The sequence below is a fragment of the Pleurodeles waltl genome, chromosome 11 (genome assembly GCF_031143425.1).
Source record: "Pleurodeles waltl isolate 20211129_DDA chromosome 11, aPleWal1.hap1.20221129, whole genome shotgun sequence".
Taxonomy (NCBI): Eukaryota; Metazoa; Chordata; class Amphibia; order Caudata; family Salamandridae; genus Pleurodeles; species Pleurodeles waltl.
Window position 1 is genome coordinate 87,778,372 of NC_090450.1, and position 72,089 is coordinate 87,850,460.

Sequence of the window (72,089 nt, forward strand, 5' to 3'; positions counted from 1 at the left end):
ATGCGAGGTGAAAAATCCACTGATCTCCTTAACACATGGACCAAAACTCCCATTATCTGGACTACCTAATTAAAGTCCATCCCCTCCATCTTGCAGCGATGATAAGCAGACAACAGAAGCTGACCCGCCTTCCGAAGCTGCAATGGGGTCAAGCACGTGGTGTGTAGAAAGTTCTCCTGGATTAAACGATCCCCTGGGGGATATAGCCAATTCCCTCGAAGCCATGATCTCCTCCCTCAATTCCCAGTCTTCTAGAATACCCACCTAGGATTCCCATCATGCACATTACGAGGAGAGCAACCCCCAGGAATTGATAACCGGTGATCAATATATATATGGGACCCCTTTCTGGCCCAAGGTTGCCATGAGTAACTTGGCCTCAGGAAGCGCTCCAAAGAAAGCACAATTGGGCAGCAGGGCATGCCGGAGCTGTAGGAGTTTGAAAAACTGGGAGTGTTGGAACTGGAAGTCATCCTGTTACTCCAAGAAGGACAGCATGTGTGTAATTGCCACACGCCACACAAGTGGGAAATACCAATAACATCCCACCTCCTAAACCCCACCAAGCTGGTGAGGGTCTCAAGGCACTGGAGTTGCTAGTTGCTTCGTGATGATCTGTTCATTCGAACAGCCCGGTTTCGAGCCCTTTCCGGAATTGTAGAAGCGATGGTCCTGAGGTGTAGAGGAAGGTAGTTCCAGGTTTGGCCACCAAGTGAGAGAACAGCATCCTCCACTGTTGCCTAGACGAATCTGGGAAGTGTCTGCAAGAAAGAGGGAGGTAGATCGTAGGTGTCTGGTCAGCTGGTGGAAGGTCATGCATTTGTTGATGTATGCTAGTCCTTTGATGTGCAGGGCTTTGTATGCATGGGTCAACATCTTGAACCAGCATCTTCCTTGGATCGTGAGCCACTGTAGTTTCTTGAGGTGGAGTGTGATGTGACTTCATCGGGGGAGGTCGGGGATGAGTCTAGCCACTGAATTATGTATTGTCGGTGGTCTCTTCAGGAGGTGTGTGGTAATACCTATGTAGAGTGTGTTCCCATAGCCCAGCCTGCTGGTGATGAGGGCCTGTGTGATGATCCTTCTGGTGTTGACTGGGAGCCACTTGAAGATCTTGCGAACCATGCATCGGGTGCGGAAGCAGGCTGATGAGACTGCTTTGAGATGTTTTTCCATAGATAGCTTTCTGCCCAAAATTATCCCAGGTTTTGGGCGTGGACTGTTGGGGTGGGCCGAGTTCAGTAGGCCACCATGTATCATTCCATGGAGAGGTGTTGTACCCTAGAGATGAGGACTTCTGTCTTGTCCATGTTGAGCTTGGGACAGTTGATTAGAAACTGGGTCTCTAGATGGCCGAGGTATGCACCATGTCCAAGTAGGGACCACAGTCCTAGTCAGGGTAAGTCAGATACACTTTTTAGAACAATCAAAGTAGAGGGGTTGGAAATGGGGTGCTCTGGGTCACCACCCACCAGAACCTTCCTCCTTCTTCACAGAAGGGACATGGTAATGTTTTCCTTCCCCCTTACCCTGGGACTTGCCTTGTTCTCCCTTGACCACCCTCTCACTCTTCTGGGGTGAACCTGAACCACCCTTCTTGGGGTTAGTCCCAGGTAACTTCTTGTGGACCCTAGTGCTGACCAAGTAGTCTGCCTCCTTAGCAAGCTCCTTCGGTCAGAGATCTTATTATCAACAAGGTGTCGGCATAGATATGGAAAACAGACAGGTGATCTGCTGCAAACAAATTGTACAGCCCCTGGTAAAGTGTTCAACATGCTACCCTTCACCCAACCATCCAGTACCCTGCAAAAATGACCCACAAAATCCTCCCAGGAGCGGTGAGACACTTTTTCTGGGAGCCCCTGAATCTCAACCTGCACTCGTCTGGGGTGAAGCGATACTGCTTGACAGGGTCTCCTCCATGGTGGGATGCTGTAGCCTTTCACTCTTCTTTTGGGCTCGTAGGGCGTCCCTATCACCACTATGTATATACCTCCATAGGACAGCTTTCTAATCCTCCTCAGTGATCCTGTGCGCTACTAGAGTGACCTCATATACCTCAAACCACCTGCTTATATCATCCCCCTCGCTGAAGTCAGGCACCAAGTCTCTGGGTGTGCGGACCTTTCCTGCTACTTTCACTGCCACCTTTCCTGACAGACTCCATCAGCTGCTTAGCCTTCAAGTTAAGCTACCTGAGCTCATGGGCCATTCTCTTCTCCTCCATGGCCAGTCTCTTCTTGTCTAGGGATCTCTCAGCCTCAGCGGTCCTCTCCTCCGTCAGGGCTTTGTCAGCCTCAGCTCTTCTCTTGGCTGCAGCCAGTTGGGCCAGCTGCAGCTGCAGGTCCCTCTCAGCCTGTATGTCATTTAAGTACTCATGGGACAGGGTCTGTGAGGAGACATTGCTTCCAGCAGTTGATCTAAGAGGAGACTCCCTCTCTGTTGGCTCCCCTCTCTCCTCTGAAGCCTCTGCAAAGTCATTTTTCTCTGCCTCCTTCTCAGGGTCAAAACCCTCTTGGGCCTCTGAATCATCCAAGAGGTTCCGGGGATTTGGGTTCTTTAGGATTACAAAGGGTTTTTCCTCCTCCCCAGAGTACAGAGTGTCATTGCTCCACCCCAGCATTTTAACTCAAATGCCTGTAGGGCCAGCCTTAGGTCCAGATTAGTGTATTCTCTCTTAACAGAGAGGACCCTCTCCTTGCAGAACCTAGTCAACTCCCTCCTGGTGTAGGGTCTTGTTGGGGAAGACGTCCGGCACTGTCACACAGGGAGGGGGTGATATTGTTCTCAACGGGTGCAGGGTTGGATAACTTTTTCACAATGGTGAAGAGCTCCTTGCTGCGGTTTGTGCTGGCATCTATACAGTCTGCTAGGGCATTCTTCTTTGTTTCTTTCAGGATACAGTGGTACTGTTTCAGTGCTGTCTTTGAAGTGCCATGGTCATCTGTCTCTTTGCTGGTGAGCCACTTCTTTTCCTGTTGTTGGCAGTTTCGTTTGGTGGAAATCAGCTCTGCAGTGATCCAGCTTGCTCTTCTGGTAGGTCCTTTGGGGTTGGCTGGCATGACAGGGCGATTGTGTCAGTGCATTCAGTGATCCACTGGGAGAAGTTCTTTGCAGCCTGTTCTGGGTTGGATGTTGTGTCTGGGTGGTGGGAGTTGAGAGTGTTGTTCCACTGGCCTTATGGTTTTCTAGTTTCTGTGCTAGGAGCTGTGGGGCCTGGTGCCAGTGTTGGTAGGTCCTGCGATGGTGAAGTGGACGCTGTAGTGGTGGGTCCAGGTGAGCTGTGAGATGCAGTTGTACTTGATTCTGTCGCTGGATGTGAAAATGGGGTCGAGCGTGTATCCTGCGATGTGGGTAGGGTCGGTGACGAGTTGCTTGAAGCGGATGTTGTTTAATCTTTCCAGACGGTTGTGTTGGTGTTGCTGTAGTAATAGAGGAGGAAGTTAAGGTCTCCTAGGAAGATGTAGTACTCAGCGTAAATGGCGATCAGGGTGGTGTGATCAGAGATGGTGTTGCAGAAGTAGGGGGCGTGGTCTTGATGAATGTAGGCGAGGGTGCCTCTGATGATGCATTTTCCGTTTGTGTGTATTTGGAAGTTGAGATGCTTCATTATTGGGGATGAGTCAACTGAGTAGGTCGTGCAGTGGATGGTGTCTTTGTAGATAATGGTAATTCCACCTCCATGTTTATTGGTTTGGTCCTGGTGAGTTATCTTGCAGCCTTCGGTGGTGTTGATGTAAGGCACAGAGGCAGGGTTTAGCCAGGTCTCATTGAAGAAGATGACATCTGGGGAGAAGGATGAGATCATGTCCTACATCTCTATGGCGTGTTTGCCAAGCAATCATGCATTGAGTAGAATGCACTAGAGTTGTTCTGTGGCGGTCATGGTTGGCGTGGTCATACTTGCAGTGTCTCCGGCATTGTTAGTTGCTTTAGTTCAGAGTTGCAGGTGAAGTGACAGTGTTTGAAGGAGAACGGTCCTCTGGTGGTGTGTTGAGAAGCATCTATAAATGAAGTGGGGACTGGGAGATTATCTGGTCCAGTGCACAGTCTCCCTAGGATAAACCTATAATATCAATCAGGGTGCACTGTTCCACACTAGAGAAAAAATATAAGGCAACCTATGTTTGTACTGAGTATCCTCAGGAGAGCCCTCAAGCACCCACTTGGGTGACTGATATCATCATCGGGCTTACTCCTCGCCAGACTGGTGCTGCAATGCCTGGCGGGCAACCCAGCAATCTGGGTGGCACTCAACCATAGTGAAATTGTTAACAACACGGGTCTGTAAAAACTAAATAAAGCAAGGAGAGTGTAGAAAACAAGACAGAGTACTTAAAATTAGCTCTGACCCTAAGCTATTATTTTTAATGCGATAGAGGAAGGGTTCAGGCCAAGATTAAAAACAAAGATTTCAGAATGTTAACTGGAAATAATGTACCAGGACATTCTATGATAAGGGAAGGTAGTTTGCCTCATCCTACATGGTCAACATGTTTCGCGTCTATGGTTGGTCACAAAGTGATCCCGTGACGCTTCTTCAGGACCCACGAAAAAACAGTCTTTAATAATTAAACTACTTCTCCTATGTGTCAGAAATTAATTAAGTGCAGCAGGTCTACAGGCGCGCGGCAGGGGTAGGTCCCCGGACAAGCCAAGGAAGTTTCAAAATTGACCCTCCTTGGTTGATGCTAGCGCAGACCTAAGGAGCCCAATCACTAATAAGGGATGGGCGACTGTACTGACCAACTGATATAGACATACTTTATCTCCTACTCTGTAAGTGACTATAAATGCACTTAATAAATTTCTGACACATAGGAGAAGTAGTTTAATTATTAAAGACTGTTTTTTCGTGGGTCCTGAAGAAGCGTCACGGGATCACTTTGTGACCAACCATAGACGCGAAACATGTTGACCATGTAGGATGAGGTAAACTACCTTCCCTTATCATAGAATGTCCTGGTACATTATTTCCAGTTAACATTCTGAAATCTTTGTTTTTAATCTTGGCCTGAACCCTTCCTCTATCGCATTAAAAATAATAGCTTAGGGTCAGAGCTAATTTTAAGTACTCTGTCTTGTTTTCTACACTCTCCTTGCTTTATTTAGTTTTTACAGACCCGTGTTGTTAACAATTTCACTATGGTTGAGTGCCACCCAGATTGCTGGGTTGCCCGCCAGGCATTGCAGCACCAGTCTGGCGAGGAGTAAGCCCGATGATGATATCAGTCACCCAAGTGGGTGCTTGAGGGCTCTCCTGAGGATACTCAGTACAAACATAGGTTGCCTTATATTTTTTCTCTAGTGTGGAACAGTGCACCCTGATTGATATTATGTGTTGAGAAGCATGGCAGCAGTTGTTGTTGTTGCTGTGCCCGGGATACAGTGCTCAGAGGTCTGCGGTGGAGTAAATTTGCGGGACGGAAGAATTAGGCTTCTAGCGCTTGGGGTGGTCCAGGCGTGGATGGGCGGAGATTAGCTTGCCTTTGGTGCACCTACGAAGTGATGGCGGCGCACCCACTGCACACATCAGCTGCATGGTCACACCACGGCCTCCGTGGCCTCCATTAAGAGGGCACTGGGAGGGAAGAGGCATAATTATGCAAGGTGGGGTATTCCCTGATTGGGGGTGGGGGGGTGTAAAAATGGCACAAAAAATCTGAGAGATTTCTTTGCGTAATTTTTTCCAGCATTTTTAACGCCTGTTCAGAGCAGGCGTTAAAAGGGAGCACACCATTATTTATAATAATGGGCCCCTATGTACTGTTCCGGGTTAGCACCAAAATTTCGACGATAACCCTGAACAGTACATCAATAGCGTCAAATTTCTGACGCTATTGTCCCCTACCATGCGCCATGGTGTGCCGTAATTTAAATACAGCACACACATGGTGGTGGTAGGGGGGCCAGGGAAAATGGCACAAGACTGGGTGAAGCAACACTTTTCTTAAATATGCCCCTAAGTTTTCCTTGCTATAACTAAGCTTTAAGCTTTGTTTTTTTCCATTGAATTTTAATGTTTTTTTAATTTTTAATAAAAATGTGTTTCAAATCGTAGAGCCCAGTGACACAAGTGGATAGTTGTTAAATGGAGTGTCGTACAGTATAGTGGAGGTGAGTGTTGTAAAGTCTATTGTCATAGACTGATTATAGATTGGAATTGAGTGGAGTATATTAGAATGTAGTAAATTGTTATATATTGTTGTGGCATGGTGTTTCATATAGTGGAGGCAAGTATTATAGACTAGGAGCAGTGAGTTGTACAGTGGAATTGTGTGTCAAACAGTAGAGTGTCATAGACTTTCATACAGTGAAGTAGAGTGTTTTAGAGTGGAATAGGGTGACATACAGTGTCATGGAGTGGAGTATTGTCATGTGGAGTACCGAAGAGTACAGTGAAGGAGAGTGTCATAGAATAGAATGCTGTGTCAAATAATTAATTGGCTTATCAGAGAAAGTAGTTGAGTGGTGTGTTGCCATGTGTCATGCAGTGTAGTACAGTGGCATAGAGTCTCAACCTTAACAGTTCGTATCAGAGACAACAATTTGGTAGTAAATCCACGTAAGAGAACCATTCTTGATTGTGCCAGGAGTTAAGCATAAACTGGGATGAGGGTTTTCCCTTTAAATACTGCCTATCGTGTTCTCAGGACAGTTCCTTCATTAGGATTCAGAGGTCGCTTCTTGAGGTATCTATATGTAGAGTCTGGGAACATATCTTCATATTTATTTCCTTACGTATGACCTCAAGGTTTTCCTGACCCCCCCTAGCCCTTTCCAATTCACTGCACAGTTTTATATTTGCACCATAAAGAAATCTTTTACCCATCACCTGCATTTAGACATTGCAGCTTGGTGCCATACTGGAATTGGGGGCGGATCATGGCAGCAAAGCAGCTTGGCACCATACTGAAATTTGGGGCTGATCATGGCAGTGTAAGCTTTTAGAACATCTCCCCATAATCTCCGTTAATTTTTTCAGGTCACTTAGTGAGGCAAGGGCTCTTACCTTAGGTTATTCAATTTAAACAGTCCACTTTAAATTATTCTCAAACTATACTCCTAGGTATTTATATTCATTTACTTATTCCAATTTATGTGGAGCCTAAATGATAATTAAACTTTACAGATGTTTTACCAAACCCCAACACCTTAGTCTTCTCCATGTTTACTACTAGCTTTTTGCAGATACAATATTCCATGAACACATCCAACTTTCTTTGCAAGCCTGTCTCTGTTAGATCCAAAATCACAAGATCGTCCGCATTCAGGAGACATACTATATGTTTCCTATTCATTTTAGGGCTAACACCCTTTACCTCTGTGAGAGCTGACGAAAGGTCAGCTGTAAACAGGGAGAATAGAAGGGGGCCAGGACACATCCCTGTCTCAACCTGTTGTTAATTGGGATTTTCTGGGTCAGTGCCCCCTCAATGTCTGTAATTACCTAAACCCAGTTCTGTGAGTGTAGCTCCTGTATTAAACCAAAAGGGTCTTAGGAATATTGTATTTCATCAGTGTTTCCCCTAATCAATTCTGGCCCACCAGATCGAAGGCAGCAATGAAGTCTAACAAGCAGCAGACTAAACTGCTCCTTTGCTCCACAGCCCTCCGCGCAAGGGACCATAGCAGAAGCAGTGGCTATTCAAGTGGCCTTCCTTGAAACCCCCGTTTTGTGGGGTACATTGTGGTTTATCTCAGCCCAGTCCATAAGACTAGCTTACATTATGTTTGTAGTTTTTCACCCACATCCAGCAGGTCAATCAGCCTGTAAGTTCTTTGGAACCTTTGTGTCCCACCCACTTACGTATCGGTCTGATGATAGCCCCTCTCCAGTTATCTGGAAACTGGCCTGTGGCTAAAATACCTTGGTACATCTGGTGGAAGAATTCTGCCCATCAGTCAGGACTGGTCTCAATTATGACAGCCGGGAGGTTCCCCAGACCTGCCACTCTAGTTCATACCAGTTTCCAAATTATGTTTTTAATATTAGCTAATGTGAACTGGGTACTGGTATCCTCATCCACCCCATTCTATTGTTTTGCTCTTGTACTTTTGGCAGGGGTGTGGAATTTATTAAAATATCTACTTGTCCAGGGGACAGGTTGCTTCTCAAATCTACTTGTCCTGGAAAAAGATCTACTTGTCCCTTTGGTGCCATGTAGTGTGGCGCCAAATTATGGCAGCAATCTCATTATGTAAGAGCTCTGATAATAGCCTCTCTGATTATGCCAGGGCTACTACCATAGTAGGGATTGAATACTTGCAGTTTCAATCCCTACTGTAGCAATTTCCTTATTTTGCCACCTTTCTGCAGATCTGCATACTGGGCTGGAGGAAGCAGTAAGCAATAGTTCCAGGGCTGGAATGCCTTTGAGTCTGCAAACCTACTAACCTGCATGTTTTAAAGATTTTCACCAGCTTCTCTCTAATATTTTCCCATAATAAGAAAGGTTGGACATTTACTCCTGACAATGGCAGAATTAGAACTTCTTCCAGGGTTGGGAAGAAAGTGGCTGGAGGGAAAATGAACTTGCAAATGCTCAATAGATTTTCACATGAGCAAATCTACACATGCGTATTTACCCATGCTAAAATACAGTTCACAAATATTTTATAGGGGTACGACATATACCATGGGTGCACTTTTGTGACTTTCTTTAAGAATTTTGGGCCACATGTAGGTAGGTTCAGATTTGCAACCCGCAAATTGCGAGTCGCAAATCTGAATGTAGTATGGTGTCCCTGACACCATCTGTGATTCGCAAGGGCTTTGCAAATGCCCACCTCATGAATAATCATGAGGTGGGTCGCAATTTGCGACCCCCTTGCGAATGGCGGCTCTCACAGGGCTGGTGGCCTGCTAGAGACAGCATACCACCATGTCTGTGACTGCTTTTAAATAAAGCAGGTTTTTTTTTTTTGTAATGCAGCCCGTTTTCCTTAAAGGAAAACGAGATGCATTACAAAAACGAAAAATGAAACGTTTTCGTTTCACTTTTTCAGAGCAGGCAGTGGTCCGCAGGACCACTGCCTGCTCTGAAAAAATGTTTACAGTAACATTCACAATGGGGAAGGGGTCCCCTGGGGACCCCTTCCCTTAAAAGTGTTAGCACCCATTTGAAATGGGTGCAAACTGCGATTGGTTTGCGCCCGCATTAGCAAAACAATCCTACATTGCACTGCGAGTCGCAATTAGGAAGGGAACACCCTTTCCTAATTGCGAGTCGCAAACCCGTTTTGCGATTCGGTAACCAGGTTACCAAAACGCAAAACTGGGTTTGTGCATCGCAATGTGTTTTTTGCACGTCGCAAACAGCGAAAGTCGCAGTCTGCGACATGCAAAAAGCTACCTACATGTGGGTCTTGGTCCCTAATTAGGTCTGGTGTTAACAAAGACATTTTGATTTTATTAAACTTCTATTTCTCTCTCTTTCGGCTGGCTTTACTGTGAGTGATCGCATTCTGCTTTTCCACAAGGACTATATTGGCACACAAAGTAGTTTTGTTCAGTGTCAGGAACTACAGTGGCAATCAGTGACATAACGAAAGTGGAGGGTGCCCCTTTGCAAAGAACATGGAGGAGCCCCCTCTCCAGACTCACTCAGGGCAGGTGCTGTGCTGAAGGGGCCCCCTGGAGGGCGGCTGCGGGGCCTTTGTTATGCCACTGGTGGCAACGTGTGCTTTTAGAGTTCAAAAACGTTTTTTTTTTTTTTTTGCCAGTGTTTGTTACAATGTTGAAGGCCTGGTAGCTCCCACAACAAGAAAGTGTTACAAAAGCCATGTCAAAACAAGACACGGCATTGATGAAACTAAAGGACTTATAAAAAGATGTCAGATCAGTTTGCTTTGTCAGTGTTTGTTTATTTTCATGCTTCCCATAATCGTGTTGAAAATGGTTACAATGATTTTCCATTAGAAATATTTTTGGGAAATACTAGCATGCATCAAAACATTTTACTAAATTACACTTCATTTGCATCTAATCAGAGAGCATTCTGGGAGCATTATACTTAGCCTCATAGCCTAAACTTTTCAAGCATGTGTATACACTTTCTTTTTTTGTTTTTGTACTGGAACCAACGTCAGTAGTGAAGTGTGACCTTAAAACATTTATTTACAGCACTCACCCTAATAATGAAGGTTTTCAAATAATGAACCATAAATACAAGTTCGAACAACATTACCTTTCGGAAACACATTACCTCAACTGCAGGCAGCTAAAGGTTTTGTGCTGCAGAGGGTTGGGCCTACTTGTCCCAAGGACAAAGTAAACATAAAAACTTGTTGCCCTTGACCCCAAACAAGATGTGTCGGGCGATAGGAATTCCACATCCCTGTTTTGGTATCTGACCTTTCTCCATAAATTCTTTTAAATGTTTAACCAATGTGTCTTCTTCCACCACCCAATTCATTGCCCACAACTCCTTGCCTGTGACCTCCTGCACGAGCTTCCAAAACCTTTTTCTCTTTATGTTTTTTATTTCTATTGCTAAGAGGTTTTCCTAACAGATCTCCTTATAAACTCTTTTCCAATCTCTGATAAGGTTTTCATATACTTTCTTGGTGTTCTGAAGGCTGCCTTATATATATATCTCATGATCAAACTTAATCTTGAGGATTTTTACACCTTTCCTGATCTGGGCCTTCAGTTTTCTACAATCCTCATCATGCCAATCATTACCTTTCCTTAAGTTGCACCAAGCCTATCCTCGGCTTCCTGTTAGCATATAATTCAACCACCTGGCTAATTATATTTTTGTTCCACTTTATACAATTTTCAGGGGCATAAGTCATCTCTTGGTCCTGATGGAAATTAGCCCGAAAAATTCCTAACTGTGACATCATTTGCCACCAGCATAGTGGCTGGGAAGCTAGCAGTGTTAATGTTAAATGAAGTTAGTATCTCTTTGAACCAGGGGTCAGACGTTCTCGGATCCAATTTGTGTTTAACATCTCCGACCAAAATAATCATATTTTTACGATAGTTTGAACAAAGAGAGTCTACGTTCTCCTTAAATCTCCCCAGTTCAGACCTATACTCTCCCACTCTCCACACTTGTATGTACACATTTATTATGAACAAACATTCATAAATCTTATCTGAATTATGGAGATGCCCTCGACAGGCCACCACCTAATTACATTTAACTTCTATTGTTGATACCTGCTTTGCGACTTTGGTCATATCAAAATAAGTAACCCCCCAGAAGGATGCCTTTGCTGTCCCTTGTTCTCTGACCTGTTTGCCTGCACAAACCCATCAATTGTCAGTTTTTCATTGCACGGCCAGGTTTCCCGTAAACATACGATCTCATGTTGGTTCATTACCTCTTTAACCCTTCCTTATCGTGACATTCTTGTAAATCCATTAATATTCCATGATAGGACCCCACGCTGTGTGACCACACAATAACGATTTCGCTCAGCCACTCGTCTACCCCAAAGGCTGATGGAGAGAGTACAGCATATCTATTCTCATAACTGATGCCGCCCCAAGTTACTATTGTACTGGAATCAGGGACTGATATTTTTAGGTCACCCTTCTTCCTATACCTCTCATCAATCAGCATAACCTGCCTTTGACCTAACCCTTGTGGTACCTCAGGAACGGTTTATTCGAGATGCCAACTTCAGGTATTTCGGATTCTGGTACGAATCTGATCCCTTTTTTATCACTTCGGTTTCCACTTTTCCAAGCTCTGCCTTTCTCTTGCACCCCTCCCTCAGCCTTTTCTTACTCTCTTTGTACGAGGGATATACTGGCAATACATAGTTGGTTCTCCCTGTTTCTTTACCAACATTGTGTATTTGGACGCATAAACACTCCAGCAGTGCCAGCCCCCTGGACGACAGCTCCCTATAGTCCACATTTCCCATTTGTTGCTTATTTTCATCAACGGGTCTTACTAAGGTCTTTACTTGCTTTTGTTCATCAGCAATGATTTGCAATTGAGTTTTCTGAGATTCTAAAATGTCATGGTTCATCACAGTCACCTCCTGTTAGACCTTACAACCTTAGGGTGGTCACCCCTAACTTTTCTGCCTGCCTCCCTCCACTTTTTGGACACTGTTGTTGCTGGTTTTAGGACTCTGCGCACTTTATCACTGCTAACCAGTGCTAAAGTGCATATGCTCTCTCCCCTTAACCCCTTCGCTGCCAGGCATTTTCCCCCTCCTGTGCCAGGCCTTTTTTTGGCTATTTGGGGCAGTTTGCGCTTAGGCCCTCATAACTTTTTGTCCACATAAGCTAGCCAAGCCAAATTTGCGTCCTTTTTTTCCAACATCCTAGGGATTCTAGAGGTACCCAGACTTTGTGGGTTCCCCTGAAGGAGGCCAAGAAATTAGCCAAAATACAGTGAAAATTTCGTTTTTTTTCAAAAAAATGGGAAAAAGTCGCTGCAGAAGAAGGCTTGTGGTTTTTTCCCTGAAAATGGCATCAACAAAGGGTTTGCGGTGCTAAAATCACCAGCTTCCCAGCTTTCAGGAACAGGCAGACTTGAATCAGAAAACCCAATTTTTCAACACAAATTTGGCATTTTACTGGGACATACCCCATTTTTACAATTTTTTGTGCTTTCAGCTTCCTTCCAGTCAGTGACAGAAATGGGTGTGAAACCAATGCTGGATCCCAGACACCTAAACATTTCTGAAAAGTAGACAAAATTCTGAATTCAGCAAGGGGTCATTTGTGTAGATCCTACAAGGGTTTCCTACAGAAAATAACAACTGAAAAAGAAAAATATTGAAATTGAGGTGAAAAAAACAGCAATTTTTCTCTACGTTTTACTCTGTAACTTTTTCCTGCAATGTCAGATTTTCGAAAGCAATATACCGTTACGTCTGCTGGACTCCTCTGGTTGGGGAGATATATAGGGCTTGTAGGTTCATCAAGAACCCTAGGTACCCAGAGCCAATAAATGAGCTGCACCGTGCAGTGCGTTTTCATTCTATACAGCAATTCATTTGCTGAAATATAAAGAGTGAAAAATAGCTATCAAGAAAACCTTTGTATTTCCAAAATGGGCACAAGATAAGGTGTTGAGGAGCAGTGGTTATTTGCACATCTATGAATTCCGGGGTGACCATACTAGCATGTGAATTACAGGGCATTTCTCAAATAGATGTCTTTTTTACACACTCTCTTATATTTGGAAGGAAAAAATGTAGAGAAAGACAAGAGGCAATAACACTTGTTTTGCTAATCTATGTTCCCCCAAGTCTCCCGATAAAAATGATACCTCACTTGTGTGGGTAGGCCTAGCACCCGCGACAGGAAACGCCCCAAAACGCAACGTGGACACATCACATTTTTTAAAAGAAAACAGAGGTGTTTTTTGCAAAGTGCCTACCTGTAGATTTTGGACTCTAGCTCAGCCGGCGCCAAGGGAAACCTACCAAACCTGTGCATTTTTGAAAACTAGAGACCTAGGGGAATCCAAGATGGGGTGACTTGTGGGGCTCTGACCAGGTTCTGTTACCCAGAATACTTTGCAAACCTCAAAATTTGGCTAAAAAAACACATTTTCCTCACATTTTGGTGACAGAAAGTTCTGGAATCACAGAGGAGCCACAAATTTCCTTCCACCCAGCGTTCCCCTGAGTCTCCCGATAAAAATGATACCTCACCTGTGAGGGTACGCCTAGCACCCACGACAGGAAATGCCCCAAAACGCAACGTGGACACATCAATTTTTTTTAAAGAAAACAGAGGTGTTTTTTGCAAAGTGCCTACCTGTAGATTTTGGCCTCTAGCTCAGCCGGCACCTAGGGAAACCTACCAAACCTGTGCATTTCTGAAAACTAGAGACCTAGGGGAATCCAAGATGGGGTGACTTGTGGGGCTCTGACGAGGTTCTGTTACCCAGAATCCTTTGCAAACCTCAAAATGTGGCTAAAAAAACACGTTTTCCACTCATTTCGGTGACAGAAAGTTCTGGAATCTGAGAGGAGCCACAAATTTCCTTACATCCAGCGTTCCCCCAAGTATCCCGATAAAAATAGTACCTCACTTGTGTGGGTAGGCCTAGCGCCCACGAAAGGAAATGGCCCAAAACACAACGTGGACACATCACATTTTTTCATAGAAAACAGTGCCTACCTGTGGATTTTGGCCTCTAGCTCAGCCGGCACCTGGGGAAACCTAGCAAACCAGCGCATTTTTGAAAACTAGAAACCCAGGGGAATCCAAGATGGGGTGACTTGCGGGGCTCTGACCAGGTTCTGTTACCCAGAATCCTTTGCAAACATCAACATTTGGCCAAAAAACACTTTTTCCTCTCATTTCGGTGACAGAAAGTTCTGGAATCTGAGAGGAGCCACACATTTCCTTCCACCCAGCATTCCCCTAAGTCTCTCGATAAAAATGGTACCTCACTTGTGTGGGTTGGCCTAGAGTCCACGATAGGAAATGGCCCAAAACACAACGTGGACACAACACATTTTTTCACAGAAAACAGAGGTGTTTTTTGCAAAGGGCCTACCTGTGGATTTTGGCCTCTAGCTCAGCCGGCCCCGGGGGGGGGCAGAAATGGCCGAAAATAAATTCCCCCCCAACCCCCCCCGGGAGCGACCCTTTCCAACGGGATCGCTCCCCACCGTGACATTGGCGCCAAAGAAAAAATCCCCGGGTCTAAATACAATTTGCCCCCCAGGGCAGCGACCCTTGCCTAATGGGTCGCTCCCCATCTCTAAAAAAACAAACAAACAAAAAAAAAACACACAAAAAAATGTGCCCTGGCGCCTAGAGGGTTCTGCCCCCCCTGGGGGCAGATCGGCCTAATAACAATAGGTCGATCTGCCCCCAGGGGGGGCAGAAATGTTCTAAAATAAATTTGCCCCCCCACGCCCCTCCCGGGAGCGACCCTTGCCTACGGGATTGCTCCCCCTACGTGACATTGGTGCCAAAAAAAAAATCCCCGGTGCCTAGTGGTTTCTGCCCCCTTGGGAGCAGATTGACCTAAAATCAGCCAATCTGCCCCCAAGGGGGGCAGAAATGGTCTAAATACAATTTGCCCCCCAGGGGAGCGACCCTTGCCTAATGGGTCGCTCCCCATCTCTAAAAAAACAAACAAACAAAAAAAAACACAAAAAAAAATTTGCCCTGGCGCCTAGAGGATTCTGCCCCCCGGGGGCAGAAATGGCCTAAAATAAATTTGCCCCCCCACCCCCGGGAGTGACCCTTGCCTACGGGGTCGCTCCCCCTGCGTGACATTGGCGGCAAAAAAGAAATCCCCGGTGCCTAGTGGTTTCTGCCCCCCTTGGAGGCAGATTGGCGTAGCAAAAAACGGCCGATCTGCCCCCAAAGGGGGCAGAAATGGCCTAAATACAATTTTCCCCTCCAGGCGAGCGACCCTTGTCCAAGGGGTCACTCCCCATCTGTAAAACAAAAAAAAAACAAAAAATCCCCGGTGCCTAGTGGTTTCGGCCCCCCTTGGGGGCAGATCGGCCTAATCAAAAGAGGCTGATCTACCCCCCAGGGGGGCAGAAATGGCCTAAAATAATCCCCCCCCCCACAGGGGAGCGACCCTTGCCTAAGTGGTCGCTCCCCTTGCGTGAAATTCACGAAAACAAAAAAAACTCCCTGGTGTCTAGTGGTTTCTGTCCCCCTTGGGGACAGATTGGCCTCATCAAAATAGGCCAATCTGCCCCCAAGGGGGGCAGAAATGGCCTAAATATAATTTGCCCCCTAGGGGAGCGACCCCCACCTAAAAAAAAAAAAAAAAAAGATCGCTGGTGCCCTAGAGGGGGGCAGAAAAGGCCTTCCTAAAATATGCCCCCCATTGGGAGCGACCCTTGCCCAAGGGGTCGCTCCCTTATGTCAATTTCACACACAAAAAAGACATCCCTGGTGTCTAGTGGGCGTTTCAAAAGCCGGATTGCAAGCAATCCGGCTTTTGAAACGCTTGGAGATACTTCAAAGGGAAGGAAATACATTTCCTTCCCTTTGAAGCCTCTCCTTGCATCCCCCACGTGATCGAAAGAGAAATGCTTTGCATTTCTCTTAGCTTCCAGCGCGATGGGGGAGGCCCTGTGACAAATCAGCACGCGCTCGCGCGCTGATGTCACGGGGGGGTCGGGGGTGGAAGGGGAAGGGCTTCCCCTTCCATCCCCGCCTTCGGGGGTGGGTGGGGTGCACAGGGGGGGCATGCTAGCGCTCCCCCTAGTTCCTGTGCCTTGGACGAGGTGACCTCGTCCAAGGCACACGGGAACTGTAGCCTTGGACGAGGTGACCTCGTCCAAGGCACAGAACCGGTTAAACATGATGACATTGGATCATACCCAATTGGCTTCTTTAATTTTGTTATAAGCCCCTAGTAAAGTCCACTAAAAGTGCCCAAGGCCTGTAGATTAAATGCTACGAGTGGGCCTGCAGCACTGATTGTGCCACCCACTTAAGTAGCCTCTTAACCATGTCTCAGGCCTGGCATTGCAAGGCCTGTGTGTGCAGTTTTACTGCCAATTCGACTTGGCATTTAAAAGTACTTGCCAAGCCTAAAACTCCCCTTTTTCTACATATTGTCACCCCTAAGGTAGGCCCTAGGTAACCCATAGGACAGGGTGCTGAGTAGACAAAAGGCAGAACATGTACCTGTGTAGTTTACATGTCCTGGTAGTGTAAAACTCCTAAATTAGTTTTGCACTGCTGTGAGGCCTGCTCCTTTCATAGGCTAAAATTAGGGCTACCCTCATATACTGTGTGAGCGGTAGCTTCTGATCTGAAATAAGTAACAAGGTCGTATTTAGTATGGCCAGAATGGTAATACAAAATCCTGCTGACTGGTGAAGTTGGATTTAATATTACTATTTTAGAAATGCCACTTTTAGAAAGTGAGCATTTCTCTGCACTTAAAACCTTCTGTGCCTTACTATCCAAGTCTGGCTAGGTTTAGTTAACAGCTCCCTTGTGCATTCACTCAGACAAACCCCAAACACAGGATGCTCTGTCACACTTGCCTACATCTGTATATTGAATGGGTCTTCCTGGGCTGGGAGGGTGGAGGGCCTGACACTTACATGTCAAAGGACAGTAGCCTGCCCTCACACAAAGGACTGCCACGCCCCCTACTGGGACCTTGTGCACTTCTAAGCCACTCTTTGACGTCTCCCCCACTTCAAAGGCACATTTGGGTATTTAAACAGGGCCTCTGCCCCTACCAACTCAGACACTTCCTGGAGAAGAACATGAACTAGAACCTGCAACCTGCCAAGAAGAACTGCCTGGCTGCCCAAAGGACTCACCTGACTGCTTTTCTAAGAAGACTGCTGCCTTGCTGTTGCCCTTCTGCCTTGCTGCTCTCTGGCTGTGCTGAGAAGTGCTTTCCAAGGGCTTGGATAGAGCTTGCCTCCTGTTCCCTGAAGTCGCAGGACCAAAAAGACATCATTCCTGCAAGAAGAACTCCCGGTGCGGCGAAAATTGACGGATCGACTGCCAGAAACGATGCACAGCCTGTATCGCAGTGAGAAATACACTGCACGCGAACCGGAATGACGCAGCCCGACTTCGCAAGGAGAAGATCGACGCAGCACCAGCGTAGCGACCGGCAATTCAACGCACGCCCCACTGGATCGACGCAAAGCCGAGCTGGAACGACGCAGCCCAACTTTCTGAGAGGAATCGACGCAGCGCCTGCCATGCGGTAGAAATTTCCATGCAACGCCCACCGGATCGACGCAGCCCCTGTGACTTTGCCCTGCCAGTGCTGGATTTTAACGCATCGTCCAAGGGGTGTCCGAAAAGCCCGCAACCTGAAGAGGATCCAAGACTTAGCACCAGAAATGGACGCAAACCCTTCCCTGCGTGAAAAATAAATGACGCATCGCCGTGTGCGGCCTCAGAAATTGACACTCACATCCGTGTTTTCCACGCATCTCCTCCTCTGCGGTTCCTTGCAGAGATTTTGAATGCAAACCAGGTACTTTGTGCTTTCAAGAGACATTTGTTGCTTTTAAGAGACTAAAGACACTTTATATCATTTTTACAGTGATATTTCAACATATACTTATTGCATCTTAATCGTTTTGACCTGAATCTTACTAGATAAATATTATATATTTTTCTAAACACTGTGTGGTGTATTTTTGTGGTGTTCTACTGTGTTATTGCATGATATATTTCACAAATACTTTACACATTGCCTTCTAAGTTAAGCCTGACTGCTCAGTGCCAAGCTACCAGAGGGTGGGCACGGGATAATTTGGATTGTGTGTGACTTACCCTGACTAGAGTGAGGGTCCTTGCTTGGACAGTGGGTAACCTGACTACCAACCAAAGCCCCCATTTTTAACACCTCCAGTAATCCATGTAAGGTTTTTTTGTAGTCCAATATGTCCAACATTGAAGCCGAAGACAACTCTGATATCTTTAGATATAGTGTTGAATTTTCCACGGATCCTCCTGTATCTTCATTAAGGGGTGAAGCAGGCTGTTCACATGTACTATCGCGCTCCTTCCTACTTTCTTTGGCAGTCACGTTATCTTGCCCTTCATCCAGACCACCTTCTGTCCCCCCTTCTTTCATCCGCCTTTTGTCTAATAGGGAAAAGAGCCGGGGTGATGAGGACAACATTGGTTCTAATGAGTATTCATTATGGTTCAGCATATCTGGGATGGTGACTTATGTTCGAAAGTCGATAACTATAATTTCCTGTGCTGCCAGGTGTCCCTTCTATAGGGACTTGAGGTCGGTATGAGGTTGCTTTCTCTTAAAATGTTTACCCACAAAATCCTTAATTGATTTGGTAACTGACGACCCCCCCATCTCACTTAGGGCCTCATTTACAAGGAACTGGTGCATCAGCTCTAATGGACCCATTTCCTTGCATCGCCCTGTCGCCTTGGTAGCGCACACCATGGTGCTCGTTAGCACGAAAGCATCCACATTTTTAACGCATTTGTGGCACTTCGCTGGACTAGTGTAAAAAATGTTGATGCTAGTCCTGCAAAGCTTGGGGAGGCCCACTGAAAAGAGCCTAGTGTCGGTTTTACGCATACCCTGGGCAGGTGTTCATAAATAACACTACAATGGCGCAGTGAAAGATTGTAGATTTCACCATGCCATTTTTTTGGGTCTCCCCGCAGGGGAATGCCTTCCTTACATACCTTATACCTGGCACCGGTATAATGTGGCGCAAAGGTTTACAAACTGGCACAAGGGTGATATTGCGCCAGTTTGTAAATATGGTGCAGGTGGGGGACTGTTTTGCGCTGCCATAGCGTAAAGAAAAATGATGCTACGGTGGCGCAAAAGGCTTGTAAATGAGCCCCTCTGTTAAGGGCTTTTAGGGTAATCTTGCCTTTTTTAATTTATTCACACAGGCCTTCTTGCTCTTTCCTTGTGTGTTACCTGATTCTTTTCTGGGGACCTATTTCCTGCCATGTTGATTACTCCTTTCTGCAGGTGGGTATTTGATCTTTGGTGCATTTTACCTCTCATCTGAGCCATCCTTCCTGATGTTATTCTCACAGTTCTTATCGGGGTTCATTACTACTCCCACTTTATGAACTATAGAGCAAGCCACCTACTCTCTGTCACTTGAGGTCCACAGTTACCCTCTTTGCGAATGATCCAGAGACCACTCTAAGGTGGGGTACTTTAAACGCTTTTTTTTAGAAGTTCACTTCCCTCTAAGGTCTCTTACCTCTGCACTCTTGATATAGCAAGAAGCCTGGACGCTGCGCTGCTAGATCGCTCCTGGTGCCTCAACCCAAATACTCATTGTTGCGCTTGCCCACAGATTTCACAGAAAAGTTGGGGGCCTTACTTGTGCTCACCCATCTACCAGCACATACCTGGTGGCATTACCATAGGCCAAATAGGACCCGCACAGGCAGGCACATGCTGTGCCGTGTGACATGCTCCTCAGGGCTCCCCGTGGGGATCGGGAACAGTTGCAACATGCCAGGCCGTGAGGACTCACTATGGCGCTGGCTTGGCATGAGGGTGCAGGTAGATCAGGCGCTCCACTCGCCTGGCAGATAAGGCAGCCTTTGACAACATCTTCCACCTGTTGGTCCAGCCCTGGAAAACAGACCTGGCTTTGAAGTCTGTTTTTTGATTTGACAATGCCTGGGTGGGCTCCGTGTGCTAGCAGAACAGCTCTAAGTCCTAGACAGGCGGGCAGCACCAGGACGGACCCTCGCAGTAGACACCCGTCTTCGCTCACTGAGAGCTCGTGTCGGACGTGAAAGAGTGCTGGAGCGTGGCTGGCCGCCGCCGTGCGGAAGCTGGCAGGGTGCTGTAGTGGGCACCAGTCACTGGATCGCACAGCTTCCATAGCCAACAGCAGACAGTCATCTCGGCTTGTGGCTTCCACTACTTCGGCGAGGGGTACGGGCAGTGGCCCGGTCTACCACTAGCCTGATGTATTCTTTGGTTTCGAGGGCCTCCTCTGCTTCTTGGGAGGCAGCTGGGCGCACATGACGTGAAAAGAAATCGGCTGGGTTCCGAGTGCCCGGTTGGTACCCTACCCAGAAGTCAAACTCTTGCAGCTGTACTATCTATTTTTCAATCCGGGGCGGCAGTTGTGACCATGACGACTTGAAGCTCTGCCGTATAGGTAGATGTGGAAGTGCCGGCATCCCCAGTGGATGGGGATAACCTCCCATTCTATCTGGAATTACCACTGCTCCGTAGGTTTTAAGGTCCAGCTGGCAAAGGCAATGTGAGCCCACTGTCCACAGTCTTGTTTCTGGGCTAGGACTGCCCCCAAACCAGTGGGGCTGGCATCGACAAACAGCTGGGATTTATGCTGGGGGTCGAAAAAAACCAGGGTGGGGTCAGCTGAAAGGGCCTTCTTGGTGTTCTCGAACGTATGTTTTTGCACTTCTCCTCACACCCAGGGATCATCTGCCTTTGTGTGGTCTCGCAACGGGCCGGTGAGGTTTCTCATGAAGCGCCCACAGTACGTGACCATCCCTAGAAATTTTCTGACCCTAGATACAGAGGTGGGGGCCGGGGCTTCTTAGATGTCTCTCACCTTGGTAGGGTCAGGCCAATCCCTTGCTCCGAGAATCGGTATCCAAAGAAACTGATGTCCCTTTTCAAGAATTCTCACTTCTCACTGTGCAACGTTGGCCCATGTTCTTCAGCCTTGTGAATACTGTGCGTAGGCAAGCCTTCTGGTCTCCTAGCATAGGTGTGTGTACTAGGATATCGTCACTTACATTCAGAACCCCTGCAAGCCTTTGCAGGACTCCTTTTATTGGATGCTGGAATATTTCTGCGGCCTGGAGATGCAGAAGTTAAGACGTGCGCACTGCCAGAGGCCCATGTGCATGGAGCATGTGGTTATCGGTCATGAGTCTGGGTGCAATACCATCTGGTGGTACCCCCATCGGAGGCACATTTTGGAGAACCATTTGGATCCTGAGAGCTCCCCTATGATGTTGTTGATCGCCGGGGTAAGGTGTCTCTCCCGCTTGGTGGCCTGATTGGGCAGACGCATGTCCACGCAGATGCAGACTGCGTCGGGCTGTTTGGACTTCTTTACAATGACTATCGGGGAGACCGAGGGAGTGGGCCTGATACCTTCTTGATGATACCGGCCTGTTCTAAAATGAGCAGCTCCCGCTCTACCTTTGAGCGCAAGTGGAAGGCCACTCGCCGGTGTTGGAGGGCAAGGGGGACCATAGAGTCGTCGATGTGCCGCTGAAGGGGTTGTCCTTTTAGGCAACCAATGCCACTGAAGAGGGCATCAAACTCCTTGGTGAGGTCTTCCAAACAGCTGGCATAGACGCTGAATGCGAAGTGTACTAGGCCTAGGTTCCCTGCAGTCTGGCAACTGTGCAGGAAACCTGACCCTTCTTGCGACACATAGATTTTAGTCCCGAGCTTCATGCCTTCGTGCGTGACGTCTGCCTGAAGACGCCCGTTATCTTTAGCGGCTGGGTGGTCCCAAAAGCATGTACCACCACCCTGGTAGGTTTGAGCGGTGGTGGTTTCATTAGGCTGTGTTACATCTCGGTGGCCATGAGGTTATTTGAGGCTCCTATATCGACTAGAGCTGAATGGATTGACCCTGCATTGCCCCCTGACATGTGGGCAATCGTCAGCTGTAGACTGCTCCTTTATCTACTGCCCTTAACACATGAACTATTTGCTGGTCATTGTACATGTCGCTGTTTGACGAGGTGGTGTCGAGGGCAGCCACGGCCTTGACTGCTTTGTTAGGAGTGGGCATCACTTTGGGCGACGAGCGGCACACCTTTGCAAAGTGATAGAGCTTGCCGCATGCGGTGCAGGTTTTTCCTCGGGCCGGGCAGCTGCTTGGATGGGGCAGCTTGGATCTCCACACCATCTGCAAAGTCTCTCTTTTGGTTTCGTCCGATGCGCGTAGCTTGCCCTTGGGACTTTCTGTGACCACTGCGTTGACGGGTTCAGATTTCACCTGGACCGTCGTTGTTTGCTCCATGTGGGCGGCCCTTGCTTTTGACAGTTCCTGAGAGGGCCCCAGGGTGAGGATATCCCTCATTCACATATTGGGTTCTTGCAGAATGTGCTTACGGAGCTTCGAGGAGGTGCACCCCTAGATAAACTGAACTCTGATTTCGTGTTCCTCATCTGGTAGCTTGTACCTCTCTGAGGTGTGCATAAAAGACATCCACCGACTCGTCGGACTTCTGGTGCACTTGGCGCAATAGGAAGCGCTCGTCGTCGGGGTTCACATATGGTTCAAAATGCACGGAAATGGCATCCTTCAGCGTACCTTCTGGGCACTCCAGGTGCCGGAGCACGTGTTAGGCAGCAGCGGTCAATATTCCGGCAGCTGCGGCTCACGTTGCCTGGGAACATCGTGCAAGCTACTCTAGAGGCGGGCTTTGAGAGGCTGGCGGACAGGGCGGTGTGATGCCAGGAGAGCAGCCGAGCTCACAAGCGGCATCCGTGAGCCTCCTGGGGCAGCGGCACTGAGTCAGGAGGCAGGTCTCGCTGGCAAGCGGCGTCTGCATGTGTGCAGGTCGCCGCAGATGGCTGGCGGGTCTCGAGTGGCTTCTGCCTCCGGTGGTGTAGTTAGCTGGAGGCTCGATTCTGGAGCCGCACAGCGGTGCCTCTGGGGAGCTCGGCACGCACAGGCGCAGGAAGGAGGTTCAGAGCAGCCTGCCCTCGTCGCCAATGTAGAGTGGGGCCTCCAAGAATGGCACCAGAGCCAGATGGTTGGTGTGACACTCTGCTTTTTAACGTTCTGTGGCTCCGTCAATAACTAAACTTTTGCCGCCGTCCCTGACTGTATTTAACACCTTCGCTCTGCCTCACCCTGACACAACCACTGGTCCTCGCAGAGGAGGGGTGTATCCACTTTGGCCCCTAGCAAAACAGTAATAATGAGTTCGCCTGAGTGCAGGCAAACACTACAGGGACCTGCTGATTTCACTTTATGTACTTTTTGCGCACTTCGGCGCTCACAGCTCCTCTTGAAAACTGCTCAGCAAAGTCCTACGTTTCTCTGCTATGCATTCATTCGGAGCTCCGCAACTCTTAGCTCTAATGTGCCTCAAATCCCGGGCGGGATTAGCAGGGCAGGGTTTCAAGCCTCACGTCAGGAGTCAGGTGTCAGAAGGCAGAGCTCCCAGCTTTTTTAATTTCATCTGGCGATTTCATCCCCACCCCACAAACAAGCCCAGGTATTTCCATTTAGTTCAGAGTTTAAATAAGCAAGATTTCTGGGAGCACCCAGATACAAAAAAAAAATCACAGCAAGGCGCAGTTAACATAAACACCTTGCAAATGCAAAAAGTAGAAGTAAAGCATGTACTTTTCAATTTAATTTCTTTTTCTTTTTTGGGAGGCTAAGTGATTTGCCCAGAATCACACGAGCCAAGCACGAGGTTGGGATGTGACACAGGTCCATTAATGTTCTATTTTTCGGTTTCCTATTACAGCATGGAGGATTTTAATTATATCAGTCCCTCCCTTCAAAAGTACTTTTTTTAAAATAAACAATAGGTATAACATTTTTACCACCAACAATGATGTCTAATAGCTCTCGTGAATTCCACAGACTCTACTGGGGGTATGGAATGGTAACATGAGGCCCCTGAATACAGAAGAATAAGATGTGTGCCTCTCTTTTGGAAAGAGATGTTTATTTTTTTCACTTCTCAAACATTTCTGAGTATTTAATAGCCCAAATAAAACTATACTTTTCTAGTAAAACTGATAGACTGATTCAAGGAAACATTATACAACACAATACAAGCCCCTGACCTCACCCCAGCCACTTAGTTAATCAAACATGTGCAGCTGACAGCTCTGTAAAAAATATTGTTAACCCGTGTGGTCCTTCGGCGTCCCCCACTGCTCACATCATAGCACCTGCTGCAGAAAGTTTAAATGTGCTGCCTCGCCATCCTAGTGAAATCGTGCAATGACTATAATCGATGTAAAAAGTTAACCAAACTGAAAAATGCATTCCTTTGTCACTGTTACTTGGGTGGGGACTCCTTTGGGCTCATTTTCAGGGATCTTGTAGATTCAAGACACGCTCTTGTGCTTGTTTTAGAAGAATAGCTGCAGGTGGCAGACCTCATCGGGGCTCCTCCGGAACGAAAGGCCCAGTGACCTAGTGACCCAGGGCGCACCCCCTCCTCACGTCCACCTTCTGTTTTGTTACTGCAGCTCCCGCGAGCCGTGAGAGGCAGGTAAGTTGCTGCACGTTTTGTAACATATCTTGTACCCAAGACAGACACAGACGCACTATAAACTAGAGGGTGGGAAGGCAGAAGTGTTATGGCCAGCACGTTTCTTGTATTACTGTAGTAATCGGGGAGCAATCAGTCTTACGGCGCACCCTGGTGCTGATCTTTGACAGGACACTGAATTATTGCTGTAAACTCATGGGTATCCTGGCTTGTCTGCTGCAAACATGATGCACTCTTGATTGTCTTTCTCAAGGTGCACATTAACTCTCTGCCTACCTTGCAGGGTATACAACAAGCTTCTCTGTCTCCTCAGTTCAAGTCAAATACATTTGATGGAAGGCACAGCAAGGGCTCCTCCGACAAGTAGAACTGAACACTTTGGTGCTTTTATACTCCCCAATTTTCAAAAAAGCCTACTCAGTGTCCAAGCTTCCCAGCATGATCTAAGGAAGGGCCAAGGTAGATATTCAACTGGAGCCAGCTTCCAGTCTTGTTTGGCTTTCCCATCTCTGTTTGGGAGGAAGCCCATACTGCTGGCCCACAGCACCGTCCGGTCACTAATGGAAGGAAGATAACATTGTTGGGGTCCTACAACTCTGGGGCAGGGGACATAAATTGCCATGGTGACAGTGCTGACAGGGGACTGCTGGCAGAAAGCTCATTCCTGGGGTTCTATGGGGTACACCACAGAGAGAGGTCACTGCTACAGTCATCTTGGCACACACAGGGCACTGCTGGGAAAGGTCATATTACTTGAAAGTGTCCTCTGATCCAGGCATCCTACACCACAAGCAATGCCTGCCCTCATTCAGAACTGGATGCTCAGCATTGATATGAAGCTCAGTCCCACAAGGGGGTGTTATTTGCCAAGAAGAACAAATAATAACTAGTTCAAACCAGAGTCAACGGCATGAACCAATACCAATTCAGACCCTAACTTTCATACAAGACCAAGTTACTTGGATTCACCCTAGACACCAACCTCAGACTCGAGGACCACGCTGCCAAGGAAACAAGGATAGCCTAGTACCATCAGAATGGAGGCAATAATGTGCAAAAAAAAAATCTAGACAGCAGACATTGACCTTCTCTATCAATGCACTCATGATCTGAAACAACATTCCTGTATCTATCAGGGCCTCACACCCTCTTTAGGAACGAGCTAAAGACAAACCTCTTTAAAGAGCAATACATCACAAAGCAGTAACACTTCACTTCTCCGCGATCCCTGGGTACCTTCAATGAGACGCTGACACTGCATGGGTCTCCACAGTGGATAAGATAGGATTACATATATGATTATGATACCTCCATCTGCTTCATCCCAATTATTTTCAGGGAGGAAAATGGAAGTGCTTCTGAGGCCAGGTGTACATTCCCCACCTGCCAAAAAAGTAACATAATGGGGAACCACAGCCAGTAGGTAAAGGGAGCAATGGGTCGAACAAGTTAGGGAACCACTGGCATATAGTGTAGTAGCATACACTGGAGTGGCATACAGTGAAATAGTTTAGACTGGAGTGGTATATTGTGCGGTGGGGTAAGGTGTCATAGCATCCAGTAGAGTGGCATGCAGTGGAGTAGGGTAGAGTGGAATACCATACAGTAGCGGGGCAAAGATTGAAGTTGCATACAGTGTAATTACGTAGAATGGAGTGGTGTACAGTGTAACAGTGTAGAGTGGAGTACAGTGGAGTGGTGTAGAGTGGAATAGTGTAGATTGGCATAGCGTAGAGTGGTGCAGTGCACAATCGAGTGGGATGGACTGGAGTAGTATACAGTGGAGTAGGGTAGAGTGAAATAGCATATAGTGGAGTGGGTGGAGTGGAGTGGTGTTCAATGGACAAGTGTAGAATTGAGTGCCGTAGAGTAGATGGTGTACACTAGAGTGGCATAAAGTGGAGTAGCATATAGTGGAGTTGAATACAATGGACTAGGGTAGGGTGGAGTGGTGTACAGTAGAGTGGTGTGGACTGGAATAGTGTACAGTGGAGTACTATACAGTGCAGTGGCGTACAATGAAGTGGTGTACACTGGAATGGTGTAAAGTGTAAAAGCATAGAGTGAAGTGGCGTAGAGTGGAGTGGCATCCAATGGAATAGCATAGAATGGAGTGGGGTAGAGTGGAGTGGCATGCACTGTAGTGGTGTAGCGTGGAATAGCATAGGGTGGAGTGGCTTAGAATGGAATAGCATAGAGTGGAGGGGCATACAGTGGAATTGCGTAGAGTGGAATAGCATATACTGGAGTGGCGTATAGCGGAGTGACATTCAGTGCAGTAGCGTACACTGAAGAGTTGTAGAGTGGAGTTGCACACAGTGTAATAGTGTAGAGTGGAGTGGCGTGCAGTGTAAAAGCGTAGAGTGGCATAGAGTGAAGTGTTATACAGTGGAGTGGCGTAAAGTGTAATAGTGTTTAGTGGAGTAGTGTACAGTGGAGTGGCATATAATGGAGTGGTGTAGACTGGAGTAGTGTACAATGGCATGGGGTACAGTGTAATATCATACAGTGGAGTGCCACACACCGGAGTGGGGTCCAATTGAATAGCGTAGAATGAAGTGGCATAGAATAGAGTGCCATACACTGGATTGGCAAAGAGTAAAGTAGAGTAAATTGCAGTGACATACTGTGGAATATCATACAGTGGAGTGTTGTAGGGTGGAGTGGCATACAGTAGAATAGAGTAGAGTGGAGTTGCGTGCAGCAGAGTGGCAAAGAGTGGAACAGCTTATAGTGGATTAGTGTCCAGTGGAATGGCATACAGTGCAGTGGGGTACAGTGGAGTGACATAGACTGCAGAGACATACAGTGGCATTGCATACAGTGTAATAGCATAGAGTGGAGTGGCATAGAGTGGAGTAGCATAGAGAGGAATAGCATACAGTGTAGTGGCTACATTGCAGTGGCATATGGATGTATGTGAAATTTAGATTACAGTGTTCAGAGTAACACAAAACAGCAAATTGAGCTGCCTTGCATTTCTGCAAATTTACCAAACAATGCAAGGCCACACATGGATGCATTCCTCTGTAAATCTGACTTAAGTATTGTATTGTCCAGGCAACACCATGAGTGACGCAAGGATACCACAATCCAGTTATGCAGCCAGTCCTGAGTTATATTTTGAACCATTGTATGTAGTGATAACTTTGCAGTACACTGTGGTACATGGTGATGACAAGCCAGTATATAATTGGGTAATGGCTGTTTCTTGAGATTGAAAAGGCAGCCATACTGTTTTTACTTTGGTTGTGTTTAGTTTTGGGGCCTTAGAAGTACATAAATAATAGGTCCCACCCTAGTACCCCTTTATTTAAGGGGTAATAGGTAGGGAAATGTATTAATTTGTTAATAGATTTGAAATACGTTTATGGCCATGTACTGCTGTAGTTTCACAAAATGATGTGAAATTCCATGAAAGTACTACAGTGACAGATGTCACTCAGCTTAATTGCCTTATAATGTAAAAACTTACTTACCCTACTTAACTGCAAAACACAAAAAGCGTCATCTCTGCACCATAATGTAAAATCCTGCCAAATTTCATGTAAATCAATTCAACCATTTTTATTCCAGCTCAAATACAATAGTCTGTGGAACATGCATTGGTGGGCAAACGCGTTTCGATACCCATTTTTATCTTTGCACCCCTTTAATGATACACCACATAAAATTACATCATCTCAGAATGTAGAAAATGCTATATGTCTGGAAGGTTTTGTGGTGATTAATCAAATGGGTGGAAAGTTATGAGCAAGGAGTTCCTGTCTTTGTATAGCTACAGAGTGGCAATCAGAATTAATGTGGTTTCTTTCTTTTTATCTATTGTATTTGTTATGTTTTTTTTATTGGTTTACATAATCATGTGACCATAAATGTGTCTTTTAATTGTTCATGTAGTTATTCTGAAACTTTATATATATTTGGGCTACCTTGCTACTTTTAGTAGGACTGTGCTACAGAGGGAGCCTAAAGTAAATGAAAGCCAATCGTTGTTATAAAAATGAAGGTTATTATTTATTTTCGTAAGGGCCAATTTTCATGTCCTCCATATAGTATTTTGTGTAGGTCACTGTAAGGTAAATTTTTCATTTGGTTGCACAGGGGTGCATAAGAAAGATGTTTTTTGATTAGCTTATTGGGCAAATTTTATTTTGTGAGCCAGGCAGCATGCCAGGAAAACTTATGTAGATTAATATGAATTCTATTTGTTATGTATTTGTTTTTAGGTTTCCATTAGCATGTGATCATACATTGGTCTTTCAGTTTATTGTAGTAAATCTGAAACTTTATATATGCAGTCTATTTTATTTTTTGGGCTGCCTTGCTACTTTTAGTAGTCTTGGGCTAAAAGATATCACAAAGTTGAAAAACCTTATAACTCAACATTTACTTACTCTTTTTAGCTGAAGTACCCCACAGAATCATCTGCACCCCCTAATATGTATATGGACAAATTTCTTAAAAATCCAACTGATGTTTTTTTCAGCTATGCTATGTACAAAAGTCTATACATCGGATTTGAACCCATTTGAGACCCCCCCTTTTTCCTGTGCACCCCCTTGACCAAAGGCTTTCAGCCCTCCCAAAATGGAACGAGGACAGCAGGTCTGCAAAGTTTCACACAGATTCGTCAAACAGGTGCAAATTTATAAAGGGACAAAAATCAGAAAAATCCTCATCTCTTGTCACGCTAACTATAGCACCCCACCTTGCACACACAAAATATTGTGAGACTGGTCACTGTGTTCCAGGGCTGGACCTGACTCTAGTGATTGCTCTGTATCTTTTCATGGCTTCATTCTAATGGGGAAGTTATTTAAGTTGCCATGACCTGTTTTGTCATATTCATATTTCCACTGGGGGTTGGGGGAGAGATCATTTAAACACAAGCATGTGTAATCTGTTGTGGACTCTAATGAGAAGGGGCACAGAGGTAGCAGCAGTAAATCTAGTGCAACTTGATAGGTCTGGTCTCATCTAATCAGTGGAAGCTGAAGGTCAGGTCTTGTCTCTTCCTGTGAGATCCAGTAGCTGGTCGGGGAGGCAATGACCAAGGCTATGGCTGCTGATAGGACAAAGCATGACAGACACCAAATACATTATGATACAAAGAGTCAGGAGATAGACCACTCTTATTCCACTTCCCTGAATGAGGAAGCGGCAATTCCTATACGTTTGTATGCAATGTTCTCTGCCACAACTGCTGAGTCTCCAGGTGCAGAGCACTCCACACACATAAGTATAGGGAGTGCAGAGCTGTAAAGCTCTGCACGTAGTTTTGAATACTGAAAATCTGTAAACTTACTATAAAGTGTAAGTTTAGCTTGGAGAATCAGACTCTTTGTGTGCTTGGCTGAGGCCATACAGAAGGAGAGACTGTTCTAACTTGCTGGCATAAATGGAACAGCAGGTGCTGTTCTATTGACTATCTTGTGTGATGGCCTGTGTGCTTAAGCTTTGGTTTCAGAGGGCTTAGGGTGAGGGCTGTGACCGTTTTTAGGGCTCAGGTCATTTTTAGGGCTCGAGGTTGGGGCTGGTATGATGGGGTGTGTGGGAGGGATGAGGGCTGGTACAGGCTATGGTTGGAATGGCTGGGTTGTTCGGTGTTTTAGGGTTCAGGGGTGTGTTTGGTGTGCGTTGTAAGGTTGGAGATGGGAAACTAGAGTTGGGAAGTAGGCTTAGGGCTGGTACTAGGGTTAAGGTGGCCAACAAGGTTTGGTAAGTAGGGTTAGGATGGGATCTAGGGTTATGGCTGCAAAGTAGGGTTGGGATCTAGGATTACGACTGTGAACTAGGGTTGGGAAGTTGGGTTAGGGCTTGAATTAGGGTTACGGATGCCAACTAGGGTTGCGAACTAGGGTTACAACTGCGAAGTAGGGTTGAGAACTAGGGTTAGGGCTGGAAGATTGTTAGAAATGGGGTCTTTGGTTGGCAGTCAGGTTACCCCCTGTCCAAGCAAGGACCCTCACTCTAGTCAGGGTAAAAGAGAATCACCCTCAGCTAACCCCTGCTTACCCACTTGGTAGTTTGGCGTGAGCAGGAAGGCTTAACTTCAGAGTGCTAGGTGTAAAGTATTTGTACCAACACACACAGTAACTCAATGAAAACACTACAAAATGACACAACAGAGGTTTAGAAAAATAGGGAGTATATATCTAAACAAAACAAGACCAAAACGACAAAAAAACATAATACACAAGTCAAGTTATCAACTAAAAACCAAAAAGAGTCTTCATGTAATTTTAAACACAGCGCTAACGATGTTAGCATGAAAATGTACCTGGGTGCGTAAAAAATAACCCCGCAAGGGGGAGTATGCATCAAAAAGGGCTTGCGATGCGTCAATATCACTCACGAGCGAGACCTTGCGTCGTTTCTCCTTCAGCTGGGTCGCTTGCATTATTTATTTTCTCCGCAGGAGAGCGATGCGTTGATATGGTCAGCACTCTCGGGTCCGGGCAGGCCTTGTGTGATTTTTACACACCCAGCGATGTTTGCATCGGAAATCCAGCCGCACGATGATCCGAAAACCATGCAGCGCGGGTTGCGATCTTACCAGCCTCCATCAGCGATGCTGCACATCATTTCTCCAGCCGTGTGCATCGATCTTCCAGCCGCACAACAGGCGAGCATCCATTTTAGCCGCGAAGCCGACGGGGTGTCGATTTTTGAGCCGCCGATCGGAGTTGCGTCTATATTTTCCCTGCACAGCGGTCTCTGCATGGATCACTCACTCTTGTCCTGCCAGCTTCTCCTTTCAGGGCCCCAGGGACTGGATGGGCACCTCTTGGCAGAGTAGGAGTCTCAGTAGAGGCTCCAGGTGCTGGCAGAGAGAAGTCTTTTCCGTCCCTGAGACTTCAAATAACAGGAGGCAAGCTCTAAATCAAGCCCTTGGAGAGTTCTTCACAAGAAGGAAGGCACACAAAGTCCAGTCTTTGTCCTCTAGCACAGGCAGAAACAGCAACTGCAGGATAGCTCCACAAAGCACAGTCACAGGCAGGGCAGCTCTTCTTCATCAGCTCTTCTCCAGGCAGAGGTTCCTCTTGGTTTCCAGAAGTGTTCTAAAGTCTGTTGTTTTGGGTGCCCTTCTTATACCCATTTTGCACTTTGAAGTAGGCTTACTTCAAAGCAAAGTCTCTCTTGTTGATGAAATCTTGCCTTGCCCAGGCCAGGCCCCAGACACACACCAGGGCGGTTGGAGACTGCATTGTGTGAGGGCAGGCACAGCCCTTTCAGGTGTGAGTGACCACTCCTCCCCTCCCTCCTAGCACAGATGGCTCTTTGTGTCACTGTCTAGAGAGAGGTGCAGCCAGCCCAACTGCCAAACTAATCCAGACAGGGAATCCACAAACAGACAGAGTCACAGAAGAGTTTAAGCAAGAAAATGCCCACTTTCTAAAAGTGGGGTTCTCAAACACACAATCGCAAAATCAACTTTACTAAAAGATGTATTTTTATATTGTGAGCTCATAGACCCCAAACTCCACATGCCTATCCGCTCCCAAAGGGAATCTACACTTTAATCATATCTAAAGGTAGCCCCCATGTTAACCTATGAGAGGGAGAGGCATTGCAACAGTGAAAAATGAATTTAGCAGTATTTCACTGTCAGGACATATAAAACACATTACTATATGTCCTACCTTAACCATACACTGCACCCTGCCCTCGGGGCTACCTAGGGCCTACCTTAGGGGTGCCTTATTTGTAAGAAAATGGAAGGTTTAGGCCTGGCAAGTGGGTACACTTGACAAGTCGAATTTGCAGTTTAAAACTGCACACACAGACACTGCAGTGGCAGGTCTGAGACATAATTACAGAGCTACTTATGTGGGTGGCACAACCAGTGCTGCAGGCCCAATAGTAGCATTTGATTTACATGCCCTGGGCACCTCTAGTGCACTTTACTTTTTAGTAAATCAAATATGCCAATCATGGATAAACCAATTACATACACAATTTGGATAAGGGCACTTGCACTTTAGCACTGGTTAGCAGTGGTAAAGTTCCCAGAGTAACAAATACAGCAAAAAACAGAGTCCAGCACACATCAACAACCTGGGAAACAGAGGCAAAAAGTTATTAAGTTATTTGTGGACCAGCTGGAACAAATGATCACTAAGCCGTCACTAAGCCGTCAACTATAAAAGGAATGCCTTGCCCTACAAGGCAGAGTGTTCTGACTCTGCCCACGCTCGTGATTGGGAGTCATGTGAATATTCCTCATATTATTCAAAGGCTTCCAGTATCTAACTCTTTTATCTTCAGAAATCTGGAACTAAATGAAATAGAGTACCTCTCTCTGTAGGGCGGTAACCGAAGCAATCCTCAATAAAGGTTTGCTGAGAAATGTTTAGGACAAGTCGTGAGATGTATCCGAGAAAATATGTCCACCTGAGAAACAGACATATCTGACCCATGGGGTTTGGACTTCAACTGCCAAGGTGTTTCATTCATACAGGGATTGGTACAAACAAAAGTAGCAGGGGCTGACCAGAGACTGCTTGGACTCTGAAGCAGAATAAACATTCCACTTGCTCTTTAACAGCTCATTTTATACACCACTCTCAGACCACTGCTGAGAATCCTTTCTGCCTGGGTCATTCCTACACTTCCAAGTATACTGAGATCCAGATGAGTTTTTGTTGGCTGTGCAGAAGGTGAGGTTTGCAACAAGACTCCAGAATGCTGTGCTGTATGTAGAATTTCAAACTTCTGCTTCTTCTCTGTAGTTGAACGAAGATTATGAGTTCTGGGAAAGAGAAGGAAAGAAAGAGAACACATAGCCCGTTCCAAGATGCCAGTCTGCCATTGGAGGATATCTGAGTTTTGAAATACAAGATGCTGCAGAGTCTTATTCTGTGACTTTTCAGAAACAGTCTGACTTTTCATCACGATCTTCATCCCTAGCTACTATTTATGCACCTAATTATTGCTTTTTGGCAAAAACGATCATATTACTTCAGGGAGATCCTCTTTACATAACCTGGTATCAGGATGGGTTTGGTGGCTAGACGCTTTCTCCATCACAATCTTCATCATCATTTAATAAGTACGACTTCCAAAGGACGATTTTCACATTTTGTGGGCTTTTCCTCCTTACTGTGAACTTCTAAAGGAGACACTTAACATTTTTCAGATATACATTTTGTGTGCACTCTTGCACAATGACTATTGGGAGGAGTCACATTTCCTTGGGCAATATAGAAGGGTACTGATCAAATTTTCGGTGTCCAGTCCTTGACAAAGCATCCCCCAGATCTGGGGCTCATACTTCCAACCTCTGAAGCAAGACCAAGGTGGCGGCAATACGGGACCGATGCTTCATTTGTATTGCAGAAAGAGATTGTGATTCCCATTCAACTGAACTTTAAGTATTTCAATGTCCTTTGCCATTCTGTTCCAGCTGGGGAACGTAGTTGGGTAGGGTGTTGCATATCTGAAAAAGGTCAAATGCTGAGTAGGTACTGAGAGTATTTTAAAATAAATGCCGATCTTAATAATCAACAAAAATCACAATGTATTATTCTTTCAAAAAGGTGCTGGACAATAAAGCAATAACGTGCAGATGGTTTGGTACTCATAAGTGCATTAGTGAGACAATTAAAATATGATACGTATATACATCGTGGGTGTACATGCTCTAAAATATTCAAGCCGGTATAAATACTAATACAGACCTAAAAACGAATTCAATATTAGTTTATTCCCACTCCACTGTCGACGATTTGACCGACAAGCTAATTTCAATGGGTCTGCTCAGGGCAAAACTCCATCTGACAATCGCGCCTAGGAGAATGAATTATTGAGACATCTATTAACCTTATAGGTATTTTACTTAAGTCAAACATCCACCTACATCATAAAGCAAGTACCCCTCAACTGTATGTATCCTGCACTTGTCGAAGTCTTAGTTAAAACAAGGTTCCTTGTAAATAGACACATAGCATCACAATGTGTGGATGTAGTGAATACCTCTTTCAAAACAATTCATCAGGTTACCTCTACAACACCTATAATGTTCCCATCGCATCATTTCCTCCATGAAGTAATCCATTTCTCTATATACACGTCCATTAATCGCTCTGTGGTGTTGCTCTGTATATCCAAACACCAATCCAACACATATGGTACTGTGATCATTAATTGCGGCATTGTAATTGCTTGACACTAATGTTTACATATGACCTTTACCCAAAGTTACTGTAGTGTTATGGTAACTATACAGGCCATGTAAGGCATACAGCTCAATCAAATAAGTAAGTAAACGAAAGAATAGCAAGACCAACAACAGTAATGCCTCAGCATCTGCTGGTAGCATCTGTAAGTCACAAAATAACTCATTCATCTCCACATCACGTTACTGATGTGAGCCACATCGGGATGGCCACATTCACAATAATACTGACATGGGCATTCTATTTCATTTCCAGCTGGACCACTGGTTGGTCTACTCCCAGACCTGAGGGTATAGAAAATGAGATGTCATCTGCTGGCTCTCTATGTTCAGGAGACTCCAACATGAGGACCTTGGTTCCAGGTGCAGAAGTTCCAGGGACGCTGGTATCTGTGAGACAGAAGACATTCTTTAAATTGGAAGAGATGGAGGTGGTCAGGTTTTTCCTTGTCAGACATTGTGCCTGTGCTGGGAGGGAAGGCTCTCTTGACCTGGGAGGACTGCAAATGTCCACATCAAGCAAAAGGGGGAACTAACTTGCAGTCTTTGGGGACGATTGCATGCCCTTTATTAAGCAGGTCATCTAGACAATGTGGATATATACAGACTCAAGAGGGTCTTTCTGTTCTTCCAGGACTATAATCTGGAATCCAAGTTGTTCCAGGATCCTTGACTGGAGGAGGTTCCTTTGACTGATCATTTTGCACTTCTGCAGAATATTCTCATACACCAGTTTATGTCTGGACACCGGTGGAGGTGTTTGGGGGAATTAATGCTCTTTCTTCTCATAATGTTAGAGTTTTCTTTACACCTTTCCTTTTTTTTTTTTTATCACAAATGTTTTGGCTCACATTAGGTGGGGTTAGACAAGTTTCACCTGCTTCTCTTGGGGTCCTCGTCTCAATCTGATGATTACATGTCCAGAGTGAACGTTTCTGCCCCTTCCATCCGCTCTTAGATGGTTTTCTTTGACAGCGAACGTACTTGTTTGGCTCCACTTGTCTAGTCATAGGTTGAAGGGGTTGTCTTTCCAAACAAACATTTGACCAGGAAGCTAACCATTGCTGTGAGAGCACGCCGACAATGTCCTGTAATCACTAAGCTTCCTTTAGGATATAGGGGGTCATTCCGACCCTGGCGGTCCGTGACCGCCAGGGCGGAGGGCAGCGGAAGCACCGCCAACAGGCTGGCGGTGCTTCCTGGGCGATTCTGACCGCGGCGGTAAAGCCGCGGTCAGAAAAGGGGAGCCGGCGGTTTCCCGCCGGTTTCCCGCCGGTTTCCCGCTGGCCCAGGGAATCCGCCATGGCGGCGCTGCTTGCAGCACCGCCATGGGGATTCCGACCCCCTTCCCGCCAGCCTGTTTCTGGCGGTGTCCACCGCCAGAACCAGGATGGCGGGAACGGGTGCCGTGGGGCCCCTGGGGACCCCTGCCCTGCCCATGCCACTGGCATGGGCAGTGCAGGGGCCCCCTAACAGGGCCCCACAAAGATTTTCACTGTCTGCTTTGCAGACAGGGAAAATCGTGACGGGTGCCAGTGCACCCGTCGCACCCCTACAACTCCGCCAGCTCCATTCGGAGCCGGCTTCATTGTTGAAGGGGCTTTCCCGCTGGGCCGGCCGGCGGTCTTCTGGCGGTCGCCCGCCGGCCCAGCGGGAAAGCCGGAATGGCCGCCGCGGTCTTTCGTCGGAAACCGCTTGGCGGGCGGCGACCGCCGACCGCCGCAGTCAGAATGACCGCCATAGTGTATTCATCATGGTGTGGATCCTCTGTTCGGAGAGAGTACATATCCTTTTAGTCCTGCAAGAAGGTTTATGTTTACATTTAATGGTGGCCTCTCCTTGCATCAGTGTGCGTCTATTACAACTGTTTGGAAACCCCGGGATGGAGTGACAGACTGTAAAATGTATGCATTAGATCTCTTTCAGGGTTTTTACTTGTGTGCTGAGCTGGGACGTAGTGATGGCCTTGGATGCTTTTAAGAAACCTCCTTTATAGACACTGCAATTAGTAGATGTTATACTCCTGACCGTTATTTTTTTTTGTTACTGGCCATCATTTCTGTCTACAGATTTGTAAAGATATGGACCCTGTTTTACAGAATATTGAATAGGTCAGGTCCTTCTTTGTTCCCAAGGTGGCTTCATCTTTCAATTTTGAATGAAACATGTTGATTTCTGAATGGAGGACATTCTGCTTCATACCTTTAAAGTGAAGAGGCCACTAAAGGTTTATCTGGAAAATATGGCTTCGTGCATTAGACATTTTCCTTTTTTTGTGACTGTTGGCTTGCTTATCCTGCTTAATCTTAAGCCTTTACCTTGCACTGTTTAGTGCAGTCCTTACTTTCTGCTGCAGATTTTCCTTGACTGAAATTCGTAAAACTTCTACATGAGCAGATCATTCTGCTTTTGTGTTGCAATGCCTTCCTTTGGAATCGGGCAACTGCTGCCAATTGTGGTGCATGAGTTCTTCCTTCTATTGTGTGAATATGCTTGAGTGTTCAATGGTAAAGCATGCATGGGTGTTGCATTATTGTTGGTGTAATTTTTCTTTGCATATTTACAGGCTGGCCGCTTGGCCAGTGGCTAAGGTATTCCTCAAGTTGTAATAACCAGAATGAGGAAGTGGACAAAGGGGTAGTGTTTTAATTACTCATAGGTAATTCCATAACTGTGAGTCTGTGTGTTCTCATTCCAGTTATCAAGTGTAACTCCAACCTCCCAGTTAGTCACTTGGACGGGTTGACCAGGTTGTCCAGCTATCCAATTTGTGGTACGCAGTGTGCAGGCTTAAAGTTGTTTCCACGGAGATAGGTGGTTGGGACATTGGTACATAGGGATATTGGAAGGTAGATGGAAACTCACCTCAAGTTGTAATGACTGGAATGGGGAAGAATGGATTCAGAGTAATGGAATTATTGATAAATAATTAAAACATTGAGTCCCTTAAGTATGAACTCATCTTCCCATAGACACAGAATGGTTAAAACATTTAGTACAACAATCTTTTACACCTTTATGGGCTTCGACTTTTGGGGTAGCGAAAATGAGCAGTCAAGGAATGTTTTTGGAGTTTGATGCTGGTTTAGAATGCCTATACAGTTAACAAAGGAATAAACGACAATAGCTTCAGTGTGCAGACGGTGACCTAAATTAAATAGAATTCAAATTTAAATAGAACTTACATTTGCAATGGTTAGCCTACCTAATACCTTGTTCATATCAATATATTTTAGATACCTAACCCAAATAGTAAATTGCTTCTAGATACGAGGGAAAATGTCTGAATTAATTTTTGCCTATGTTTAGAGGTTGTGACACTGCAGCCAAAATAAAACTTTTGTTATCAGATTCTATAAAACAGAGTGTTGCTAAATATTGTAAACTTTAAGACGCTTTTTGGGGTTAGATGATTTTAGTTAACCATGTTAGACCTGGCATCCTTGGCATGGTGTCCCCTCTCTTTTTGCCTCTGACCTCCTGTTTTTTGGACTCATTTTTGCTGTTTTTTAGGATTCTGTGATCCACTGTTGAGCAGTGCTAAAGTGCAGGTACTCTGTGCTTATCCACAATTGTCATAATTAGTCCCTTGTTAAGTGCACTATATGTGCTCAGGGCCTGTAAATCAAATGCTACTAGTGGACCTGCAGCAATGAGTGTGCCACCCACTACAGTAGATGTTCAAACATGTCTCTGCCTGCCACTGCAGAGCCTGTGTGTGCAGTTTTAAACTGCCATTTCAACCTGCAATTGTACACACTCGCCAGGCCCAAACCTTACTTTTTATTACATATAGGTCACCCCTGAGGTCAACACTGGTTAGCCCTGAGGGCAGGGTGCAGTGTATTTAAAAAGTTGGACATGTACTGTTTAGTTTAACATGTCCGGTAATGAAAAATGTTTAAATTCATTTTTCACTGCTGCAAGGCTTATCTCTCCCATAGGTTAACATTGGGATTGCCTTAAAACATCTTTTAAGCATAGTTAACAGTTGGGAAGAGATGGAAATTGGGGTTTGGTGTCTCTGGACTCACAATTTAAAATCACAACTTATGGTAAAGTTAGATCTGAAATTGTTAGTCTGAAAATGTCTTTTTTAGAAAGTTGGCATTTTCTTACTTTAACCATTCTGTGCCTTCGCCTGTCTCTAAATACATGTCTGGGGTAAATGACAGTTGGGCTTTGTGCATTCCCTCTAGACAGTCACACACAAAGGGAGCCTAGATGTAACATTTGCATCCTGATGGCCCATAACCAGGCTTATGGGTCTTCCTGGGCTTTGATGGGCAGGAAGGGCTGACAGCTACACCTGAATAGGGCTGTGCCACTCCTTACCCAAAGGGCTGGATACCCCTCCTGTAGAGTGTCTGAGGCCAGGGAAAGAAGGGAAGGGACATCTTCAAAGGCTTCTTTTGAAGTCTCCCCCACTTCAAAGAAACATTTCAGTATAAGTACTTGACCCCAAACCCCACCAAGTCACTTCACTTTTGGGCCCCGAGGAGACTGCTAAAAAGAGGAGCTGTGCTGCCAGGAGGGACTACCACTTGGCTAAATGCTCTATTGTGTCAGCCTGCTGCCTGCTGATCACTATGCTGCTAGGAGGGACTGCCTCTTTACACCTTGCTCTGCTGTTTTGGCCTGCTGTCTCTTGCAATGAGAATGACTACTACTTCTTTACAACCTCAAAGGACATTTAAAGTGACTCCAAGGGCTTGTTGGCTTCCCCCTATTGGAAATCTAAGGGCGATCAAATATTTCAACTGTGCACCACTGCTGTGGGACTCTGCATATCATGAGCAGCGTGTTTCAACCAGGAGCCGTGTGTCTGACTGCTCCGTGTTTTGACATGTTACCCGCTCATCACAAGTCCAGCGCTTTCCAGCAATTTTCAAGTCAGCACGGGTGAGCGCTTTCAAGCAATTTTCAAGGCAGTGCTTCTTCATTGTCCGCCCATTGCGTGTCAAGCGCTTTCCAGCATTTTACAAGTCAGCGCAGGTGTGCGGCTCCTCGTTGCCCGCCTAGCGTGTGTCAAGCGCATTCCAGAATTTCACAAGTCAGTGTGGGTGAGTGCTTATTAGCCTACCCGCCCAGTGCGTGCCGAGTGCTTTCCAGCATTTTACAAGTCAACATTAGTGAGTCTTCCTTCGTTTACCCGCTCAGCACTGTGCCCGGCCCAGGCACCAAAACTCAGGGCATCTTCATCCTGCCATCCAGACACGGACAAAGTACTGTTAGTGGAGGAGCGGTGCACACTGCTTAGCCTTCGTGTGTGCATGTACTCTGTGAGGCCCCACAGTGGAGCTCTGGGCTACCCGTTGTGTGCTCCAGCCCGCATCAACTTCCCGACCCCAGGAGGCCGGAACCCAGTTTTGAGTTGGGGGAGCTGAGGTCCCCTGTAGATCATTTTGGTCAGGAGACTGCATCAGAACTACAACTGCAAGTGCTTTTTGAGCACTCCACTGATGGGACATGACTGTAACTCCTGTAAAGGGAGCGCCCACATCTTTCTGAGAACTGTGATTTTTCAATACGACACTTGAAATGTGATAACTTTTGCAAATGTAATTGGATTTTTGCTGTTTTGGTCTTATTTTAAACAGATACATAATTTCTATTTTTCTACACTTGTGTAGAGTTGTTTGTGGTGTTTTCACTGTGTTACTGTACTTTAAGTGTTGCACAAATAACTTGCACATTGCTTCTTAAGTTAAGCCTGATTGCTCTGTGCCAAGCTACCAGAGAGCGAGCAGAGGTTAATATTGGGTGTGTATCTAACTTACCCTGACTAGGATTGTGGTCCCTACTTGGACAGGGTGCATACCACTACCAACTATAGACCCAGTTTCTAACAACTGATGGACAATGTGATGAAGTGTGTTTTCGTGTGAAGGAAACTATACAATAAAGCAATTCTAAATTAATTTACATAAAGGTGAAAATAGTTTAGTAGACGTGACAGTCTGCGAAGTAATAGGAACATCATCAATAGTGAGGAACTGAACTCCTTATATCTTTGTTTCTGTTTACACGGTTGTCCAAGAGGCTGAGAGGACAGCCACAGTTGTAGCCCTTATTGTGGCAGATCTTGGTTCTGAAGCTTCAGGGAAGTCTAACTTGCTTTTGATGGGCACACATGGCAGGAGGCAGTGATGTTGATCCTTTCCACGTATGCTTGCAGGAACACGCTGGTGTTTGTGGACATCCAGACACACCGTGTGTGTGTGGGACGGACCCAAAATCAAGCAGATACATTTCCCAGACAACAAATAATGGTGCTCTTGTGTCTCTTTGGTAGTGTCCCTAATGGGTTTTGTTTTTAAAATGCCGGCCTCTGGGAGTGTTGATGATTCGTCCATCATGGTTTTGTTTAAAGAATGCTAGTGAAAACACAAGAGCTCTTATGTCATGAAAACAGCTACAAAAATCCAATACAATGTCCATACAGGAGGAAGAGCACTTGGAATTGAAAAAAAAAACAGTTTCCCCTGGGATTCCTTCAGTTATTTTTCTCAATGTTGCCAGAATCGGTGAGAATGGAAGGGAAAGAAGGAACTCTAAAAAAAGGCATACAAAGAGAATCAGAGAAGCAGTATCTGCAGATTTGTTGTTTGTCTTGGTTGGGTTGGGCAGCGGCACTTTGACTTCTTTCCAGATTCCTCACACTCAGGGAGCATCAAGTCCTCTTCTGCAGGCACTTGGCATGTTGGCTTCATAGTTCTTGATAAGGCCAGATTTGTGAACCTCATGGCAGTCGGCCTCCATCTGCTCAGCTCACAGCCCCAGCAGTTTTCACCAGCATGTAAATCCTGTCACTGGCTCTGCATAGGTAAAGTAGTGTGGGGCTCTGCCCTTGATACATTTCTTTGTCTTTACAAATGAACCAGGCTCTCAAATGCTGAGCTACAATTAAATATTTAAAGGGAACCAGCCACAGTGAATTGCATCTCACTTTGTCCAGCTCACTTGAGACTAGGTTTCCCTTTATGGTAGACATCTCCCAGAATGCATGGTGATTGAATGTATCCCATATCAGTGACTCTTGGTTGTGGATAAGGAATGTGCCCTTCCTTAGCAGTGCCATCTAGTTGCAGGCCACAGATTGTTTTGCCAGATCCTTCCCACAACAGTAAAATCCACATATCTGTGGATTGCTGGATTAGCGCTAGAGAGCAGCTATCAGTAAGGTGTACAACTGTGCTTAATGACAACCTAAAGTTTGGGCTTCAATTAGAGGAGCATGGAAAGAAGTGTTCCATGCATCAAGTATGCACAGTTCTGCGCCAAAAATTCACTATGAGCTCAAAGTGGGTGAGTTCATAGTGAGCTTACTTATGAGTTCTTAGTGAGGTGTCCTTACTTACTTATGAGTAAGGACACCTCTCCCTTCTAGTAAATCAAGGGCAATATTTCTCAGTCTCCCTTTCGATCCAAAAACCCTTGTCATATACATCTGTACTCCATACAATTGAGGTGAACCAGGGCTACAACTCCCAGAATGCATTGGTTTGTTACTTGAATACCCAGGATTAGACTATTGTGTTTTTCACAACATAAGATTCTCTGATATCCATATGTCTTTGTAGATTAACCAGTTTAGGACTAGTAGGCAGCCCCACTGCCATGGCTGCGGAACAAATGTGTTTAACCCTGAACGATGCCACTAAGCAGAAGTTGACTCATGGGGTGGCTAAGGGGACAGTATTCTCAACTGCAAAGAGTCATGTTTTCTAGTAGAGTCAAGCATTCTTGCTGGGGAGCAACATGGAATAATCATGTGGTGCACCTCTGACATGAGGTTCCCACTTGTTTATTGGAGAATGGTTGTTGAGGGGGATATAGAAATTTATCCTTGTAAAGGTGAAAGATGCAGCACTCAGAAAGACTGTGAAAGGATTGTGCAAATCAAACATTAGCTGGTGCTCATGATCAGCACCTACATGGGCGCTCATTACGAGAGGTCCCTTTATAACTTTGGGTGGAAATATATCTAAATTATTAAGCTTAGGGTATTACAACATGTACTAAAACTGCATTATTTTCTGGGGGAATGCTTTGCCTGACATCTGGAGAACTTTGTTCTGTGAAAAAGACCTGTAATTATGGTTTTAAACACAGCAACCAGCGCAGTTGCACCAATTTTCACATGCAATGTCCTATTTCATAGCCACCTTTAGGAGATTAATTTATATGTTCCCTATAGTAGCACAGCCCATAAAAATGGTACCCTCTCTGTTGATAATACTGTGTGCGGTATTACCACACCGCAGTTACAGGGGCACTTGTAATGGCGGCCTAGGGGCTGTACTCTGCAGTTTAACCAGTCTGCTAAGTTTACCTAAAGTAGTTTTGCTGTTACGACTCTGCCTACTTGTCATCATCACACTCAGATGGTACTGGTATCTTGAAGAGCGTCACTGCAGAACATCTGGGAGCATATCTATGAGACCCTTTTTGTGATGCTCTGGCGGCACAAACTACAAACTCGTATTTATGAAGCCACACAAAGCTACTTTGAGTGGCTTTGAATGGCCTCATAGATATGGAGTAAGACAACACAGCACAAATCACTGAGTTGCCTTACTCTGCTCTCAGGAGGCGTTCCATGGGCGATGCAGTGGGTGCTCCCACGCAACACCTATGGGTTTTGACTCTTCCCCAGATTTACAAAACTATGTAAACTTGGGGATGCACCAAAACAAGGTGAGGCGTAATGAGGAGAAATAACTTTATTTCTCCTAATTTATTTTCTATGTCTGCTGCATTCTGCAGCAGACATAGAAAAAGGAAAAAGCCTCTCAGGGTTGTTTTTGTGCAGGAAAGTGTCCCTTCTTGCGTTAAAAACAATCTTGGTGACAACACAGGCACCCTTGCACTTAGTAAAAGGGTGCCTCTGTTGGTGCTAAGCTGCAGAAACAGCACCAGTGCAGTGGGAAAGGATAGGAATGCACCAGTGCTTTAAATGGAAACATAGAAGTGCAGGTACTCCCTCTTTAGAGTACTTGGTTGCTCCTGAGAAGTGTGGGTACGCTCCATTAATGTATTGCAGCAGTGCTGAGAAGTGCAGGTACTCTCTCTTTCAAATTGAAGAAGTGCTGGTTCTCAGTACCGGACAGTACCTGTCCATTTAAAGCACTGTAATGCTCCATACTGGATAAATACTGTGCATTCCTGCCCTTTCAGTTTGGCGTAGGGCAGAGCAGCAAGGTGACTTGCAGCGTTGCCCTACACCGAATCCAGATATATGAGGGCCCTAGTCACCCGTCACACTTTCAGAACTCTTTTTACTGTCACATGCTTGAATCACATTCTGTCTGTACCTTTCCCTTACAGTCCGTAGTCTGTCGTTTCTCTTATGTGATGCTGTAAATTGTGATAGAGCAGAGGACATCATTTTGTTACTAGTGTTGAGCCATGACTTCCTTTATCAGTTTTTCCATTTTATGTGGGGCCCCTCTATGTTAATTTTATTGGACATATGTCCTCCTTTCCGAGAATCATAGACTGGGAAACTGGATACACTAGCTGTTCTTGTTTCCATATAGGAATCGTGATATTTCCCTGCCTTATTTTTGAGAAGCATTTCTTTTTTTAGAATCCTCCTACACTGGCTCTGTGTGGATAGCCTGCTGTGATGCCTATTAGCTTGGTGAATCTGACAGCAGGGACTGATTATACAAAAATGTGCTACATTCTGCTTCCTCATATACTCCCTTCTGACTTTTAGCTCTGTAGATCCAAGGTGCGCTTGTGGACATTAAGGCCCATATTTATACTCAGTTTGCGCCGAATTAGGGTCATATTTTTATGCTAATTCAGCGCAAACCTAACTCCATATTTATACTTTGGTGCTAGACACGTCTAGCGCCAAAGTTATGGAGTTTATATCATTTATTGGACCTAAAAACCTACCTTGAGTAATTGAGATGCAAGGTAGGCATTCCCTTCCAGAAAATAACGATATGGTGCCATATTTACCCCCGTCCTAAAATCTAGCGCAGGGGATGGAGGCCTTAAATAATGGCGCTAAGCTTGCTTAGCACCATTATTTAACACCAGGGTGAGGGCAGGTGTTAGGAGACCTGTGGGCCTTTTCCATGGCCAGAGACCATGGAAGGAGCACACAGGTGCCCTTCCCTGGCCCCTGGGACACCCCCACCCACACCAGAGGGACACTACAGGATGGGTCCCGGTAAGTATTTTTGATTTTATCTGGCTCGGGCCCTGACTTGGGGCCCCATGCATGGTGCTGGTTCCAGAGGCCAAGCCCAGGGGACATTCGTCCCCTGGGCATTGCTATTGGGTTGGTGGGCACAGCTCCTGTCTTTACTAAGACAGGAGCCATGTCCATGGGGGTTGTGCACCAGGAAATGGTGTTACACTGCTTAGAGGCATTTTTTTGCCTCTAAACAGTGTAGAGCAATAATCCGGCACGCAACCTCCAGTTCTCCCTACGGCTCCCCCACCTGGTTAGCGTCCTTTATAAGCATGCTACCAGGGCATTAGCGCCGGCTAGCGCCATTCCAAAAATATGGTGCCAGCCGGCGTCCAGGAAAGGACTGGTGCTATACTTTTACACCAAAATTGTGTAAAAGTATAAATATGGGCCTAAGCTTGCATGCTTACATGCGCATGCAATAATGCCAGGCATAGAGATGCCAAAATACACTTTTGGCAATGAAACACGGTTATCCAAAAATATGCTAAATTCACTACCGTCTTCTATGCATCCTTCTCTCTTTTAACTCTTTTGATTCAAGGTGTGCTTGCAGACAGTAGGCAAATATGCATACAGACGCGTGCAATCATGCCAAGTACAGTGATGCCAGAATACAGTTTTGCGCATGAAACATTAATATAAAAAATGGTCCTACATTCCTTGCCATCTTCTATGCTCCCTTCTGACTTTTACCTAAGTGGGTCAAGGATATACGTTTATAGTCAGTAAGTGTGCATTCATATATACAGATGCAATAATGCCAGGTTCGGTGATGCCAGAACGCGGTTGCGTGCATGAAACACGGTTGTACAAAAATATGCTAAATTCATTACTGTCTTCAATGCACCCTTCTCTCTTCTAACTCTGTAGATTCAAGGTGTGCTTTTAGATAGTAGGCAATAATGCCAGGAACATCAATGCCACTCTACAGTTTTGTGCATGAAACACGATTATACAAGCATGAGCTAAATTCACTACGTCTTCTATGCACCATTCTCTCTTTTTACCTCTGTAGATTCAAGGTGTGCTTGTAGACAGAAAGCGTGCATGCATACACATGCATGTGATCATGCCATGTATGGAGATACCAGAATACAGTCTTGTCCATGAAACATGATTATACAAAAATGGCCTACATTCACTACCATCTTCTATGCCCCCAATCTACAGGTTCAAGGTACACTTGCGGAAAGTAAGCGTGCATGCATAGATACGCATAGAATCATGCCAGGTACGGTGATGCCAGAATACTGTTTTAACATGCAACACAGTTGTACAAAAATGTCAACATTCACCACCTTCTTTGATGCTTCCTTCTGACTTTTACCTCTGTGGCTTAAAGATATGGTTGTTGATGGTAACTATGCATGCATGCACATGCATGCAGTAATGCCAGGAACGGTGATGCATGAATACTGTTTTGTACATGAAACATAATGATACAAAAAAGTCCTATATTCAACACGGTATTCTATGTTCCCTTCTGACTTTTACCTCTGTAGATTCAAGGTACGCTTGTAGGGAATCACTGTGCCTACATGCACACGCAAGAAATAATGTCAGGTAAGGTGGTGTCTGATTACTGTTTTTTGCATAAAAGACTATTATACAAAAATGTGCTAAATACACTACCGTCTTCTATGCACCCTTCTCTCTTTTACCTCTGTAGATTCAATGTACACTTGTGTACAGTAAGTGTGCATGCACACAAATGCATGCATTAATGCCAGGTACACTGATGCCAGAATAAAGTTTTGTACATGAAACACAATTATACAAAAAAGTGTTAAATTCACTATCTTCTATGCACCCTTCTCTCTTTTACCTCTGTAGATTCAAGGTTTGCTTGTAGACAGAACGCATGCATGCATACACATGCATACAGTCACGTCCGGTATGGTGATGCCACAGTACAGTTTGGTGCATGAAACATGATTATACAAAAATGTCCTACATTCACTACCACCTTCTATGCCCCCCGTTCGGACTTTTACCCCTACAGGTTCAAGGTACACTTGTGGAAAGTAAGCGTGCATGCATACTGTGGATTCAAGGTACGCGTATAGACAGTAAGTGGGCATCCATACATGGGCATGCAAGTATGTCAAGTACGCTGATGCCAGAATACAGTTGTGTGCATGAAACTTGGTTATTCAATATTGTGCTAAATTCACTTCCGTCTTCTATGCACCCTTCTCTCTTCTACCTCTGTAGATTCAAGTGTGCTTGTAAACAATAGGCGTGCATGCATGCACACACATGCAATCATGCTAGATATGGGGATGCGAGAATACAGTTGTGTGCATGAAACTGAGTTATGTGAAAATTTGCTACCTTCACTACCGTCTTATATGCACCCTTCTCTCTTGCACCTCTGTAGATTCAAGGTGTGCTTGTAGACAGTAAGGGTACATGCAATCATGCCAGGTACAGTGATGCCAGAATAATGTTTTGCGCTTGGAACAAGATTATACGAAAATGTCCAACATTCACTACCATTTTCTATGCTCCCTGCTGACTTTTACCTCTGTAGATTTAAGGTACGCTTGTAGAAAGTAAGAATACATGCTTACACACGTATGCAATGATGCCAGGTACAGTGAGGCTAATATGCTGTTTTGCGCATGCAACATAGCTGTTCAAAAATGTCAACATTCGCTATCATCTTTGATGCTTCCTTCTGACTTTTACCTCTGTGGATTCAGGGTGCGCTTGTGATGGTAACTATGCATACATGCACATGCATGCAGTAATGCCAGGAACGGTGGTGCCTAAATACTGTTTTGTACATGAAACATAATGATACAAAAATGTCCTATATTCACCACCTTCTCCTACGTTCCCTTCTGACTTTTACCTCTGTAGATTCAAAGTACGCTTGCAGGCGACCAGTGTGCATACATGCACAGGCATGTAATAATGCCAGGTAAGGTGTTTTTTGTTGTTGCATAAAACACAGTTATACAAAAATGTGCTAAATACCATACCGACTTCTGTGCACCATTCCCCCTTTTATCTCTGCAGATTCAATGTACACTTGCAGACAGTAAGCGGGCATGCATACACACACATGTATAATGCCAGGTACGGTGATGGCAGAATACTCCTTTGTGCACGAAATACAATTACAAAAAATGTCCTTAATTTACCTGTCTTCTATTATGCCTTCTGGCTTTTATCTCTGTGTATTCAAGGTGTGGCTGTAGATGGCCAACGTGAGTACGTACAAGTGCATGCAATCATTTTTGGGCAGGAATCATGTTCTTGTATACCTATTGGCTTATTTATAAGAGGATCGTGCCGCCGTTGCATCACTTTAAGTGATGCAGCAGCGGTGCAAACCTCCCACCCATATCTATGAGGCCACACAAAAGCCACTTTGCTTGGCTTTGAATGGACTCATAGATATGGAGTAGGCAAGGCAGCACAGGTCGCTGTGTTGCATTACTCTGCACCAGGGAGGCGTCCTTGGGCTTTTCAGTGGGTTTTCCCATGCAACACCCATGGATTTTGATGCATTCCCAGATTCCCGAGAGCCTGTAAACCTGGGGACCCACCAAAACCTTACGCCTCCACATGGGAAGGAGCAACAAAGAAAAATATCTTAATTTCTCCTCGTTTTTTTACTCTTTCTATGTGTGCTGCATGCTGCAGAACACATAGAAACAGGAAAATGCCTCTTGGGATTGTTTTTGCGGAGAAAGGTGCACCTTCCTGCACAAAAACACTCCTGCCGACAACACAGGCACCCTTGCAGCATAGTGCAAGGGTGCCTGTCTTGGGGGTAGGCTGCCAAAATGGCACAGGGGGAATGGAAAGGAATGCACTGTATTGCATAAATATGGTGCATTTCTGCCTTTTCACTTTGGAGTAGGGCAGCATAGCAATGTGACTTGCTGTTCTGCCCTAGGCCAAACCACCATAGATGAGTGCCATAGCCTTTGACAATGGGTTCCTGATCCTACCAATTGGAAATCGGATCCCAAAGAAGGGCTCATTTCTTAACTGTGTAGGTCTGGAGAATTGAGGGTCCGCAATGCCAAACTATATCCCAAGGTAATAGGAAAGAAGACAAATGATATCCTAGTCAACAATCAAGGTCACGCATCATGCCATTATGACATTGCCAGGTATCGTCTGGTGTTAGATGGAAGGTGCCATGATGTTTCGTGTTGCATGTCCAGGTAGCAGGTCACACACCAAGAGCTGTGCTTCTGGGTGTTTCCACATAGGTTATGTTAGCCTTTTGCATGTACGTCACCTTAGCTACATAAGAGATCCCAACAGAAAGAAGCAAAACCAAATGTTTGGAAAGCAAACTCTTTGGACCATAGTGACTGCAGAGCTCCAATTCAAAATAACCCCACTGAGGGATGTAGAATGAACAGCCATAAAAGGAATTTTGTGTCCACTAGTTTGTATGTGTGATTAATGACATCCTGCAGATACATAGCTAGGAAGCACCGAGGCACTAAACAGAAAGCAGGGGCCCAAGGACACACATTCATGACATTTCAGTGAAAAGGTGTATTGTATGATGGAATGGATTTTTGAAGCGTTAAATCTTCAGCATCTTCCTGATTTGCTGCATCCCTGATGTTAGGAGGGAAGCTGTTGCATGACCTTGGAGTATACATGAAGAATACCTGTTTTGCCTGCAAGTGACTTGAAGGCACAGACTAAAGATGGAACAGGGCACAGTCCGGGTACAAGAAGACTGCTTTGTTGGGAAGGGTGCACATCATGTGTGAGTAAACCATGAGCAGGAGGTGGTAACATCTGCTCGTGCTCTTTTAGCACTGAGCAGCCATGCGGTATCACATTCCACAGAGGGCAGAGCTACAAAGACAGAGTCCCATCTTCCTTTGGACACAAAGGCAGAGCAAGATGAAATGCACAGGCACCCCAATACCAAGACATATGCTCAGATCACACAAGAAACCACTCACACAAGAAAAACACTGATCAGAACTAAATGACACATAGTGAGATCAGCATAGTGAGTCACAATCTTACACATGACCAACAACAACAGTTTCTTCCCAGCTATTATCAATGGCAGCTCTCACTGAGACACAATAGAAGGAGTTACTGACCAACCCTCTCCTATGGTTCTTTAGAACCATTAAATATCTGGGGTCATGGTCTATCATTCAGATAATGATCTCATGGAGAGCAATGTGGGGAGAGCCATTGCAACTGCGGGATCCTCCCTTCCGTTCTCAATGTTCCTGCCGCTTGCGCCGATGAGGAGGGTAGCTATATCAAAGATGGTACTCCTTCCCAGGCTACTATACTTCTTCTCAGCTATACCAGTAGTATTACGCGTATGATTGTTCGCTGAATTGTAAACACTCCTCACTTGCTTAATATGAGGTAAAGGCAGAAGATGTGTAGCGTTGACTAAATTGTATTCCCCCCTATAGATCGGGGAGGACTGGGAGCCCCCAACTACCAACAGTATTACAGTGGCTTACACAATGGTTAATAGGCCAAAATGTAATTGAATTGGGCACTGGTTTAGGAAGACACATTCCCCTACGCTATTTCAGTGGCTGATGGGCTTGGACTCAGAGGTGCCGACAAAGGCGGGAAAGCCATTATGTGTGCAGCCAAAAAGTGCTGGTCCAAATAAGCGGTCAATCGGCGTGACCGCCCGCCATATGCACCAGAGTTGTCACTGTGGGCACTACCAGGCTGCTGGGATCGAAGCTGGTATTACTGAAAAAACAACAACACCGTTTCTTTACAACCCCTGCTATAGCGTCACTGAAATTATCATCAGGTCTTCAAAAGCACACACAGTTATAGCCCGAAGACAACATAAATTTGTTTTTGTGCATTACACAGTGTTATTACCAACCAAAAAACGGACAAAATCCACATAGTGATGTATGCCGGGAGGCATGCACCCAGAATGAGCACCCCGAGCAGTGGAGTATTCACTATCCATGCAGGCAACTTCAGTAAAGAGCATCTCATCCAGTGAAATATGGGTAGGAGGCTGGCTCTCTATATAGTGTACGAAAAAGACGTGCACTATGCAGAGGGTCCAAACAACCCCACCTTGGTATCCAGAGGTAAAAGGCAGACCACCTAATGCCCTATTTTTGTGGTAGTGAGGGCGAGTAGGTAGGCTTATCGTGGACGTGTGCTAAGCTTTTGTTGTACTCACAGTACCAATAAATGTAGACACACACAGAAGAATAACTCAAGAAAAATGTAATCAAATACTTCAGATTTTTATAACATTTTTAATGTCAAGATCATCAATATATGGTAAGTACTTCTTTTGTTATTATTTTTCAACATTTAGAAAATATATGCTTTTTGTGCGCAATTACACATCATAGGAATAAATGGGAAAAACTTCAAAATTGCATATAAATCAGGCAATGCTCTCATAAGTGTTACCTTAAATTTTTAGATTGAGGTCGTCAAGATGTCCTGTGGGCCAGATGGAGAAGTTCAGGCGATTCCCAGTTCAAGCAGGAGCAGCAGCTGAAAGTCTTGGAGTTGGTGCAAAACTGAGAAGGGGACCACTTGGAAACACACTGCATGGGTGGACTCAAAGGTAAGTCCGGTAGGTCCCCTTGGAGTGTAGAGTTTGCAGGGACCCCTAGAGCACAGATGTTTTTACAAAGCAGTTGCCAGGGAGGCTAGGTGCAGTGCAGATAGGTCAGCCAAGAGTCATGTGTCAGATAGTCCTTGGAGCCAGGTGTAGGTCACTTGGAGGGTAGATTGCAAGACTGCAGGGCAACTCTGAGGGTTGGTTCTTGGGTGTCCTTAAGTCCCTTTACTGGGGTTTGCTTCTGGGCTTTTGGGCGTCCGGAGTGGACTTTGCTTCTTGGTGTCTGACGTTGGGGGTCCAGTACCCAGGGCAATGCCACGTCTCAGGCCCTGAGAGTCGCAGTGCCATGTAACGTGCCACACTGGTAGGTTTTATCTTTTGGGTCGGTCATGTGGATTTTGGTCAGGCTGCTGGGTCCTGTTCGGTGGTCAATGGCTGGTCAGTGAACTGGATTTCACTGGTTTCTTGCTTGTAGGTTGCAGGAGAGTGATACCTTTACTCTGAGGGAGGTTCTTGGCCATTTGCAGAAGGCTGGAGGTGCTCTGGGGGTGTTTAGAGTCCTTTGGGTTTCTAGGCGACACCTCAGCTGCAATTGTTGAGTGGTAGGGGCAGCACGCAGGGTTTGGCACCTTTTTATTCTTGCAGCAGGACTTCTGTTCCTGTGCTTTGGGTCTTCTTTGTTCTTGGTCTTCTTGTGTCCATTGAATCTGATCTGTAGGTACAGGGATACCTGCTAAATCATACATCTAGAGGGTGTTAGGGGAAGTACGTGGTAGTGGCCAAGGGACCACTTCCTGTGGGAAGGAGTCACATCGCTAACCCTGATAGGCTATTTTCCTACCATCAGATGGAGGAAAATGAAATGGAGTGGTCACCTCCCCTGCCACACCTCAGGGGTGAGGCAGGCAGAGGGTGGCCACTCCTCCTACTCTGGCTAAGTTTTCCCACTCAAAGTGGGGGGGAAAACACTGGATGGCCATCTGCTGCTAGCAGCAGAAGCAGATGTCAAATTTCAAAAGCGGTAAAGCCTTTCAAGCTGACCGCTGATGCAGGGATGCAGGGTGCCTGCCTGGGGAAGGAGGTGTAACACCTCCACCCAGGAAAGGCTGTGTGTTCTGCCTCCTGAGAGCAGAGGCTTTCACCCCAGGAGTCCAGACTTTTGTCTGGTGGAGGCAGGCTGGCTAAGAACAGTCAACAACCATGCCAGGTCTGTTAGGCTTTGCAGGGAGCACCTCTAAGGTGCTCTCTGAATACATGTTATAATAAATCCAACACTGGCATCACTGTGGATTTATTATTCTGAGTTGTTCGATACCATACAACCCAGTATTCAGAGAGGCCATCATGTAGTTGGGGAACTCATAATGACCTGTGTCCAGCACTTGTATTTACTATGGCTTCCCTGTACCCTTAATGTGTCTTAAGGTTTTGCAAAGACAAAGTAGGGGCATATTTGCTCATGCACAGATATTCCCTCCCATGCATTATAGCGCACCTTGCCTTAGGGCTGTAAGGCCTGCCAGCATGGTGATTTACCTATACTTCATGCAGTGGTCATGGGCATGGCACGCTTCGTGAGTGCCATGTCAAGTTTGCAACTTTTAAAATCCATGTCATGCACTTGCAATGGCAGTGTACATGAGGATGGGGTGGGGCATCTCAGAGTGGCACAATTGGTGCTGCAGCTTTGGGGGCCCTCTTCAGTACCCATGCTCTATGTACCGGGGGGTACCATTTATTAGGGACTTGAAGGGGTGGCTGAGTGCCAAACAAAGTACAGTTTTGAGGAAAGAGATCTGGCCCTGGGAACCTTTTTATCAGGGGCCCAGGGCACCTACAGCTTGAAACCACATCATTTTCCAGGCACAAAATGGGGGCTATCATGTCAAAAGAGACCCTTTCTCACAATATGCACTTTTAATATAGGTGATTATGGCAATGGACATCCCTCCCTGTGGTGTACTTTCATGCCATGCAGACATAACACAAGAACTGCCATCAATCAAGGTGGAGTACATAGCTTTCATGCACATGAACCAGTTCCTAACAACACAGAGTAATAGGCTTGCCAACCCATGGAGCCCACACTCTGCTTAATAATTGGCAAACAACAATTAAAAACAATAGGAAAAAATCAGATGGTCCACCCACCTCGGGATGACAATCTCTTCCATTGCATCCTTTTAATCTCGGAAGAAAAGCAGACAACACAAATTGTATCTTTCAGAAAAAGTATCTAATGCAGTTCCTTACCACCTGTAGGATGTCACATGTCACTAAGCATACATTCATGCTACTAATATCAGTGAACAGAAACGCGAAAATAAGTACATCATAATAAACAAATAAGTAAAATGCATAAGCAAATTGGAATACTATCATGTCTCAACCCATTTTTTTTTTTTACAAATGACACAGAAAAGCACTCTTTCCAAAACGTATGTACAGCAGTTTCCCGCACAAATACAATTACACACAGAACAAAGCCTGTTGGAACCAGAAGATGGAATGTAGTACACAGTTCCTCTCCAGGTGAGTATCACTCCCCGGTGGAAACCGAAGTGAAATGATGAAGGTTGTCTTTGAAAGATCAAGAGATGTCGTCTGTTACTTTACAAAACCATCCTAGCATGAGCAACCCCTGTCTGCCTTTGATGTTCATGGAGCCGGACTAATTAGTAGGCCACAGCGCAGTAACAATGATATTGAAACAAGTGAGATCTGAATGGTCGCTTAGTGTTGCTTCCTTCAGTTAAGGAGGGAATGTTAAATTTAGTCAGCTGACTCCTCAAACGATTTTTTATTTGGCCCTCTGTAATATTGAGAACAGTGTTTGGTGTCTTAACTTGAACTCAAGTGAGAGTCTTCAGTTGTCCTAATATTCATCCTACCTTTTTAAGGTTTGGGCTTTTTCAGACAGAGCTAGGGCCTCATTCACAAGGTCCTAGCGGCACACTGTGCCACTGAAGCGTCAATTTTTTTAATGCTCTGGTGGCGCAGTGTGCCGTCCACATTTACAAGGCGACACAAAGCCAACTTGCGTGGCTTTCCATTGCCTTGTAAATATGGCCCCCTTTCACGCATAGCTCTGCATGAAAGGGGCGTTCCATGGGTGTCGCTGTAGTTGTTGCCACACAACACCCATAGAACCTGATGGAACCTGATGCATTGCTAGATTTACAAGGCTGAGAATGCATCAGATTCCTACGCCAATAATGAATGTTTATGTGCAGGAAGTTGACCCTTCCTGCATATAAACAATCATCCCTGCAAAGCAGGCCCCCTTGCACAATGGTGCAAAGGTGCCTGCGTTGGTGCTCTTCAGCAGTTTGTGTGCCAGTGCTGAGGAAAGTACAGGGATGCATTTTATTTCTATAAATGCAATGTATCCTGCACTTTCAAAATGATGCAGAGCAGCACAGAAACCTGCCCGCAGTGCCACACTATGGTTTATTATATACATATTGTGGGCAATGAATCTGCCACTTTCTGCCCTTGGCTTTCTTCGACCACCCTCTTTCAGCCATTGGCTTGAAGCTTTGTCAATCACACCTTGGCCCAGCCTAATCGAGCTCTCTCTCACCTTCTGCTATTGGTCGCTTGAATGTTTCCCTTCAAACTCACTTAAACCGAATAAGGGACTACTTTACAATTATAGCCCCGTCTACCCACGCCTGTTGACTGTTATGTGCCAGCAGTGCATGCTGCTAGCACAAGGAAATCTTACTTTTTGGCTCTGTCAATGCTCGTTAAATGTTAAAATAAGGTTGCTTTAGTGCCACAGGGGTAAAATGTGAAATAATGGTATGCAGTGAGATCTCGAGAATTTGTGGACTGGATGTTACACTTTTCATTTGTATAGTCAAAGAGTGAATCATCATTCTTCGCCTTTGAGTGCAAACAGAGCACACGAATGCCCTGATTACTCATCAGTAATCCTCATTACTCTTAGTCCTACTCATCCTCGACCCAGTCCTGACATCATGAGATTATTTCCCTTCCCAGACAGGACAGAAAACAGGAAACACTCTTCAGCCCCACCTACCCTCCAGGTCAGGCATATAACCAAATATCAAATTGGAGGCCTTCCTGAAATATCAAGTCCACAAACCCTGAAAATGGGAGAGTGAGAGGGAAGTAGGACTGGGTTGAGGACAAGTAGGACTAAGAGTAATGAGGATTAAGAGTAAGTAATCAGGGCATTACCTCTACGTCCCTCGACCCAGTCCTGAAGTCATGAGGCATATAAAAGCAAACACCAAGAAGGGTTTTGTGTAGGCGCAAACTGGAAAAGAACAACACACAATTAGGCCAAAGGAGAAATGCAGTTATTTAATGAAACACACAACAAAACATTCAGACCTTAGAGTTCCCAGCAATAACCTGTAGAACACCGCAGCCAAAAATCCCATGAGGAGTGTGAGAAAGTAGCCTCTTTCTAGCATGGTTACCCCCATTTGTGGCCTGTTTGTCAGTGTGTTTTGACTGTGTCACTGGGGGTCTGAGTCAGAAGTTCCCCTCTTTCCTCATGTACTTCGGATGATTTGCAGGAGGTGTGCATGTCCCCACTTGGATCTGTTTGCCTCCAGTGGGAACTCCCTCCTGCCCCTATTCTGTTCCAGGAGCCCAGAAGTGGGGGCCTAGGGGGTGGAAGCGTTGTCTGTTAATGGCTTCACGGTCTTCTGTATGTCTTTCATCCCTTTCCTCTCATTCAGTCCTTCCTGCTGAGGGTCAGGCTGGAAGGTGCTCGGGTGGTGGCAGTGCTACCTTACTGGCCTCGCCGGACCTGGTTCTCGTTGCTCCGGAGACTGACTGTTCTTCCTCCTTGGGTTCTACTGAGTGTTCCCACCCCCTTGCAGCTTCTGGGTCCCCGCCTGCCACTTCCCTGACACTTATGGCCTGGATGTTGAACTGGGAGCTTTGCTGTGGCAAGGCTTATCTGATCATATTGTTTCTGTAGTACAAGGTTCCCAGAGAAAAGTCAACTTTCTTGTCAGCCACATCCTTCAAAATATTCTCTTCTGCCATGGAAGGCCTACCCACCCGGTTGGCTACCACATAATCAGCGTGCACAGATTCAGGCAATTTATCCTCCATGACCTCCAAAGGATAAAGCTTGGCCATAAAACGTGGCACAGCAATACGGTCAGGATCCTTCCATTCTGGCAATAACATATCCATAATAGGGTGATGAATAGGAAGGGCCACACTGGGCAGCTTCTTAAATTGAGGCAACACAGATTCCCGTGAGTTACTAGGCACAGTGTCTGCTGGAAACCCCAAATTCACCCTTACATGGCTGAGCAAATCCGGCAGTAGATTCTTAGAAATGTACCTTCCCCTATGGTCAATGTATGGGATGACTCATCAGAAGAAGAGGAGCTGGAAATATCAGAGCCTAAATCCTGCGCCTGAAACTCAGGACATTTTGAAGCAATTCCATCCCCTCCATCCTTGGAATGCGGAAGAACTCAAAAACCATGGGGGTGGCCAGCCTGAGCACCCACATGGAGTCTCAAAGTCCCAGTGAAGAATTAGAGAGCGCGGGATAGACGCCTGGGGACATAAGGAACCACTGCATTCCCCATCCAAAGTGCAGACAACAGCGACAGTTGCTGCACAGTGAAAGAATGCAGTGCCTGTCTTTGCACATAGGGAGGCATGAGCGCAAGACAGAGTGAAGTATAAGTTTCAAGGCGAGAGGCTGGAAAGAGGCTCTGTGGTGTTCTGTATCTTAGTGTTCTATCTCTATTTTATGTTGTAGAACTTGTGTATCTATGCAGTGATGTAAAAGAATTAGAATGATGTGTGGTTACTAAGAGATTGAAAGAAAGAAGGTTGAAATCTATAAGGGCAGCTGATTCAAGGTTGGCGTGGATGGGATCTCTTCTATGGGGGATCTTGAATAAAGAAAACCTGCACATCATCCAGCCTTCTTGTTTAGTTGTTCTGAACCTATTTATATTTGGCAACGATCTTGGAAATCAACCACCTTACCACTCGGATTTAAATGAATTTTTAGGAGAGAGATCTCAACATTGACCACAAAGAGTTATTTATTTATTTTTCCCTTTGAACTGCAAATATTTCACTTATTCACTTATATGGAGATTTGAATCGAAAACATGCAGCGGATGTGTTAGGATACGGATACATCGAGTTTGAAACTCTGCACCGAAAACCTACAGTGGATGTGTTAGGAGTTGCTGTGGATACGGATATATCGACTTCAACCTATTCATCAGCTGAATAATTTTTGTCAGTTGAAACGCATGTAACTTACTTTGTGCTTTATACTTGTCTTCACATTTTCAGCTATTGCACGAGCATAACCGTTTTACTGTTTCCCCGCGCTCTCCTCTTGTGACACAATGGGCAATTTCATTCCGTGAGGGACCCTGTGTCATTACGGCAACTACGTACATAAGAAATCAACATCGAAGTGAGTGAAAGATTCGACATTACTACGACTGCATCAATTTCCTTGTGAATGACGCATGTTGCCACAACAATGACGCACGTCGCTACAATGACAGTTGCAACGCACAGCGTGTTGTTTATAATTTATGGCTGCTACTGTCTCCGATAAGCATCTCTGTGCAATGACCTGTCTCTGGTGACACGCACACCTTCAAGCAGCTGCATACCTTCGATAGCGTGTCTGCAGTGACAGGCACACCTTCAGGAAGCTAAGTGAAACTCATTTACTTCAAGCAACTTAATACAAGTAAGTTATACACACATCTTTATTAGCATGTCTACAGTGACACGCACACCTTCAAACAGCTGAACGTCTTCCATAGCGTGTCTCCGGTGACACGCACACATTCAGATAGCTCCACATCTCTCATAGCGTGTCTGAGGTGACATGCACACCTTTGAACAGCTGCACATCTCATAATGTGTCTGTGTGACACGCACACCTTCAAGCAGCTGCACATCTCATAGCATGTCTGCAGTGAGACACACACCTTCACAGAACTAATGTTGGGATGTGTCTTAGACGAAACATGGGATAGTTTATGGCAAATGGATACTCTATCTCTGCAGGAGGTGCTTACCATTGCGAAAATGCATGAGCACTGAAAAGCATGTGTGGAGATGATACGTAAGGATATGCCCACTGACACACATGATAATGAATCTGTAAAGGTAATTCAAGGCAACCCGACAAAAAATAGGTTAAGCACAGACACTAATTTTTCTACAAGAAGAGCAAGTACTCATGTAAAATGTTATCGGTGTGGTAATTCTAGGCATCTCGCTAACTTTAAAGAATGTCCTGGCTGGAAAACTATGTCTAAAACATGTGGTCACAAAGGTAATTTTACAAAATGTTGCAGGTCATATAAAATGTAAAAAAGGTGAGAGAAGTTAATCTCTATGAAGGGTGAATGCAAGAAGATAACATACTTCATATTGAGGAATTTTAAAGTGAAGGTCTGCTTGCAGTAGTTATGATAAATGATGCACCTGTAAAAAAATATTGTTTGATTTGGGAGCAAAAATAACTTTAGTACAAACATTTTTTTATGAACAATATCTGTTCAACAAAGTCAAAATAGAAAAATCAGACATAAAACCAAAAAGGTATGGAGGAGAACCCATTGACTTGTTGGGTTATTTTTGGGGTACAATTGAATTTACAGGGAGGATAGTTCCAGGAAAAGTTTACATCTCAAAGAAAGGTGACTCATTAATCAGTTGGTTCCACCAGAGATTTACATGTATATTTAGATCCAAATGAAAGTCCTTCAGTTTGTCTCATAGATGTGCCATTTATTAAATCGGTATCTGGTGGCTGTGAAGGTTGGATTACAGAATTTCCTGAAGTTGTTCTTAATAAGCTGGGATGTCTCAAAATCTATGATCATTTCATAAAACTTAAACAAAATGCAACACCCCAAGAAGCGAAAGTTAGCAACGTTCCTATGTTAGTCAGGGAGAGCATGACAGTAGAGTTAAATAAACTCATTGATAATGGTATTATACTAGAAGTAGAAGCTACTGATTGGCTATCTCCAGTTGTTATGGCCCGAAAGGCAAATGGAGAAGCCAGACTTTCATTTGACTTGAGAGAACTCAATAAAGCAGTAGTAGTGGATCGTTACCACTTACTAACGTCATTCATCACTCCTTTTGGTACTTTCAAGTTTTTGAGAATGCCTTTCAGCTTAATTTCTGCTGTATCTGTATTTGAGAGAGCAATGGAACAAATTCTGAGGGCGTGGAAGATGTCAGGATGTATCAAGATGATGTGTTTATTTTTGGTAAAGATAAAAAGGGCCATGATTGTATTTTGAGGAGTGTTTTGATGAGATTGCAAGAAGATGGTCTTACTCTCAGGGTAGACAAGTGTAAGTTTGACGTACAAGAGATTGAATATTTGGGTCATTTAGTATCAACTATGGGTATCAAATTAAAAAACAAAGATTTAGTAAACACCATGTGTAGATTGTAAGTACCTCAAAGCAAGGAACAACTTCTGAAATTCCTTGGTATGTCTGAATACTACAGTACATATGTTCAGAACTTTGCAGAAAGAACATCTGAGTCAGGAAGTTTAGATCCGGCAAAGGAACAGTACATTTAAACAGATGCCAGCTCCAGAGGCTTAGGAGCTGTTCTTATGCAAAAGAGTGAAAGGAAAGAAAAAACGATCTTATTTATTTCTAGATCTCTGAGAGGTGCTGAAAATAATTATTCAGTTATTGAGAAGGAAGTGCTCAGTGTTTTATGGGCAGTACGCAAACTAAGAAAGTTATTGGGGGGGGGAGGATTTGAAGTTCTAACAGATCACAAACCCCTCTAGGAAGTGTTTACCAAGAAAGGGATATACTTTGTTTCACGCAGAATACAGAGGTGGGTGGTTGGGTAACAGGAATTTGATTTTTATGTTTCCTATTTGCCAGGTGTCAATAATGTTTTGACTGATTGTTTGTCCAAATTAGGACATGTTGAAAGTGAAGATTCAGATGATGAAAAATTGTTTGGTGGAGAAACGATTGAAGAAGAAATCAATATATGTTTGATTTTGGAAGGATTAATACCTGAGGAAGAATGGTGAGAGAATTTAAGAAATTATAGTGTTTTACAGAAAGTTTCTGCAATGATTACTAAGGTTTGGTATGGAAAGAAGGATTGTGAGGATGAAATAAAAGGATATCGGCAAGTTAAAGATGATTTAGTTACGGTTGATGGGATGCTTATGCTAAGGTTGCAAAATTATTCCTCCAGAAAAAAAGGGAAAATTAATAAATAATGCTCATGCGAGCCACATGGGCGTTGCTAAAACCAAGGAAAGACTAAGAGAAGCAAATTGGTGGCCTGCTATGGACATAAACCTTGACAGAGAAGTTAGGAACTGCATAGAATGTTCATGTAGTGGTAGGATTTTGAAATGTAGAACCCAACCAATGGTTGTGAGGGAGCAAGCTAGTGGTCCATGGTCAGATATTGCTGTAGACATTTTAGGTCCTGTGAGAGTAAAATCTTATGATCTTCATGTGTTAGTATGTGTAACTATGTATTTGCGCTGGCCTGAAATTAAGTTAGTAAATTCAGTAGAGTCAAGTGTTGTCATGGAATTTTTTGAAGAACTTTTTGAGAGGGAAGGCTTTCCGATGAGATTACTCTCAGACAATGGTGTACAATTTACCTCTGGAGTAGTGGAACAATCCTTGAGAAAAACAGCTTTATATCATCCTGAGAGCAATGGAGATGTTGAGAGGTTCTGAAAGAAACCCTACAACAAGCTCTAGGGTCTGGTTTGAATTGGGAAATGGCAATTGAAAAAAAGGTGCGTGAATATCACCTTACTCAGCATTCCTCAACAGATGTGGACCCATATCAGCTGCTTAAGGTGAGAGTAGCCAATACTGAAGTGATACCTCTGTGGGTTACTGACATGAGGAGAAGTGTAGATAACAATGTGGGAAATACGGAGGGGTGGAAAGAGAGAAAGAAAGAGAGAATGGAGAAAAGAAAAAAAATGGTATGATTTGAGAAAAGCAGTTAACACAGTAGTTGTAGATTGGGTAAAAATCAAGCCTCCCAGGAAGGATGGGAAAAAATCTAAACTCAGTCAATTAATTAAAGTCATTAAAGAGCTCACAAATGCAGTGAAAACTGGTGATCATAGAAATTGGAATCTAAGTAGAATAGCAAAATGTCAGGCCTGTGTTGAGGATGTTGCTGAAAAGGGAGTTGTGACAGAAAATGCCGATGGATGACAGCGATCACAACGTTTAAAAAAAAAACACACCCATATATTTGAGAGACTATATTAGTTAAGGAAATTTCTTGTTAGAGTTATTCAATAAAAGATTAAGATGTACTGTGTATAGTTTATTATTCATTTATTTTTATTTTGTTTTAATGTTAGTTTTTTGTTTGGTTTGTGTTCATTTTATATTGGGTGAGGGAGGTGATGTGGTGTTCTGTATCTTAGTGTTCTGTATCTATGTTATGATGTAGAACTTATGTATCTACGCAGTGATGTAAAAAAGAAAAATAGAATGATGTGTGGTTACTAAGAAAGACGGTTAGAATCTATGAGGCAGTTGATTCCTGTGGATGGGATCTCTCCTATGGATGATCTTGAATAAAAAAAAACCTGCACATCATCAAGCCTTCTCGTTTGGTTGTTCTGAACCTATTTTATAGGCTCCTTGCCCCATTCACTAGCAGAGGCCTAGCTCTGCGACCAGCTCCCCACCTTCACATCCCGAGGCTAGCCGTGCAGGTAGCAGCTGCCTCCCACAGCCTCCAGTGCTTCCACCCTCAACCACGGGAGCCACGCCATGTAGGAACTCCAGGCTGGCACTGAGCCATAAGCCAATGTGTCCGGAGCACAAATAACTGCTCAGAACCACAAAAGGAACCAACCAACAAACAAGCAGCAGGAGCCCGCGACGCTGCCAGCCTCCATCACCCGGACATACCTGTGTCATGAGCTGCTACCACGATGGTCACAAGTTCCCCCAGATCCCAGCAAAAGGGGGAACACCTGCAACAGGATGGAGGTAAAAGCCCAGCAGCCACCTCAGTGTTGCCTGCAAGACCCATCTCGGACAGGAAACAAAACAGGAAGTCCTCCACTTTGGTATGTGGTTATATGACTGACCTGGAGGGTGGGTGAGGCTGAAGAGTGTTTCCTGTTTTGTTTCCTGTCTGGGAAGGAAGATAATCTCTTGATGTCAGGAGTGGGTCAAGGGCAAGGGAAATAGAGGTAATGCTCCTGGCAGGTCTAGTTCCCTCTGTTAATGAGACATCTTGAAATCGACCTTTTTCTTAAGAGTTACATCAGCAGACAAGGAAATATAAGCAAGGTGGAAGACACTGGGAAGTACTGTAGTGTCAGAAAATCAGGGTTATCAATATTTATATAAACAACAGAAATTGTTATAATGAAACCTATTGAACACTTTGTTACTGAACTGGAATATTATTTATAAATAGTTTAAGGATTTTGAGTCACGTTTAGGATTAAAATAGATTTACTAACAAACTAAGGGCCAGAACTACAAGAAAGTGGCACATCCTGATGCACCACTTTTCTTGCCCCGTCCCTGCCCCACCTAATGACACCATGGGTGAGCTGTATTTACAATACTGTGCACCATGGTGCTTGTTTCCACAATAGCGTCATGATTTATGATGCTATTATGGTGCTTTGTTGAATTAGAGATATAAATTATGGCGCTAGTGCGGCAAAGCACCAGGGAGGTGCATAGTTTACTATGGGTCCGTCACTTTAACACCTGCCCTGAGCAGGCGTTAAAAATTATGGAAAAAATGTCACAGTGAAATCCTGTAGATTTCACTGCGACATTTTTTGTGGCATTTCTGCATGGGGACGCCCCCTCTTGCATACATTACACCTGGCGCAGGTATAATGTGGTGCAAGGGGTTACAAAGTGGCCTGGTGTAAATATGGCATGGGAAAATGGCCTCCTTAACGCCACATAATAGTAAGAATAATGAGGCTAGTGTGGCAAAAGGAGGCACGAGGGCCTTGTAAATCTCACCCTAATTTTGATCTGCATTTAATGCAAGCAGGAAAGAGTTTGTGGCTCTCAGGCAATCGTAAGCAATCGAGTAGGTCGAACAAGTTCTACCAGTGATGAGAAAGCAAAGTCACCTTAGACTGGCTGGTCAAATCTTGTTGTGGATTGGTTAGAGAAGTTATCAACTGGTCATTGGTTGCAGGGACTCACCAGTGAAATTACCACGGAAATGTTCAGTGCCTCAGCTATTCAGTGTAAGTGAGCCAATACCTGGGCCTGAGGCATCTAGAAGTGTAGGTGAACAACAGCAAGAAGATAACAGCTGGTGAGTAGATACAACTTATCCAAACCCAAGATGGCTCTCAAGCAATGAGATATATTATAGGGCATTTAAATATTAAGTGAAAAGGGGGTTCACCGTGCCTGGTATCTCTCTCCTCGCCTCAGACAGCTTTTTCTCGTGCCAGTCTGAAGCGCTGTATTCTACCTCAGCTATTTAAACAAGAACATTTTTATAAATGGCACTTGATATCGCCACTTGTTGTGAGAGTGAGTGCCAAGCTGCCTGGCGGACCCTGTTGAGTGTCTGTGCTCAGTGTGTCTGATGTGCTGCCTGTGCTTATCATTAATAATTGCATTCACTGTTAACTAAAATATTGTACGCTCAATGCATTGTAATTTAACGCACTTAATCTAAACCAGCCCTGCTCAGTGCTAGAGTTAAGGCTAACAGGTGCACATGCAAATTGCAGCTTTGCCAATTGCAAGCGAGCCTGGTTCGGAAAGCCTAAAACGCATGATACTAAACAAATCGTAGGTATAAGGCTACAAATTCGAAGGTGTAAACCTACGATTTCGTGGTGTAAACCTACGATTCTAATGTGTTGGCAATCAGCACACGTTACTAACAAAATAAAATGATTTCATTGGATGTATTCTTTGGATACGTGTTCAAGTCATATATCCTTAGCAGCAAGCGAACGGATGTCTATCATTGCAGCTCTTTTTATTGAAGAAAGGTTGGTAAAACGCATCTGTGCATAGATGCTTTCCTTTGCTGAGCCTACATACGCTTGGTGCTGCAGAATGTGTTCCTTGCGTGTTGTGCTTGAATGCCCTCCGGCTCCCCAGAGAGGCAACCGATGATTCCAGATTCGCATCCTGGAAGCAGCAGGCTGACAAATGAAAAGATGAAGGGACAGCTTTTGCCACAAAATCTTCAGCTAGCTATTGATTTTCTTTTCTTGAAGATTTGTAGCTGTTGTCAACATCTCCTCGATTTTTTTTGTCCCAGAGGGTTGTTGCGGACACTTTGAATGGCTCATATGCAATTGCTCTTAGTGTGGTCAAGTTAAAAGGCAAGGAGCAAATACGGGTTGAATGTTACTGCTGAAACAATATCTAACATTTCCATCAATTTAGTACAATGTCTTCCAGCCACGCATTGTCAGCCATTATCATACTACCTGGCTTCTTTTCTCTTTGGTGGTAATATGCATGTATGTATGGGATACAGTACCCTTTGCTGTTCATCATACAATTACTGCAAGTCATTGAGGAGTTTCAGGAATATATAGAGGACGAGGCGGAAGGACGAAGACTGAGTACCTCTACATGGTCGTGGAACTCAGAGGTGACTTTTAATATCCTTATAATGTACCGCAAAGGGTAATCTATTTCTTCTAATACATGGGTAACAATTTAAAATCTGGGTTGTTGCCTTGTGGCTAAAGATGGTGATCTCAAGCAACACTACTTCCACGCTGATGAATATATCTTGCATTAATCTTCCCTAAACCTAAGATTCAGCTCCCATCCCGAGGCTGCCCATGCCTGCCCAGTCAGGGCACCATCCTCCAGTGTAGTGGCTGAGATGAAAACAACGGCTCCCATCCCCCATTGCGAAGCGGCCTGTGCTGGATTGGGCTGCATCAGTGGCCAGGGTGTGGAATGTATCAGGGACCTACAGCCCAAACATCAGTGCCTTGTGGGTAGGATGTGTTGAGTACCAGTCTCAGCAGGATCCATCTTCTGAACCGACCAGGAGTGGCAAAGGAAGAAGGAGCTGAGGCCCAAGAGAAGTACCGGCTGGTGGAGGAGCCCACCCCTCCAGGCAGCTGGCTTGTGCCCAAGCATCTTGAGTGCTAGGTCATTGGTGAGATCATGCGGAAAGACAAAGCAGTGGTCCCTGGCTATCTCTGGCCAGGAGGAAATAGAAAAGGTTACTAGGCTTTCTACCTCCCTGGATGGGCCTGTGGCCGTGTTGTCATTAGAGGTTGCCCCGCAGTCCGGCGAGCAGATTTCCCAGACTTCAAGCCATCCAAGACTTGCATAAGTACATGGATGAGAAAATTGGTGGTGTTAGGCTGGAACTCTCCCTTTTTAGGCAAGGCCTGCGAAATCTGTCTGTCCACTTGACCAGACAGAGTCCAGAATGTTAATATCAACTTTAAAGGATGAGTTGAGGCCTAATCTTAAAGAAATCAAACTCCTGAAGTTATTGATCGAATAATTTTTTGGAAGGCAGAGGACACAGAAGGCAGATCGTGCCACAATAATCTCTGGATTTTGAGACTGCCAGAGTTTGCTGAATGCCAGAGACCAGAGGCCTATTTCACAGACTGGTTGAAGTCATCTTTGGTTGGGGAGACTAGTCAGTCATCATGTTTCATTTTGGAGCAAGCCTACAGGGTGCTGTTTCCGAAGCCTTCTCCTGGAACCCCATCATTCCCAGTAATCATGCGCTGAAGGAGAAGTGATCCCCCGGCATGCGAGACAGATGTCATACCTCCTCTATGCCACTGCAAAAGTTATGCTTTTCCCATACTATATCAACAAAGTGCATGCACATCGTAAATCCTTTCTAGAGGGAAAGTGCGATATATGCCATACATCTTGCTCTATCTGGCCAGAAATAAGAGGTTGTTCAAAGGGAGAGCCTTTTTCTTTGACACCTCAGAGGCAGCATGGGACTGGTTGGAGAAGTGGAAGTCCCTCTCAAGGGTATCTGGAGGCCCCATGACAACCAGGGGTGGGGGGGGAGGAGTAATGGGCTCTTCTACTGCTTCACAACTCTATAGCGCAAGGGGCAGGTGGAGGCAAAGACATCTCTTCTGCTGGCTCCTTTGAGGATGCTGACCAGGGATCCACTGAGGGCTAAACCAAGAACAGCTGGAGGGCCCACAATCCATGGGGACAGATGGAACAAGTTTGAGGGGGCAGCGCACCGAGTAATGGGATTGAGCACTGCAGGTTTGAGCATGGCAATATATGCTGCAACTGGCAGCTAAGGAGTATATTTCTCCCTCAGTAGTAGAACCTTTCTAGAAACTTCTGTTGGCAGTTTCTTTGTTGGTGTTTCAGTGTTAAGGAGTTATGTGAGTGACAGATGCTTCTTATTTTGAAGCGTGGGGATTTCATGACAAGACAGGGATGGCTATTGCAGGTGAAAACATTGTTTAGCTTTCACTTGACCCACCATGATGCATGCATCCAAGTCTTTGTCCCAAAGACTGGTCACATGGAATGTTAATGGTCTTAAGGAGATAGTTAAGAGAGGGCTGATATTATGTTGGGCTAAATTAATGGCTCCCAGGGTGTTCCGGCTCCAGGAAACCCATTTGTTGGGCAATAACTGTAACATGCTGGACAATTATGGTTTCAGCAGGGTTTACCCGAGGGTCTAGAGGTGTGGCTATCCTGTTGCACAAGACGTTCCCCCTGGTGATCAGTGACACAGTGGCTGGCATGCTGGGGATCTTTGTCCAGGTAATGGGCGCCATGTAAGGAATGCCCCTGACATTAATTAGTGTATACGTACTGCCAATATTAGGGAGTGTACTTTGATAGATTTTATGAAGGCTATGGCCGTGGCTCCAGAGGACTGCCTCATAATTGGAGGTGATTTTGTAATGCATTCCTAGATGGACACGAACATTGAGGCTACAGCTAGCAAGGCAGAGACATTAAGGGCCAGATGTAGCAAACGTTTGCGACTCGGATGCAAAAAGCCCATTTCCGACTCGCAAAAAGCGATGGGACCCGTTTGCAAATCGCATCCGGTGCGACCCCATTTTGCGACCCGCAAATAGCAAGTCGCAATTTGCGAGTCGCAAACCTTATGCAATTGCACCCCGCAAAAAGCCCCGTTTGCATGTCCCATTTACCATTACCACTAACTCAGAGCAGGTGGTAACCATTACCAAAGTATAAAAGGGGACCCAGAAGCCATCTGGGTTACTCAAGATGGCGGAGATATACCTGATAGCAGTGAGGAGGAGAGTCTACGCAGCCCAGCAAAGGAGGAGGAGGGGCCACAGACAGGAGAAGATATATAGAACCAGGCAGACTCTTTTTCAGCAAACTGAAGAGGAGATCTATGACAAATACCGCCTTAGCAGCGCAGCCATCCTAGAATTAATTGATTTACTGAAACCACAGCTAGAACACCAGACTCTGCGTGGCTGCGCCATTCCTACGCATGTGCAAGTACTATGCTCACTGCACCTCTTGGCCTCAGGGAGCTATCAGGGGGTCATTGCTGTGGCAGGTGGGGTATCCCAAAGTGCAGTGTCAAGGTTCCTCAGGGCCTTCCTAGATGCCTTAGTCACGCACATGTCTCACTTCATATACTTACCAAGGAATGAGGCAGAAATCAACAGCACCAAGCTGGACTTTTACCGCATTGCCCACTTTCCCCATGTCATAGGGTGTGTAGATGGGACACACATTCAAATAAGCCCCCCTGCTAATCTGGAACACATTTTCCGCAACAGCAAGTGTACCCACTCACTCAACATACAGGTCGTTTGTGATGCCCATTATGTCATCACGGACATCGTAGCTAAGTTTCCAGGCAGTACCCATGACTCATACATTTTTAGGCATAGTGGGATACATCAACGCCTGGAACGTGGGGAATTCGGAGACGGTTACCTCCTAGGTAGAGCCACAGACACTTGCAGACATACACACAGGTCACTGTGCACGACAATCTGGACTTCCTAACAGTGTACTTTTTGTGCCCAACAGGTGACAGTGCATATGCTCTTAGGCCTTGGATCATGACTCCGTTTTTGACACCCAGAACTGAATCTGAGAGGCAATACAACAGTGTGCATAAGAGGACCAGGAACCTGATAGAGCGCACCTTCGGACTCCTGAAGGCAAGATTCAGATGCCTCCACCGCAGTGGAGGTGCACTCCAATACACCCCCATTACTGCATTCAAAATTGTGGTCGCATGCGCCATCCTCCACTACATAGCCACCCGACGTGGGCTACCTCTCACCCCTGCAGACCCAGATCCTGATGATGAAGAGCAAGAACAACCACATCGCCATCATGGGGATAGTAGTCTAGCTAATCAAGGCAGACTGAGACGGGAACACATTGCAACACAATATTTTGGACGGTACGTGTCAACTCCCACCATACTCACCTATTAACCAAAAACTCAATTTGTTAAGTGGAACAAAAATAACTGTTTCATTACTGTAATTGAGAAACTATATACAAGTTGAAATTGTCCATGGGCAGGGAAATGCCAACCAGTCATGTGGCACATTAACACCATGTGCCACATTTATTGGTCCTGGGTGTCATCTATGTTCTCCTGCCCCTCCTGCCAGCCTGGCTGGTCCCTGCTGCGTCCGTGGTGCTGTGCCTACCACTCCTCAGCACCCTGCTGTCAGTGGCAGATACACTGCTCACTGTTGAGCCCTCCTCACTGTCTGGGGGTGTTTCCCCAGTGGCCCTTGACATTTCCCGTGTCTCCATAAGTTCAATTATGTGGGTGAGACGTCCCAGGCCCCTGGCAACATCCCCAGCAAAATGGCCCATCTCTATTTGCAGGCCAACTGTCCTCCTCGACAGGCCTGTTGTATTAATGGCTAGCCTGCCGATCGATGTGGCCATCCTGTCCAGTCGTTGCATTGTCTGGTGATCTCTGCGCCGCCCAGCCTCTGCCTGGCCAGCAGTCCGCCCGCCAGTTCCCTAATGGCAAGGGCAATGTCCCCAGTGTTCTGGCACATCATGTCCATGCGTCTGTTGAGGTGCTGCATGCTTGCATGGTTGTGTCTAACAAAGCGGTGCAGCACACCACTAATCCTGCCCAATATTCTGTTCTGCAGGCGCTGACCCCGCAGCAGATGTGCCTCACTGCTGGTTGGAGGAAGTATCCCGGATCCAGATGGTCTTGCCCTGCGACGCCTGCGCAGCGGTGGCTGCCCTGTGCTCCCACCTGTATCCTCCCTGCCTGTTGCTGGGGCAGCTTCTGGCGTGATTGTTGCAGCAGGCGTTACTAATGCAGGAATGCTGCTGACTGTGCAGGTGGGGGTGCTGGCGGGTCCTGGGGTGTCCTCCTGGGCCTGGGTGGTTGGGGTGTTGGGGGTGTCTTGCTGGAGACCTGTGGGACATGGGGAACACACTGTCAGTGTCTAGGATCTATTGCACAATTCCTAATAAACATTTGCCTATGAACTGCCTATTTGACTACATTTCCCATAATGCATCATTCTGGCTTTTTCTACCCTGTAATGGAGCTATCTTGGTTGTGCATGCACCTGTGTACATGGTGGGTGGGGTATGACATTGATAGGGGTACAGGCTTATCACATGGTACTCACCGGTTGATGTACTGGGCTCTGAGGTGTCCAGGTCCCCAAATCCACACACTGCCTCCTGCTTCAATGTTTCCTCCACCCTTTCTTCCAGGGGTGTGGGTGGTGGCACAGATGATGGTCCCCCTCCAGTGCCTCTCATCTCCCGGAGCCTTTCTGCCACCCTCTCCTTGGTCCGGGAGCGGAGGTCATACCACCTCTTCTTTATGTCCTCAATTGTCCTGTGGCTCACACCCAGGGAATTAATTTTTTCTTGAATGTCCTGCCAGAGTTTCTTTTTGGTGGCCTCAGGAACAGTGAGGGCTGCTCTCCCAAAAAGCTCATCATGGTGCTGACAGCATTCCTCTGTCAGCACCTCCAGCTCCCTCTCAGAAAATTTGAGTTTTCTTCTTCGTGGGGTTCCCTCCATGGCTGCTGCTGCTTGTTCAGTGTGAAGACTGGCAGTTATAAAAGGGTGTGGTCCAGCCTCCTCCCAGGTGTATTTGTTAACTTCCTGGCTTTGATGTCATCATCATGCGCCAGGAAGTGTTTACAGAGTGTTCTGGTGTGCTTTCTGGAGTGTTCTGCTGCACCTGTAAGCAATTTTGAAGGTAGTCGCAATTTGCGACACCTACTCGCTAATTGCGAGTTCGTTTTTTGCACACTCGCAAACAGCGACCTCGCAATCTGCGGACTCGCACACAGCGTTGCGAGTCCGGCTGCGAGTCGCAAAATCGGATCATTTTTTTTTCTGGCATTCCAAATTGCGACTCGCATTTTGCGAGTCGCATCAACTCGCAAAATGCGAGTCGCAATTTTTATTTTTGCTACATCTGGCCCTATGTTCCTGGATGGCCTCTCTGGGTCTTGCAGATGTTTGAAGGCTATTTTACTCCAAGGATAGGGAATACACATTTTACTCATTCCACCATAAATCTTCTTCAAGATTATATTCTTGACAGTCAACTGAGAATGTCAGAACCCCTGTAATAAAGAAATTGGAGACAGGGGTTTAAAGTGGATTGGAATGGTCCCAGGTATTAAGTACTATCCTCTCTGTATTTTAAGAATAGTAAGTCAATGTGGAGTTCCATGATCATTTAGAGGAACAAGTCTGAACCAGACTCCTTTATGAGGTCATGAAACTCCGAGGTGACTTGCAGACGGTATTTTATTCAGTAGGATACATTTTTATATTATCATTATTCCTTCAAATTTCTTCAATCGTTGGGGCCTTGCTCCTTCACATTAAAGAAACAGTGTGTTTGCAGACAGAAACAATAAATAATAAGAATCTGTTGTGCGAAATTAAGCACACCCAAAAGCATTTAGTGATTTGTTGCAAAAACATATTAGAATCAGTTTAATGTAAATCCTATTAAAAAGGGCTGTAGCTGAGAATAACGTATTACAAATGCAGTAGTTATGTATTTTTTCTGCCTTATTTTCAGCTTCAAATAGTTCCACCGGAGAGCCACTGCCATAGGCAAAAATTTAGGCATTTTTGGCACAGATTCTTGGTAGGTTCTACAAAATGAATGTAGAAAAGAGAGCAAAACACAGACTCAATAGAGGTGTGGAGTGAAAGTGAGCGGTTTGAGCTATGGTCCCCTCCTGTGATATCATTGCACACAGGTTGAGCCAGGAAAATAGTTGCTTGAAGTGCAGCTCAGTAACCAAGGTTTTACTCTCCAGCCTCCTTATACCACAAAACTTACTCATCCCTGACATTGACAACTCCCTCACACTTTTGTCTTTTGACAGATGAAGATCCCATGACGTGGCTGCCTATCGACCAGAATAAGAGGCCAAGAAGTTCTCATGCACATAAAACGTATATCGATTCAATAAATACTAATTACTAATTACTAGTGT